The 57,776-nt window shown below is 40.1% G+C and overlaps 1 protein-coding gene across 1 annotated transcript; it reads left to right on the forward strand.

Moving 5' to 3' along the window:
- The first annotated feature begins 2,847 nt into the window (after positions 1 to 2,847).
- Positions 2,848 to 44,184, forward strand: ARL8B (ARF like GTPase 8B). Its single transcript, XM_069473840.1, has 7 exons — positions 2,848 to 3,144; positions 32,223 to 32,303; positions 33,688 to 33,761; positions 34,190 to 34,283; positions 36,924 to 36,991; positions 37,257 to 37,327; positions 41,942 to 44,184. The coding sequence occupies exons 1-7, from the start codon at positions 3,022 to 3,024 to the stop codon at positions 41,989 to 41,991; spliced, it is 561 nt and encodes a 186-aa protein (XP_069329941.1). The 5' UTR covers positions 2,848 to 3,021; the 3' UTR covers positions 41,992 to 44,184.
- Positions 44,185 to 57,776: the final 13,592 nt, after the last annotated feature.

Below are 57,776 nucleotides of genomic sequence, written 5' to 3' on the forward strand. Positions count from 1 at the left end.
ATTATCCAGGCTTGGTAGCACATGCCTGTAGTCCCAGCTACTTGGGAAGCTGAGGCAAGAGGATTGCTTGGGCTCAGGGGGTTGAGGTTACTGTGAGCTAGGCTGACACCATGGCACTCTAGCCCAGGCAACAGAGTGAGACTCTGTCTCAAAAAAAAAAAAAAAAAAAAAAGAATATATGTTAAAATTACTTCAGAGGTACAAGATTAAGGACTCAAAGAGGCAGATTACCTTTTTCTTATCACATCTCTGTATTGTTTGATTTTTAAATTTATTCATTTATTTTTAGAGATGGGGTCTTGCTATGTTGTCCAGGTTGATCTTGAACTCCTGGGCTCAAGAGATCTCTTGTCCCAGCCTCCTGGGTAGCTGAGACTACAGAGATCACAGGCCTGTGCCACCATGCCTAGCTTGTTTGATTTTTTTTTTAATAACCATCATATTGTGCTTTTAGGCTAAAAATAACTTATTTTTTTTTTTTTAAATGGGAAACTAGAACCAGGTGTTGAGGAATGACTTTTCCATTATGTAATGATTTTAGGGGTGGACGAAACTACAATTGTAAAGATTGAGGAATGCTCAACTCCTCATTTTGAAATTAGGTTCTTCTGCTAGCATGGAGGCTGTGCGAAGGCCAACCCCTAAGTGCCCAGGAAGGCGAAGTCCCAGTCACCATCATGGCTCTGTGAAACTAAAGGAATGGCCTCCAAACATGTCCTACTGCTTCTGCGCTTGCCCTTTGTATTAGTTTGCTAAGGCTGCCATAATGGAGTGCAAGTAACGAGGGGGGGGGGGGGCGGCTAAAACTGCAGCAATATATTGTTTTAGAATTCTAGAGACTAGAAGTCTGAAATCAAAGTGTTACGGGGCTGTGCCTTCTCTGAAGCTCCAGGGGAGACTCCTTCCTCACCTCTTCCGGCTGCTGGCAATCCTTGGTGTCTGCTGATTGCAGTTGCAACGCTTCAATCTCTGTCTTGGTCATAGCATGGCATTTTCTCCTGTGTGTATCTTTTCTCCTGTTTTTACAAGGACACCAGTCATAGTAGATCAAGGACCCACCCTATTCTACCACCTTATTCCATTTATCTATAATGACTCTATTTCCAAACAAGGTCACATTCGGAAGTACTGGGAGTTAGGACTTCAATATATCTTTTTTTGGAGGGGGGGAGGATGCAATTCGGCACATAAACCCTCCTATAGCCAATTCTCCACAGATCTGCCGGAATGAATTTTTAAAAGTGTATAATTGGATCACTCTCCCAGCTTCCCATCACACTGAGAATAAAATCCAAAGTAGGACCACCATGCTATCCTTCAGTCTGGTCCCTGACTCTTTCTCCATACACATTTCTCCCCACTTCCTGCTGTACTAATCATTGCCAGCCACACAGACTGTCTTTCTATGCCCAGAACATTCCATGCTCATTTCTCCCTCTAGGGTCTTTGCTGTTCCTTCTGTCTGGAATGTGCTTCCATCAGATGTCTGCCTGGCTCTCTTTTTTCACTTCCTCTAAGTCTTCCCAACCAGGGTCACCTGACCCTAACTAGAACAGAGTCCACTCCTGTTTCTTCTCTTGTTTGGTTTTCTTTATAATGCTCAGTACTACATGCCATCATATCTCATATTGATTTGTTTATTATAGTATATGTCTCGCACACTGGAATGTAAGCGTCATGAAGGAAGCAATTTTTTTAATTCAAAAGCCTTGCAGATATTTTTATTCACTTTTGAATTGAATTACATTTTGAACAGGCAACCCATTTGCATGGTTGAAAAGTCAAAGTGATATAAGGAGGTATCCATAGAAGTCTCATTTCCATTCCTGCCCTTGGCTGGCCAGGTTCCCCTCCCCCATAGGAAACCATTTTTATTAGTCTCCCAGTATTTCTTTCTTTTCTTTTTCTTTTTTCTTTTTTTTCTTTTTTTGAGACAGAGTGTCACTCCCTTGCCCCGAGTAGAGTGCCATGGCATCAGCCTAGCTCACAGCAACCTCAAACTCCTGTTCTCAAACGATCCTCCTGCTTCAGCCTCCTGAGTAGCTGGGACTACAGGCCTGTGCCACCACGCCCGGCTAATATTTTCTATTTTCAGTAGCGATGGGATCTTGCTTTTGCTCAGACTGGTCTCGAATTCCTGAGCTGAAGCAATCCTCCTGCCTCTGCCTCCCAGGGTGCTAGGATTACAGGCGTGAGCCACCGCACTGGGCCTCCCAGTATTTCTTTATGCAAATTCCATATATATGCATATGTGTACATATATATTCTTATTTTCCCATTTTGCACTATGTATCATTAAATACACAGTCTGAATCTTGTTTTTTTGTTTCTTGAAGATATTTCTTGATATCATTCCATATCAGTTTAGAGAGAACTTCTTTCTTCCTTTCTTTTTTTTTTTTTTTTTTACAGCTGCATAGTATTCGCCTTTGGGGACATAGTTTATTTAATCAGTTCCCTACTGATGACTACTTATTGCTTCCCATCTTTTGCTATTTCCAAAAATGTACGGCAGGAACTTTTATTCCATGCGAAATGCCCCAGTGTTGAAGTCTTCCTGCACAAAGCAGATTGCAAATGAACAATTATATTAATAGAAAAAAGAAAGCAAGCATGAATGAACGAGTTAAGATTGGATGAATCAATGAATGACGACTGAAGCCACAGTGAAAGAGCGGAGGAGTGATAGAAAGGAAGCCCAAAAGCAGCCCGCTGATACGCTGTGCTGCGGGTCGGCCCCACCAGGTGGCGCTGCAAGCGGCGGGCGCACCTGGTCAGGCGGGCCACGCCGCTCTTGCCGTGGGCGCCGACGGCGGCGCGGGGACGGACGTGGGGGTAGGGCGAGTCATATGACCCGCTCGGCTTCCTGGCTCCGGCCGCTGCCGCCCGCCCGTGTCAGCCCGTGTTGTGCCCGGGCCCGGAGGAGCCGTTGGGGGGTCAGGGCCGAGGCCCGCTTGTGTGGAAGTCGTCGACGCCGCCGCTCGTCCGCCCTCGCGTCGGTCCTCCCTCCCGGCCGCCATCATGCTGGCGCTTATCTCCCGCTTGCTGGACTGGTTCCGTTCGCTGTTCTGGAAGGAGGAGATGGAGCTGACGCTCGTGGGGCTGCAGTACTCGGGCAAGACCACCTTCGTCAATGTCATCGCGGTGAGCCCCCGCCCACTCACTCGCCTGGGGCTTCGTAGCCAGCGAGTCCGGCCCGGCGCCTCCCCAAAGGCCTGAGTTGCTGCTCCCCTCAGCGCGAGGGGACTAATGAGGAAGGGGGAGGCTGCTAATCTGGGTCTGTCACCTCCCCGAGGGCCAGGATTTGGAATTTCCCGCGTGTTGGCGGCGGAGGTTGTAGCACTGAGATTGGCAGCGAAAGGGTTAATTCTATTTAGCCATCTTCGAAGGGCTGTGTCCTCAATGCGGCGAGGGCCTGGAAAGGGTTAAATTGAGCTTGGCTTGTTTTTAAAGGGTTTGGGGAGCGGGGTTTCCCTGGGGTTCGTTGAGAGGGGGCAGCCGAAGGGTTAAGTCCAGTCTGTCACTTTCCCGAAGGGTGGGGTTTGGCGAACCCGTCAGTCCTGTGAGAAAGCATAAGAATTAAGAGCCTCTCTCAAGTTGGCACTTGGGAGGAAGAGCCCCATTGTGACAGTGGCAGACCAGTGTGGGCGCTTTCCTGAATTCTGTGGGCAGTTTGTGCCATCTAATTCAATTACTTCGTTTTCATCCGTCCCCCGAGGGGCGGAGATCTAGCTGATTGCTGAATTTCAGCTAGTCCATAGTAGACGATGGTATTAAGCCAGGGAGTAAAGAGTTTCTGCTTTACCAGAGCTGATTGTCTTGAGCGTGTAGGTAGAGAGACCTGCAGTCAGCATAAAGTTAACTACCCTGCGAAAAGCGGGTGCTCTTTAGATGTGTTTCTCACTTGAAGAGAAGGAAAGGGGCCGGACAGGAACATAGCTTACCGGGCTCAGGGAAAGGGTATCTGGGATGGAAATTTGGCTCTGATGACTTATAAACAATGTGGTGTTTATTCAGCACTGATTGAGTAGAAGGATGATTATTCGGTTGTGCTTCTTTGGTTGGTAGGGGAAGAAATAGTGAAAGATTTCTCCAAAATCTTTATTTAGAGCCCAAGAGTTGCTGTGACTCAGTCATAGCTGATAGGGGCTTGCACATGCCAGGGCCCTTTAGAACTGTTCTACAGAGAGATGATAGCAGTTCGTCCACCTTTTAGATGATTGTTGGAATCCTCCTTTAACAGAAGACTAGCTGACGGACTGGTTTGGTTGCAGGAATGACTCAAACACGACTCCCTTGGAGAAAATGGGTAACTTGTGACTCTTAGTCCTTGCAATAATAGAGCACCAGGAGTGAGTAAGACTTGGGGACACGATTAGCAGAAACCCAAGGTTCCTTAGAAAAATGTTGCATATAAGGAAAATTTACCTACTTGTTGTTTGGCTCCTTTTGTAATATCATGATTGTTTTGGCTTGGAATGATTATCTTTTCACAGGAATAGGCGAGTGGAATGAGTATCGAATACCACTAAAATTAATAAGGAAAAACAAACTTTGGGCTACATATCCATGTTAGAACTTTTGTGTGATTTGAAAAAGATGATGCCTTAGCCTGAGTGAAGTTGAGCTCAGTTAACTAAACTTTGATACTCTCTTGAGATGAGATTTGGAGCCATCTTGCAAATGCTATCTCTTTGACAAGATTGAATTAATTTATGGTGTAGATAAGTGTATTAATACAATCGTCTGTATTTGTTTCAGAGAAGTAGTTATGCATGGGAAATCTAAAAAAGTTGAGCAAATCTTTGAGAAACTTCTTGATGATTTTCATGCTTGTGTTCTCCTTAGACAAATGTAGCCTAATAGAATGAGCATGGACTTTGAAGTCAAGTTGGATTGCACCTTGGATTTGAAATCTGGCTCTGCCACTTAGCAGCCTTGTATCCTCTTTGAGTCCTTGCTTTCTCATCTATTTAATGGAGATAATAATATGTTTCAGATGTTAGGAGACTAGCACCGTGCCTGCCCATAGAAGGGGGTGGGTAATGGTAACTGTTATTATTTGTAATGGGTGTACCCATTTAATGCAGAAACAATGTTTTGAAACATGTTGAGGTGGGACTCAGCTGAAATCATTTCCTCCTTTGAATCTCTGTGTGTATCCAAATGTGGGCCGCAGTAGTGCATTTATGAATTGTGGAAAGTAATCACATCATGTGCTGTCTCCCTCCGCCCTTTTTTGCATTAGATTACTACAACAGCAAAACTGCAGAGCTGTAGAACTTAAAGTAAATCAGTGGCTGCACTATTATGTTAACATTAGACTGTTCTTTTTGAATTATAATGGTGTTGGTAGGTTGTGTTAAAACACATTAGTCACCTCTTCACCCGAATGTTTATAGCAGCACAATTCACAATAGCAAAGATGTGGAAACAACCCAAGTGCCCATCAATACATGAGTGGATTAATAAAATGTGATATATGTATACCATGGAGTACTACTCAGCTATAAGAAACAATGGTGATACAGCACCTCTTGTATTTTCCTCGATAGAGCTGGAACCCCTTCTACTAAGTGAAGTATCCCAAGAATGGAAAAATAAGCACCATGTGTACTCACCATCAAATTGGTTTCACTGATCATCACCTAAGAGCACATTTAGGAATAAAATTAATCAGGTGACGGGCAGATATGAGGGTGGAGGGGATGGGTATATACATACATAATGAATGCGATGCGCACTGTCTAGGGGATGACTTTTGTACCCCCACAATATGCTGAAATAAAAATTAAAGTTATAAAAAAAACCCAACTCTCAACAAACTAGAAATGTAAAGAAATTACCTCAACATATTAAAGGTAATAGATGATAAACCCACAGCTAATATTCACACTCAATGATGAAAAACTCAAAGCTAGTCTGGTAATATCAGGCACAAGTCCCAAGGCACTTTCACCACTACTATTCAACGTAGTATTAGAAGTTCTAGCCAGAGCACTTAGGGAAGGAAAAAAAAAATTAGTCACCACAAAAAATAAGTGAGATGATCTGTATGTTACTTAGCTTGATCTGATCATCACACATTGTATACATATATCAAAACATCACATTGTACCCCGTAAATGTATACAATTATCATTTGTTAAAAGTAATATTAATAAAAAAAGAAGAATCTAGACTGTAATTGGCTGTGGGCTTTAAGATACTGAAAAGATCCTGTTGATGTGGTGTGAGGGAAGAAAAAAAGAAGATACTGAAAAGATCTCGGTAAATTTCATACCTTTCTTTGTTTTTAAACCTCAGACCATAACCCAATCTGTGTTTCTTACAGAGTGTAATGAAGGAGAGGAAAAGGTTTGTGATTAAAGATGATTTTTGCAGATTTCTAAATAGAAACAGTGTGTTCAGGATAGTAAAGTTAGCCTTATCTTTCAGAAAACCAACTGCACTATTCTTTGTATTGTGTATAAAATGTTTTGATTTATAGAATCAGAAATACAGATGTGTTGAGCACTATGTGTCACCTTAGAAAGTTGGCCATTTAACAAATTCAACAAGTAACTGCCCAGGTATGAAAAGTTTTCAGTGAAGCCAATTTTCTTTTTGTAAAAATCAACTTTTTATTAACATCAAATTAAAATATCACTGTATCTGTCTTAAGTATTAAGAAAGATTTAAGATTTAATACATGTCATTTAACTTAACTTGATCAAAAGGTTCACGAAGCTGAATTACTTATGTAGGGTTTGATCCAGGGAAGCTTAGTTATGGAGATGTTCAGACTTAAAATGCTTATTCTTAGGGTTTTAAAACTGAAATGATACCTCATTTAACCTAATATTTTATGTAGTAAACACTTGATATATGTAGTGGGGTTTTTTTGGATGTTATAAAAAGAAACACTTTTAGTCTTTAATTTTCTGACTAGTGTTAGGGAATGAAGTATTGCCCATTGCCAACTATTCTTGCAGTTATTGCATAATAAGTCATGTGTCCTGTATGTGTAATTTATGTTGAGTAGTGTTTATTTTTAACTTAGGCTCATTGTTAGGTTATAGTATAGTTACTAAGAAATATTTAATAGGATTTATCAAATCCCAATTCAAAATAATATAGGATAAGTTTCATAGACATGTATTTTTAAAATGGAAGTATTATAAAAATTTGTATCCACTTTTGCAAATTGTTGATTCCTGAAAGGTTAATCCAAGAAAAAGTTTATTACTGCTGAGAATTAGGAGAAGAGATATTTGGGAAGACTGTGGAATTATGAACCTATAATCACTTTTATAAGAGTGTGGAGCCTGAGTACAGTGGCTCATACCTGTAATCGTAGCCCTTTGGGAGGCTGAGGCGGGAGGATTGCTTGAGGCCAGGAGTTTGAGACCAGCCTGGGCAACAGAGGTCCCCTTCTCTACAATTTTTTTTTTTTAAAAGTTAGCTGGATGTGGTAGCATGTGCCTGTAATCCTAGCTACTTGGAGACTGAGGCAGCAGGATCCCTTGAGCCCAGGAGTTTGAAACTTCATTGAGCTGTGATTGCACCATTGCACTGCAGCCTGGATTAAAAAAAAAAAAAAAAGAGTTTGTAGAAACCTTAATTAAGTAGTCTAATTTTACCTTCACTGTATAGATGAGGCTAGGAGATACATAGAGGTTAAGTGAAATTTCTAAAGCAGCAAAACTGGTTAATAGCAGAAAGAGAATTAAAATCCAAGGCCATTGTACTTTCTACTTTTCCCACCTCTTTAGATCCAGATGAAGTTGACTAACATTTGAGGACTATTTTATATATGTATTTATGGACACCATTCATATATAGGGGAATTAGGGGAATGACTGATAATCTATGGAAAGTACGAGTAGCAGAATATTACATTTGGATGTTTAAGTAACAAGCTAACAGGCATTTTTGAGTTGCTGAACTATCTTTAATATCTTTAAAAAGCAGAAATAATTTTGTGTTTGATCTTATTGCTTATCATTTAACACTTAGGGGTAAGAATAGCAAAAACAGTTTTTAAAGAAAATAGACTGTAGTTCAACTCTAGATGTTTTACACATCTAAAACTTTACTAGAGAAGCTAGCTGTCCAGTGAGGTGGTCTTCAAATATAGATTCAGAGTTGTGGAACATGAGGAATCATGCCAAGGAGCATTTCTTCAAAGTTCTTTAGTCTCTATCCTCTCTCCCATTACTTTTCTTCCATGCAGACCAAGAATCTTGAAAGCCAAATGTTTTCATTAAGAAGCTGTTAGAGTGCAATAATGCATTTTAAATGACTTTCTTAGAGGATATTTCACAACATAATGGACTTAAGTTTCTTAAAAATATAGTAAGTGAATGATCACTGAACATGGATACAAAATGCATTGAACCTATAGAAAAGTTACTTAAATGTTATGTTTAGATTTTTTTCTGATTAAAACAATACAGGCTCATTAGTGGAAATTTGAAAAGAAGAGAATAGTATAAAGTAGAAGAAACCTTGTATTTCTACCATCCAAGTTTAACTATTGTCAACATTTAAAGTATTTCCTTTTTTTTTTTTCCTGTGGACCTATATAGAGAGGTACCTTTTTAAAATGTGTATATCAAAATGCCCCTTTTTTTGGGAGACAGGGTCTCACTCTGTTGCCCAGGCTAGCATGCAGTGACGTCATTATACTTCACTGCAACCACAAACTTCTAAGCTCAAGCGATCCACCTGCCTCAACCTCCCAGTTAGCTGGGACTACAAGTGTGTGCCACCATGCACACCTAATTTTTCTGTTTTTTGTAGAGACAGTGTCTTACTATATTATTTATGCTGGTCTCAAACTCTTGGCCTCAAGTGATCCTCCCACCTCGGCCTCCCAAAATGATAGGATTACAGGCGTGAGCCCCAAGTGCCCTTTAAAAAGTTTGGAAATGATACTATTTATAATACTTCCTGTTTGGGTTTTTTTTCCTTGTGATTACTATGGTGTATGTATTTTTCTAAAATAATTTTTAATGTCTACATAGTTTATTCCATTGTGGTATATCTTGTGGATATACTATATTTGGTTCAAATGTTCTCATTGGACATTTGAGTGGTTTCCAGGGTTTTGCTGTTGTACATTAATTTGATCTGCATTTCCTGAGGATGAGTTCCAGAGTTGGCATTACTGGGTCAAAGGATATGAACATATTTTATGTCCAGTGGCCAAATTGCTTTCCAGAAAGTGTGCACTCCCACTGAGAAGGTCTTCTGAATATATGTAAAGTTGGACTTCAGTTAAACTCTTTGTCCTTCGGCATTTTTGTCCTTAGGTGCTTCGGCATTTTTAGGGCAAAACATGCATGTTTAGTTTTGTTGATGAGGTAAAGTAAACCAGAAGTATTTTTAAACTGTCCTTTTAGATATTGCTCTGTTTCTGTGTTTAATACATTTAAAGAAGTTCCTATTTATGTTTTAGCAACTACCAAGACTGATACTATGAAGAACATAATTCTTTTTTCCATTTTCTTTTTTTGTTAAACTTTGCAGGCAAGCCATGTAAATATAAATGCAGGTCATCCCCTTTAGCTATTGTGGCACTAATTTGTTTTGAACTTATTTGTAGATTGCATTTTCCATATTTCTGACATGTTTCCATGTAGTCCTTACCTAACCTCAGTCTTATAGTGGGATACTGCTTACATTTTGGCTTAGAAATCATTTTTTCTAAACTGGAGTCCAAGAAAGCTTACCAAATAGACTACTTTTTGAGGCTATAGTATGTGAATTTTTTAAATTCATAATTTGAGTATCAGTTATAATTATAAAAGTTTTTTTTTTTTTTTTTTTTTTAACATAGCATCTGTCACCTGGGCTATAGTGCCATGGCGTCAGCCTAGCTCACAGCAACCTCAAACTCCTGGGCTCCAGCCATCCTCTTGCCTCAGCCTCCTGAGTAGCTGGGACTATAGGCGAGGGCCAGCAAGCCTGGCTAATTTTTTCTATTTTTAGTAGAGACGGGGCCTTGCTCTTGCTCAGTCTGGTCTCAAACTCCTGACCTCAAGCGATCCTCCCACCTCCGTCTCCCAGAGTGCTAGGATTACAGGTATGAGCCACCATGCCTGCCCTATAAAAGTTGATTCGTGTCTTTTAAGCTCATATTTGGAAAAAAGTAAAGAAAAAAGTGTTAACCTGTTTCCTAAATGTTCAAAATTAATTGATAATTTAAGGCATTTTGTTTTTCTAAGATGTAACAAAGCCAAAATTGAAATCTCTAATGGAGTAATTTGAGCTAATTTCTTTCTTCAAAGTCAGAATCACAAGCCTTACATTCTATTGTAGTTTTTTTTAAAGGTTACATTGTTTCTTAAATTAGATATTGGATCATGTATTTGAATCTAATAGCTTGCCAAGTTTTATACACTAGAATGACATTCTTATTTGATATCCTAGAAAGGAACTTTTTAAGTTAAAAAATTACAAAACTTTAGGATTCATTTATAAATCATCTCTAAGAATACTACATTTTCTAAAATACGTAATCCTTTCTAATACTTTAAGGTATCAGGTATCTAAGTAGTGACATTGCTGCTTAGAAATTGAGGCCTTTTCTCTTCAATGGGGTTAGAAAGGTAATCATTTGTTAAAAAAAACACTTAGATAATTATTGACAAAATAATATTAAAAATGTCTTTTGTACTAATTTACTTGGTAATGATTAGTATCTACTAAAGTAGTATTACTATTATAATATATTTTGAGCCTAAATTTGTTGGCATATGAATGTGATATGGTTGAGCTTATTTGAAATATGTTTAAATTAAGTAACTATATTAGTTCAGGCATCATAGAATTTAAGAGGGGAGAGCTAGACTAGTTAGGTTCAAGTCCTGGCTCTTCTACTTATATTATCTTGGATCAATTATTTAACCTCTTAATGTCTGTTTCCTTATTTATAGAATGGGAATAAAGTAGTATCTACCTCATAGAGTTGTTAGGAGTTTTTTATAATACACTTTGAACACTACAGGCGGGGCAAGGTGGCACACACCTGTAATTCTAGCACTCTGGGAGGCTGAGGTGGGAGGATCACTTGAGGTCGGGAGTTTGAGACCAGCCTGAGCAAGAGCAAGACCGCATCTCTGCTAAAAATAGAAAAAATTAGCTGGGCATGGTGGTACACACCTGTAGTCCCAGCTACTCGTGGCTGAGGCAGGAGGATTGTGACGCTTGTCTCAAAAAACCCCCAAAACAAAAAACAAAACAACCCCCCCCCAAAAAAAAACCTCACAGCTACTCTCTGAGGTAGCTTCATGATTATCTCTATTTTACAGAGGAGGGAAAAATAAAGCACAGAGACAATTACACAAGTGATATTTGGCCAAGTCAATATTCAAATCCAAATCCAAATCTGTAACTCTGCAACCCTCATTCTTAATATTATGCTACACTTTGCATACTGAAATATGAATATGGGTTCGTAAAGATGTTACATTTTTGCTTAATTTTATACTTCAAATAATATTTGTCCATTCAATATTTGAGTGCCCAGTATGTTCCAGGCACATGGATTACATCAGTGAACAAAAGAGACAGAAATCACTCCTCTCAAGAAGATCATGTCATATAAGGTGATCAAATATGAAATGTTCGATTTTGAATCAAAAGTTTAGTTTATTGTATCTCAAACAAGAAGCAGTACAATTAAATCAAAGTGTGCACCTAAACTATTGACACAGTTTTGCCATCTTAACGGTAGCTTGTTTATACCAGCAGCAAAAAAGCCTGGAGAGTGAGTGGCGATGAAATCATGAAAGACTTTTTCCACAGCTTGTTGAGAATTGAATATTTTTCCTTGTAAGAAGTGGTCCAAAGCCTGAAAGAAGTGGTAGTCAGTTGGTGCAAGAGCTGGTGAATATGGTGGATGACAGAGAGTTTCCAAGTCCAGCTGCTATACTTTGAGCATTTTTGTTTGTGTGACATGTGGTTGAGCATTGTCTTGCAAGAGGATTAACCTGTCTCTGTTGACCAATCTCAGCTGCTTCATTGCAAACATCCTCATAATTTTGTCCAATTGATTGCAATAGACATCTACTGTTATCGATTAATAAGGTTTCATGAAGCTGTAGTGGATAATACCAGTGCTGGACCACCAAATAGACACCATTAGTGTTTTTTGATGAATATTTGGTTTTGGACTATGTTTTGGCATTTCATCTTTATCCAACCATTGTGCCAAATGCTTGTGATTGTCAAAAAGATTCCATTTTTTATCACATGTAACAATATGGTGTAGAAATGGTTCACGTTTATGTTGTGGTAGGAAAGAAAGACAACTTTTGAGACTATTTCTCTTCTGATGCTTGTTTAATTCGTGTGGTACCCATCTGCCCAGCTTCTTTACCTTGCCGATTTGTTTCCAATGGTCCAATGTTGTTTGAATAGTAACGTCACAACTTGCTGCTAGTTCTCGCTTAGGTTGAGGTGGATTCACTTCCACTACAAATTTCAGGTCATTTTTCTCTACCTTGGTCTGAGGTTGCCCACGTGGCTCATTTTCAGGATTAAAATCACCAGAGTGGAACTTCTCAAACCATCACTGTACTGTGTGTTCATTAGCTAGATCCTTTCCAGACACTTCACTGATAATTTGAGCTGTCTGCACTGCACTGGTTCCGCAACAGAAGTCATATTCGAAAACAACACACATTTTGACTTTTGGTTTCACAAAAATTGCTCTAAAAAGTAATTTGAAAGATAATCACAAGCCAACCTGTGCGTTTGAAGAATGAGGATGTACCTTCACAATAAAAATAAAACAAGAAATGTCAAAGGGAAGTGTCAGAGGTATCAACTGTCAAACTTAGTACTTAAGGAAATCAGACATTTCATGCTTAATAACTTAATAAATAAAAACTAAAAAGAGAGACAATGAGGAGATAGTTGGAGAGGAAAGGAAAGGAAAGGTCTGGATTATTATGGAAGTGGAATGAATACAATTTAGCCCTTAAATCGAATGTACAGGACAAAGGGGAATTTGCAGAGACCCTCTTAAGGATTTGAGTGAATGGTGGGGATTATGGTTGTACCATCAACAAACAGCAGTTATGGGGCGGATACGGGAAAATGGATTCAGAAGAGAAAAGGAGGAGTTAAGCATAAAATATATTAATATTACATAATAAATGATAGAAAGGGAATGACAGGCAATTATTGCTGTATTTAAGTACAGTGGAACTAAAACTGAGAATTAAAATTTCATCCAATGCATAACTTTGTTCTCAGGAGTATAAGAGACATAGAAAGTAATTGAAAATCCAATCCTGGTTTTTCTTTAAAGGAGTGAATTGTAGGGTCTTTTCTAGTGATTGGTGTCAACTATCTATCCTACCCTGCCAATTACTTGTTTTGCCAATGTTTTGTAGGCAAGGACTAAAGCAGATGGTCTGTACTCCTCAGAATTGTAGTTGAGCTATTTTGATTTATTTGTGGTACTTATGTACATTTTTCTGTGACTAGAATGAAGGCTGCTCAGAAGAGGTCCTATTCATAGGCCCTTCAATAGCTGGGATAAAGGCTACATACTCAAAGTGGCTCAGATTCATTTGCAGGCTTGGAAGCCTTTGCTGTCTAATTTGAAGAGGAATATTTCTATCCTTGGGAAATGCCTGGCTTAGGTTTGTATAGTGTCTTCCTACTGAAGAGAAAAATCTCTCTATATAATTCGTGTGCTTTAAAACTTAAAGGACGTTTGATTTCTTGAGACTTAAGTTGGGATTTTTCTTAGGTGCTAGGTAAACATGTAGATAGTGTTTTACTCAGAATATCGTTTTTTTTTTTTTTTTTGAGACAGAGTCTCACTCTGTTGCCCAGGCTAGAGTGAGTGCTGTGGCGTTAGCCTAGCTCACAGCAACCTCAAACTCCTGAGCTCAAGCGATCCTCCTGTCTCAGCCTCCCGAGTAGCTGGGACTACAGGCATGCACCACCATGCCCGGCTAATTTTTTCTATATATATATTTTTAGCTGTCCATATAATTTCTTTCTATTTTTAGTAGAGATGGGGTCTCGCTCTTGCTCAGGCTGGTCTCGAACTCCTGAGCTCAAACGATCCGCCCACCTCGGCCTCCCAGAGTGCTAGGATTACAGGCGTGAGCCACCGCGCCCGGCCCAGAATATCGTTTTTCATCTACTCAGATTACATTGCTGATTATTTTCTGTCTGGTTGAAAAGACAAAGTGTGATCCTCAGTCCTCATATCCCAGTTAGGCTGTTTGATAGCTACTTAGGGAGTTAGAGCAGTCTAATGTGGATTTATAGTGCTTAAGAATGCCAGTGCATTTTGAAACATGTTAACATTACCTTAACCATCCTTTTCTCCTGTGTCCAACACAAAGGGAGCATTCAGTAAAAATCTTTCATTTATTTAATTAATGAAGCACTCTTGGCCTGGCGCGGTGGCTCACGCCTGTAATCCTAGCACTCTGGGAGGCCGAGGCGGGAGGATCGCTGGAGCTCAGGAGTTCGAGACCAGCCTGAGCAAGAGCGAGACCCCATCTCTACTAAAAATAGAAGGAAATTATCTGGCCAACTAAAAATATATATAGAAAAAATTAGCCCGGCATGGTGGCGCATGCCTGTAGTCCCAGCTACTCTGGAGGCTGAGGCAGTAGGATCGCTTAAGCCCAGGAGTTTGAGGTTGCTGTGAGCTAGGCTGACGCCACGGCACTCACTCTAGCCCGGGCAACAGAGCGAGACTCTGTCTCAAAAAAAAAAAAAAAAGAGGCACTCTTGACTGTTTTATACAGTGCTTTCACATGATGCATTGCATAATTCTTTTGGCCCCCTTAAATAGATAATTATTGGCTTATATAAGGTAAAGAAAGGTTAAGTGACACAGTTGTCAGATGGGTCTGGGATTCAATTCCAACTCTCAGCCTGAAGTTTTATCCCATAAAATAGGTGAGCTATGATGAATGTGGGTTCCATGTTTAGGATCTTGTTTTGCCAGTTGATAAGTATAACTCTTCCAAGTTCTGTAACTGAGGCTAGCTTGGAAATTGAATGTGACCTATTGTGGTGTTCCATATGCAATTTTAGCTTTCTTTGGCTCTTTGTTGCCAGATGTTTTAAGTCTTTTGTACTGGCTGTTTAGTACTTCCCTGTATTATCCTTCCTGGGAACACTTGTAAATTTTAGTATTTGTTTTGGCAGGCTTTGGAAGAGGGGCTTAAATTTGCCAGTGAAAATTATCAAGATGAGTGTGAGCAGAAGGGTGGAGGAAGTAAGCCTTTGAAATAAGTATTAGACTGTGTTAATGATGGTGAATGAGTTGCCCAAGATCCCAAGCCATTTTCTTTGCCTACAATACATTCCCCCCACCCCCATCTGTTGGTACTCCTTTTCCCTTAAATGGCATTGTCTTACCCATTGTTCAAGTCCCAGATCTGTGAAACTTTGCCCCCCCCAGTCTTCTCCTAGGCAAAAATAATTGCTCCTTGCATTGTTTTGACAGCACTTGTTCAAAATTATATTTATTTGTGCCAGTTATCTATTCAACTGTCTCTACTTCCAGACTGCAAAGTCCCTTACTGTTATTTATGCTCTTTAAATGTAGCACTGGGCCTGACTTTAGCAGGTACTCTATTATTATGATTTAATGGAGTGAAGCAATGCAGGGTAGTGTATAAGTATGTGGGGTCAGACAGGCCTAAATTTGAATTCTGGATCTGCTAGAGTTCTGTGACCCCCTTAAAGCTTCTGTTTCCTCATCAGTGATATGGGCATGAGAGTAGTTGCCCCATGGGCTCATGGTAAGGTAAGACAGTCGGCACAGTGTCTGGCATGGGATGAGTGCTCCTAAGTTGGTAATTATGTGGTTGATGTGATATTTGGGGGTTAGGGCAGGAGCCTATGGTCCAGTAAAAATGGTAGATGAAGTGGAACCCCTTCATCCCTCAGGTGAGCACTGAGTAGGGATTCAATTTTAGAGGGGAATAAAAGGTTCTTGAGTTTCAGAGGGGAAGTGTACTGGGCAGAAAGGACCAGTTTCTGATTCTTGGTAAAGTTTTTCTGTCATTCTGAGGGAGACAAACTAAAATAACAGATAGTCTTTTGCTATAACCCAGCATAGATATGCCAAGATGTTAGGGACAACTTGCCAAAAAAATTTACTGGTCCATTTGTTTTGTTTTTCTCTTGACTAATTTGGTTGTAGTTGCTAGTTTTGGCTTGGTGAAAGAGACTGTGATTGCTCCAAGTTGATTTTTTTGTTTTATTTCATTTACTATTCAGAATAGAAGAGTCACGGAGTTATCTTCCTCTCAATTTACCATTGAGTTTGTATTTTGTTGTTGTTCGGCAACCTAAGATTGGCTTCAAGCTTCTGTAAAAGTAATGACTCCTGTTTATTTGTCAACAAATAACCCTCAAATGCCTGAGGCATTATACTTAAGTTGGAAGTAACTTTAGGGCTTCTAGGTTTAGCCTTGGATTCAAATCCCAGTTTTGCCACTATTTATCTGTATGTGTGACCTTGACTTCAAGTTTCCTTTTATGTAAAATGAGACCAGTAAAGTGGATAATATTGAGCTGCTATTATTATTATTATTATTTTATTACCAATATAAGCCAATGACATGTATCTTAGCTCATAATAATGATGTGTTCTTGATGCAGTAATCATAGGTAACTGGAAAACATTGTTGTCACTCCAGCTTCTTACTGTACCTGCCAAACTCTCCTCCCTGATGATAGTTAAGTGGGATTTTAGGCAGCTACTGAATAAATAATGATGTTAGTATCTAGAAGGCCCTGCAATTTGGAACCTGAGCAGTGTACAATAGCTCTACTTCATGACTGTCCGTCATTTAAGCACTGAGTTTCACTGTGAAACAATGGTGATAACGCTGGCTAGGCTAATGGAGTGGCTTTACAATGTTTAGTGTTTCTTCAGGGACACCCAGAGTTAAAGTGTAAAAGAGCCATTGAAAGAGAAAGTATTCAGTCCATGGTGTTTTCTGTAGCCACCACCACTGTACTGCCAGAGAAACTGGTAAAGGTGGAAGCACGTATCAGCACGTATCTACTGGTAGATAAGCAAACAGATGACTAAAACATATGATGCACTGTAGTTTAAAATGTTTTTAGGGAATTATAAACTGTTTAATATTTTAAAAAGTAAACAATGTTACTGAATATTTTACAGTGGGGGAAAACACAAAGCAATCCATATGATACTATTAGTGGGGGAGATAAAGTTGTAAATTCATAAGAGAGAAACATGTTAGAAGTAGGCAATAAAGGACTAGTAAGTTAAAACTCAGGTTTTATGGGCCCAGCATGCTTCCGCTACATAAATCTGCTGCCTAAAATCCAGGTTTTAATGTATCCTAATGACAGGTGCCATGAGTTGCTTACTATAGAGTCTGACAGGCAAAACAGTGTTTGTAAACATTTTCTTGTCTCTACTACTGTTGTCAAGAATGCCTAGTCTACAGATATGAAAGGGAGGATTGCTGATTTTGTCTTATGATGTACCTGTGGAGCAGGATTTTAGTGGCTTCATTTATTAATATTTGCCAGGTAGAAAACAGAGCTGATAAGGGGTCATGCAGATGCTGCCATTTGGCATTATACATTATAATCCTTGGTCAGTTTTATTCTTTTTTTTTTGTTTTGTTTTCTTCTTTTCTTTTTTTTTTTTTCCTTCTGACAAAACTAGCAATACATCCTTGGTCAATTTTAAAGGATTTTTCATTCTAAAATAAAGATTCTTAGTATCAGTAGGAGTCACGGGTTAAATTGTAACCTAGGAGACAGTTTCTCAATAACTGCTCAGTAATGTCTCTGATATTTGTTTAATTGAAGATCTAAATAGCCACTAATGGATGCTGCAGTTTCAGTAAGCAGTGAAGTTTATTTCCTTGGAAGTAGAATGAGGCAAGCTCAGAATATTGTATAGAGTGCTTATGACCAGCTGTATTTCTTCATAGCCCAGAAAAACTCCCATATAACTTCCCTTAATGAAATGGAGCTAAATGGGAAGCAAAAGTATTTAATGGATGATACTGGACCTGGGAATTCTGAATGAGTCGGTTCAATTCCTGTAGAGTGTCCTGTCTCAAGGAAATTAGGGAAGTATGTGATGCAAGGCTTACAGGGCTCCCAGTGGTCCTTACAATTATTAATATATTCTTTCAAGGTAGCAGTGATCAGGCTAGTCTCTTCCTATACAAGATATGATTAGCTTGTTCCTCACTTTGGGGACCATGTGTGGCAGTTTTAAAAAAATAATACTTTCCTGTTGGTTCATCAGGAACTACCGTGCCTTGGCTAAATTCCAGCACATTAATGTTATTTTTAATTCTCTTATTAATATTTAGTGAATGTCAGAGGAGGTTTCCAGACTGCTTATAACTGAACTTAGGGATACAGTCAGTAGGGAAAAGATGCCCTGAGGGACTGTATGTGTGGGGCTGTGATTTGTTATATTCTGAAAATTCTAGGTGAGAATAATGGTTCTTGGGGCACAAGGAAAACACCAATGGATTGCCACCAATAACATCCTGGTGGAAGGTTGGTGCACTTCCCAATCCCTATCAACATTTGGTTGGACAAAATTGACAGTCTAGACCTTTCAGCAAATGATAGATGTCTCTTAGTCAAGATCTATTGACCTCACTCACACAAATCCATTGTTTATAGTACTTTGCTGTAGATAAGCATGAAGATTCTAGCTGCCAGGATATATCCCTCTTGTGTTTTCTTACTGTCTTTTATCATTGTACTTGTTTTAGGACAGTGTGTTAATCTTTTTGAATATTGTGGACTAGTTTTTGGTGTCAGGGTAACGTAGGGCTCATAAAATGAGTCAGGAAAACTTTGTGCCTCTTCTATTTTTGGAGAAGAGATTATGTAGAGTTGGTGTTATTTATTCTTTAAATGTTTGGTAGAATTCACCAGGGAAACCATCTAGGCCTGAGGATTTCTTTTTAAGAAGATTTTATTAATAAGTTACTATTAATAATTCCATTTCTTTAATAGAGAGAGGACTATTGAAGTTCTTCTTTCTCATGTGTTTGGGTAGTTTGTGGCTTTCAAGGAATAGGTCCATTTCATCAAAGTTTTTTTTTTTTATTTTTTTTTTATTTTCACAGCCTCAGGTATTCTGTTAAAGTTGTTAAATTTATGGGCATAATGTTTATAGTATTTTCTTATTATCCCTTTAATATCTGTGGGGCCTATAGTGATGTCCATTCTTATTGGGATTGGTAATTTTTGTCTCTTGTTTTCCTTTGTCAGTTTATCCATTTTAATTATCTTTTTAGAGAACCAGCTTTTGGTTTCATTGGTTTGCTTCTATTGTTTTTTTCTGTTTTTAGTACTATTACTGCTTTTACTGTTGCCTTCTACTTGTTTTGGACTTGTGTTGCTCTTTTTCTAATTTCTTCTTTTCTAATAGAAGCATTTAAGTCTATAAATTTCCCTCTGAGCACTGTTTACCTGCATCCTACAGCTTTTGATATGTTTTTCATTTAGTTAATTTTTTTTTTCTTAAGACACTCGCTCTGTCACCCTGGGTAGAATATAGTGGTGTCATTGTAGCTCACTGCAACCTCAAACTCCTGGTCTGAAGCGATCTTCCTGCCTCAGCCTCCTGCGTAGTTGGGACTACAGGCTTGCGCCATGACACTTGGCTTCTTTTTCTATTTTTAGTAGAGATTGGGGGGGTGTGGTCTCACTCTTGCTCAGGCTGATCTCGAACTCCTGACCCCAAGCAATCCTCCCAGAGTGCTAGGATTACAGATGTGAGCCACCACGCCCGGCGTCCTTTTGTATATATTCTGTAACTATTTTTATTGTGGTTACCATGGGGATTACATTTAACATCCTAAAGTTATAACACTGATTTGAATTTATATCAGCTTAATTTTAATAACATAGAAAAATTCTGCTCATTTCTACCCCTGTCCCTACACCTTTTAGTTATTGATGCCACAAAATTACATCTTTGTACATTGTTCAAAAGCATGAACTAATTGTGTTTTTATGCATTCGTCTCTTAAATTATGTAGAAAATAAAATATGAAGTTAAATACCAAAGGTACAATAATGGTAACTTCGAACAATAATTTTTTTAATGTGTTAGTCTCAAATTATGTAGAAAACAAAAAGTGAAGTTACAAACCAGTGTTAAATAACACTGGCTTTTATAATTGCCTGTGTATTTTCCTTTCCTGAGATATTTATTAATATTTTTTTGTAACAACTCCAAGTTACTGTCATTTAATTTCAACTTGCAGGACCTCATTTAGCATTTCTTGCAGGGCAGGTCTGCTGGTAACTCCCTCAGTTTTTGTTTATCTGGGAATGCTCTTAATTTCTCTCTCACTTCTTAGATTATCTCTTTTTCTTTTGATAGCTTGATTATAATGTGTCTTGGTGTAGATTTCTTTGAGTTAATTCTACTTGAAGTTTGATGAGCTTCTTGGATGTTTATGTTTATTCACGTCTTTCACCAAACTTAGGGAAGTTTTTGGCCATTATTTCTTCAAATTATTTCTCTGCCCCTTATTTTCTTTGTTCTTCTGAGACATCCACAGTGTGTTTGATGGTATCTGACAGGTCCCTGGGTTCTGTTCACTTTTCTTCTATCTTTTTTTCTTTCTGTTCCTCAGACTTAATAATTTCAGTTGTCCTATTTTCAAGTTTGTTGATTGTTTTTGCCTTGTCAAATCTGACTTTGAGTTCCTCTAGTGAATTTTTTTTTTTTTGAGACAGAGTCTCACTCTGTTGCCCGGGCTAGAGTGAGTGCCGTGGCGTCAGTCTAGCTCACAGCAACCTCAAACTCCTGGGCTTAAGCGATCCTACTGCCTCAGCCTCCCGAGTAGCTGGGACTACAGGCATGCGCCACCATGCCCGGCTAATTTTTTGTATATATATATTTTAGTTGTCCATATAATTTCTTTCTATTTTTAGTAGAGACGAGGTCTCACTCTTGCTCAGGCTGGTCTCGAACTTCTGACCTCGAGCGATCCACCCGCCTCGGCCTCCCAGAGTGCTAGGATTATAGGCGTGAACCACCGCGCCCGGCCCTAGTGAATTTTTCATTTCAGTAGTTATACTTTTCAACTCTAATTTTTTTGGCTTCTTTTTAGGTTTTCTACCTCTTTATTGATATTTCTGTTTTGTTCTTACATCATTCTTGATTTTTTTCCCTCACATTTTCCTTTAACTCTTTGAGCACCTTTAAGATAGCTGTTTACTGGTCTTTCTCAGGGTCAGTTTCTTTTGATTATTTTTTTCCTCTGTATGGGCCATACTTGCCTGTTTCATTTATAAAGCTTTGTGGCTTTTTTTTTTTTTTTTTTTTGCTGAAAACTGGAAATTTGAATCTAATAATGTGGTAACTCTGGAAATCAGATTTTCCCTTGTTTCCAGAGTTTCCTGCTTTTTGTCTTTTTGATTGTTGTAGGCTGTTGCCATGCTGAGTATCAGCCTGCAGTGTAAATTTAAGGTGTTCTCAGGTCCTTTCTGAGCCTGTGCTTTTCCCAGGACATGTGCAGTGACTTTCTAATTTCTCCCATATATGCAGTTCTTTTGGATATTTTAGTCTTTCATGTCTGGCTTCCAAAAGGCAGAAAAGATAAAAATTAAGTGAGAGAAAAAGGCCCTTTACATCTCCCTGAAAGTACTTCAGCTGGTGGAGGAAGGGCTTGCAACAATGTTGGGGGAGGCCATCCAGCAGTGGCTGCCTGCCTCTCTGTCTGCACCTCTGTGATCAGAAGCAGCAATCAGCAGTCAGAACATAGGTACCTGATAATTGGAGGATGGGTGCTTATTGCTCACCCTGGCTCCCACAAGTGGTAATCACATGTAAGCTGTTACCAGAACACATGTACACAAGCCTGCCTTAGGGTTGGGGAGTTGAGGATGGGTAGCTACCGCCGAAGTAAGAGTAATTGACTGAATTCATCCACAATTTACCATCCAAACCTTTCCCTGGAAGTTGTAAGCCTTCAGTAGACTCCAGAGTTCCAAAGTCGTTATATTAGATTTTGCTAGTGCAAGTGTCTAGATGGGGAGGCACATTTGTGGTGCTTCCTATTTTGCCATCATCTATTTTGCCAGGATGCATTTGTGGTGCATCCTATTTGCCATAGTCCTTTGGCAAATCTGTTCAATTTTTTTCCCAATCTTTTTTTCTCTGTGTTCTTCTTGGATAATTTGTATTGCCCTATCTTCATGTTCGTTGAGTCCTTCCTCTGTCATCTCCATTCTTCTATTGAACCCATCCTCTGAGGATTTTTTTAGTTTTAAAAAAAATTTTCATCATTATGTTTGTCACTTATAAGATTTCATTTGCTTTATTTTATAGTTTATCTGCTAAACTTTCTTTTCTTTTCTTTATGTTACGTTAGAGACAAGAGTCTCGCTTTGTCACCCTGGCTCGAGTGCTATGGCTCACAGCACAGCTCACAGCAACCTCAGACTCCTGGGCTCAAGCGATCCTTCTGCCTAAGCCTCCTGAGTAGCTGGGACTACATGTGCGCACCACCATGCAGGGCTAATTTTTCTATTTTTAGTAGAGACGGGGGTCTTGCTCTTGCTCAGCCTTGCTCAGTCTCAAACTCCTGACCTCAAGCGATCCTCCCGCCTTTGCCTCCCAGAGTGCTAGGATTACAGGCGTGAGCCACCACACCTGGTAGCTAAACTTTCTATTCCATTCATTTCAAGAGTTTTCACCCTTACTCCTTGGAGCATGGTTATGATAGTGTTTGGTAATTTTAATACCTGGATCATCTTAATGTTTGCAACTATTGAATGTCTTTTTTCCTTGCTAGTTGTTGAGATTTTCTTGATTCTTTGTAAGTTCAATTATTTTGGATTCTTCAATTATTCTTGTTCATTCTAGAATTGTTTTGGACACTGTAAATATTATGAGACTCTGAGTTTTCTTTAAGTCCTATGGAAAATATTGATTTGTTGTTTTGTTTTAGCAGGCAGTCAACTCAGGGTTCAAGCCACAAGATCCAGACTACCTTATTCTGTGGGCTTGGGCTCTAATATGAGTTCATTTTTCAAAGCCTTTGTAATGCTGTTTGGATCATTTTTGTCTATATATCACCTAGGGAATGTCAACCAGGAATGTCGGTGGTGGTCTACTTTATAGCTTGGTTCTCAATGCTTTTGATATACTATTGATATTTAGGGTCAGATCCATATATCACAGGTTGGGGATGAGCCCAGGAGTTCATACACAACTTTATGAGGTCCATTTCTCTAGTTCCTTCCTTTTCGAGTGTCCCTGGTAATGTCTGAGTCACACTCCCGCCCCGCCATCTTTCCTGTTCCTCTGGTTAGAAAGGTTGGGACTTCAATCTTCATGCTTTGTTGTGCCTTCCTTCAGTGGGCCAAGTGGTAGGAGAAAGAATAGAGGGACAAAAAATCAACATGAATTCCTTCCATCCCTGCTCCCGCCAAGTATTTTTTAGACCACAGTTTTCTGGTTAGAAAGGATTGTCTTCTCTGTAAGTACGTGCCTGTCCAGGATGCCATAAGTATGTACAGCTTCCAGGCTTGGTTTTATGTGGGGGCAATGGCAAGAGAGAGGAAGGAAAAAGTGGAATTTTTCCTACTCTGTGCTATAACCCACCCACTCCCGCATACACACATTCTCTCTCTCTCTCTCTCATTCACTCTCTCTCTCTCCTCTACCAGAAAGAGAAAACTTCTCCTGGAGATTTTTCTGCTCATGCCTGGTATACGTTTCTCAAAATTGGGCTGCCTTTGAATCCAAATTGGGAGATTAGGTGGAAACAAACAACTAAACTAGGAAACAGCACCAGATTAATTGTGCTTCAAGTTCTATTAGTTCCCTTCTCTAATCTACCTGCTACCGATCATTTGTTTTTCAGAGTCCTTAGATAACTTCTGCAGTATGTGTTCTGTTCAGGGTTTTTAGTTACATTTAGAGGAAAGAACAGGTAACATCATATCTCATGGACCCTGTGTAGTGATGATGGTAGCAAATATTGAATGCTTTCGCTGTACCAATGTTCAGAATGCTGTATGTGTTTTAATTCATTTAATATTTAAACAACTCTATGAGGTAGAGACTGTGGTTATTTCCATTTTACATTTGGGGAAAGTGAGGCTTTACAAAGTTAAGGAATGTGTAAGGACACACAGCTAGGCAAGTGGGTAAGGTCAGAGTTGTAACCTAATGTAACTGTCTCCAGAGTTCCAGTTATAACCACCAGACTACCACTGCCTCTATATCATTATATTATATTTTAACATCTGTTGCTTGAGAAAATGAACAGTGTCTCGTATAGTGATTCCACAGTCACTAGGACTCTTCATACTGAAATGGTTATTTATCAGCAATTTTACTTTTTTAGGATGTGCTTTATACATGACAGTCAAAGTTTTCTTTTAGTATTCATCTGATTCTAGCTTGCTTTAATAGGTCTTGATAAAGACTAGGCTTTTTAGATTTTGTTTTAATTACTGTGAAATTCATTCTACTGTTCATAGGTTAAAAATTTATAGTGTATGCTGAAGCCTTTCCATAAAGGAGTTTTTTGTTTTTCTTAAGACCAAAAGGACTTTTTGTTTGGATAGCTTTAGGAATGCCCCTTTTAAGTTCAAAAATAGAAGCCTAGAAAGGGATTTGGAAGGAATCTTTTTTTTTTATAATCTTATTTTTATTTTTGGACAAGCAGTATATGTACACATGGGGGGCATATAGTAACAAATAAGTCTCTTTCTCATTTTAGTTCCCTGAATACCCAGTTTTCCCCAGAAGGAGGGGAAAAAACTTCTAAATAATGAAAGTCAGTTTCTTAATTTTAAAAAGTGTTTATATTAGAAAAGTAAAAATTAAAATGTAGTTGAAATGTCTAGACACCAACTGGTAGAATAGTAAAAATGTGACTTGTATGCTGGCTCTCCTGACACTCATCCTTCCTGCTTTAGAACCTCTTGCAGCCCACACGTGAAGAGTAGTCATCTTTTTATATAAAGATACAGATGCTTGTTAAAGATTGTTCTGGGCCCTTGATGTTCATGGGAAATATATCTGGACACTTCAGTGACATCACAAGTTAGCAAATACTGTATTTCCTAGAGCTCTCCAGGACTAAGATTTCTTTTAGCATCCATTTTTATATGCTATGCCCCATAAAATTTCTGAATATTTACTTAAGTAAAAATGCTGCACTGGAAATTGGTTGCTAGGGGGTTGACAAGGGATGCTCACTGGCAAACTAATTCACAGACAAGCAAGTTGAGTTTTTCTTTAGCAGCTTTTTGGATGTAGATTTAGTAAAACCATTAATGTGTTACAGTGCTGTTATGAAAGCTATAGTGACTATAGGAAGTAGTCATTAGAGACCTTTTAAAATGACTATTCTTCAGGAATAGAGGTTAGCAGGAATGAGAGTTTTCAGGTTCCTAATTGAAATTGTGATTTGGAGAACATTTTAATCCTCGAGTTGTTTTTATAAAGGAGGTTGATGCAAAGTAGCTCCATTAGTATTAGCAGGCAGTAAGAATTAATTAGTTGTTTCAAATGATTTAGAATTGGAACAACATTCAGGCATTTAATTAGTAGTTGGAGAATTCCTGTGCCATTACGCTTTATAGAAAGTTATCTAGAGAATTTTTTTTATCTGTTATATTTAATTTCATAGCCCAATGCTGAAGAAAATATAAAGAGTTTTTCACTCTGGGTTTTTTTTTTTTTTTTTTTGAGACAGAGTCTCACTCTATTGCTTGAGCTAGAGTGCCATGGTGTCAAGCTAGCTCACTGCAACCTCAAACTCCTGGACTTAAGTGATCCTCCTGCCTCAGCCTCCAGAGTAGCTGGGACTAGAGGTGTCTGCCACCACGCCTGGCTAATTTTTTCTATTTTTAGTAGAGATGGGGTCTTGCCCTTGCTGAGGTTGATCTCGAACTCCTGACCTCAAGTGATCCTCTTGCCTTGGCCTCCCAGAGTGCCAGGATTATAGGTGTGAGCCACTATGCCCAGCCTTCACTCAGTTTTGATGTTCCCATCCAGTATTACATCTTTAAGTACTACTTAAAAATCCACAACTGCTACTGTTTGGGGTGTGGCATATCTTAACAGTATAAATAAAAAATTATCACTAGGTAACTTGCAAAAATAAACTATCAAGCCCCTGTTCCCCAAGGCAAATGTGATTGCTTGCCCAGTTACCATAAACTTAACATCAAAATCCAAAAAGGACAAGACAAAAAAAACCTTGGCAATATTAATACTAAAACTTTTGGAGACTTGCCTTCCTGAAACCTTAGGTTTCAGGAGTGGTCCTCAGTACAGAAATAAGTCAAGAGCTCCTCTGACAGCAGAGGGGCAATGCTTGAGTGGTGTGCGAGGACAGTATAGCAGTTAAGAGTTAAATATTACATCTTAAGGGTTTGAGTGGATCCGTTTGCCTCACAGATGAAAGGAATATACTGTTTACTAAAGGCTAGCTTTTCGGGAGCAAAAATTCCTATCTGTGGTGGCTTTTGAGACTGAGGAAGAAGAAAAGCAGAGGGAAGGGAGCAGTAAATACTTGAGGCAAGGAGAGGAACTGAGCTATTATAGGCACTCAGAAGCAGCCTTAAGGAGAGAGGAGACAGAATACTTTTGCATTATCTTGTAGGGGCTTAAATGTCACTATTTGGAGAGGCCTTGCTGGCTACCCAATCACCTTGTATTACCTCCTTTGTTTTACATAGCATATATTTATTGTGTAATATTTTTATGTTTGTTTTCTAGTTTCTCTTCTTTTCCTTCTCTCTGATGTTGAATTAATGAGTGAATAAGTAATTCCTAGAGTCAGAGACAAAGTAGCTTTATAAGACCACAGAGGAAAAGGTGTTTATAAATCAGTACAGCACAGGTTCAGTATCTTTTTATGTTATCAAGGTATGCAGAGGCAGCTGTATGAATTGGTTGCTGATCTTTGGATGTCTGTGAAGCAACTTTTTTTTTTTATTGAGACAGAGTCCTAATTCTGTTATCTGGGTTAGGGTGCAGTGTTGCCATCATAGCACATGGCAACCTCAAACTCCTGGACTCAAGCAATTCTCCTGCATCAGCCTTTTGAGTAGCTGGAACTTTAGGCGTGCCCCACCATGCCCAGCTAATTTTTAAATTTTTTGTCAAGCTATGTTGTCCAGGGTGGTCTCAAACTCGTGGCTTCTTCAATCAATCCTCCTGCTTTGGGCCTCCCAAAGTGCTGGGATTATAGGCGTGAGCCACTATGCCCAGCCTGAAGCAATCTTTTTGTAGAACACTTAGACCACAGTTCATAAACACATAGTAAGAGAGCTGCCGCCACTTCATCTGTGCAGATACCACGCTCACTGAAGTCACCGCCAGTGGCTGCCAGTTGATTTGGATTCTCAGGCTAGATGAAACATCCTAGCATCCAGACCACAGTCTGCACAGGGGGGCCTCTCAGTGGTAAGGATCTAAGGTTGCCTTTATCAGTCTGACTAGTGTTTTCTGAAGAGTTAGAAGATTTTTTTGAGTCCATATTGTTGTAAATAATGTCAGTTTTGAAAAAATAAAGGATAATCTTGGAATGTTATGACTTTGCAGAAAGTTTCATTTGATTTGCTTGAGAGAAATAATTTTTTAATTTGGTCTGTCTGGAATGATGGCCCATGTGGAGAATTTGGGCCATCAAAGAAAAGAGGCCTTAATTGATTATATCCCTAAGGAATCTGAAATACCAGTTTGAAATTTTTTCATGCTATTTAATTCACTATGGTAAGTACTGAAGCAAATCCCCTCCCCCAAACAAACAAACAAACAAAATGAAACACACTGGAATTTTGAGAGATGTTATTCTTTGGTAATAAGATTTAACTACCCAAGTGAATCTTAATATGTGCTTTTTAATCAACATCCTTTGGGAAAGAATTATGTCTGCAGTTGGAAGTAAATCCAGATTTGCAGATAAAACGGAGAGTAAATCATTGACTTTTGGGAAATTATTTAAGGAATGATCGTTCAGAGTGTTCTGAAATTGGGAGAAAGTGAATGAACTATATGATCCTTGAAATGTTAACTGTAGTGAATAATTATAAACATTTTCTGGCCCCTTAAAACGAGAGTGTTGTAAGGAGGATACCATTTTTGAATATGATGTATACATTTACAATGGTAATTACTGAAAGAAGAGTAAAATATGTTAAAGTGCTCTAGTTTTCCCAGAAGCTAAGAGAGGTGCTTAGACTTGGAAGAATGCACTACATTTAATTCATTTTCTAGCTTATAAATAAATATTAAAACACTGAAGTAGATTGCGAACTTTAAGAGGAAAATAAATTATAATGGTAATTTTACAGCCCAGAGGCATTTTCCTTATACCAAAACTATGAAACATGTTTTTTTTCCTATAAGAAGACATATGTAAGTTAGTGTCCTTTGGAATATTAAAGGACAGAGTATAATTACAGTTGTCCCTTAGCATATTCGGGGGGATTGGTTCCAGGACCCTCATGTATACCAACTATCTGCGCAGATTCAGGTCCTGAGGTTGGCCCTGCAGGTATGAAAAGTCAACCCTCCATATAGGTGGGTTTCACATTCCTCGAATACTTTCTTTTTATTTTTTAAATTTTATTTATTTATTTTTTTTTTGGAGACAGAGTCTCCCGTGGCGTCTGCCTAGCTCACAGCAACCTCAAACTCCTGGGCTGAAGCGATCCTTCTGCCTCAGCCTCCCGAGTCACTGGGACTACCGGCATGCGCCACCATGCCCGGCTAATTTTTTCTATATATTTTTAGTTGTCCAGGTAATTTCTTTGTACTTTTTAGTAGAGATGGGAGTCTTGCTCTTGCTCAGGCTGGTCTCGAGCTCCTGACCTCGAGCGATCCTCCCGCCTTGGCCTCCCAGAGTGCTAGGATTACAGGCATTAGCCACTGTGCCCAGCCTTGAATACTATATTTTTGATCTGTGTTTGGTTGAAGAAATTGCACACGGATTCACACAGTTTAGACTCATGTAATTCAAGGGCCAACTATAGTTATGATTCACCTACTTGATCCTGAACTAATTGTCAGAATTCCTTATGATTGAATGTAATTGTGAGTTTTACTATTATTAGGTAATAGGTAATTGTGGCCTGGCTAATTTGTCTTCTAATTCCAGGTATACTTGATTTTAATAAAGAATAAAGTGGTATTTGATCATTCCTGTTTATGAAATATTTTATTTGGAAATCACTTCAAATTTATAGAAAAGTTGCAGGGCTAAAAGCATTGCAAAGAACACCCATATACCCTTCACTAGGATCAAACTGTTGTTAACATTTTACCTCATTTGCTTTATTATTTGTGTTCTCTTTGTGTCACCTTACATCATTCATTTTTTTGAAACATTTGACAGTAAGGTATATGTACCTTGGTCCTTTATTTGTAATTGTGTATTTTCTAAGATTAGGGATATTCCCTTAAATGACTATAGTTAAGTTACCAACTTTAGCACATTTAAAAATGATACAACACCAGGTGTGGTGGCTCACGCCTGCAATCTCAGCACTTTGGGAGCCTGAGGCAGGAGGATCACTTGAGGCCAGGAGTTCAAGACCAGCCTGAACAACATAGTGAGACCCCATCTCTACAAAAAATAGAAAAATAAGCTGGGTGTGATGGTGCATGCCTATAGTCCCAGCTACTTAGGATGCTGAGGGAGGAAGATCACTTGAGCCTAGGAGTTTGAGGCTGCAATGAGCTATGATTGTACCACTGCACTCCAGCCTGGGTGACAGAACAAGACCCTGTCTCAACAACAACAAAAAGATGTGACACAGATTTTTATCTAGCTAGTGAAAATTATTACCATTTTATAGGACAGAAAATAGATTCCCAAGGTCACATGGTTCAATAATGACTGATTATGTTTTTTGTAAAGATTTTCATCATAATTATATTTATTGTGATAGGCTTTAACCTCTGAGGAGAGGTCTGTGTGAGATAATGCCTCACTTATTTTTTATCATTAGGAAAAGGTGTTTTACATAATGAAGCAGCTAGAAATAGTAAATCTTTGAGTTACCAAACTTTTAAACTAAATTGCACAGGAAGCTTTCTAAAATGCAATACATTCTTGGCTAACTTTTCACACACAATCTCTGGAACATGATTTTTAAAAATATTTATTTTAATGCCAGACACGGTGGCTCATACCTGTAATCCTACCACTCTGGGAGGCCGAGGTGGGAGGATTGTTTGAGCTCAGGAGTTCGAGACCAGCTTGAGCAAGAGCGAGACCCCATCTCTACTAAAAGTAGAAAGAAATTAGCTGGACAACTAAAAATATATAGAAAAAATTAGCCAAGCGTGGTGGTGCATGCCTGTAGTCCCAGCTACTCGGGAGGCTGAGGCAGAAGGATCGCTTGAGCCCAGGAGTTTGAGGTTGCTGTGAGCTAGGCTGACACCACGGCACTCTAGCCCGGGCAACAGAGTGAAACTCTGTCATTCATTCATTCCCAAATAAATAAATAAATTATTTTATTTTATTTTATTGTCAGGGACAGGATCTCACTTTGTCTCCCAGGCTGGAGTGCAGTGGCGTGATCCTAGCTCACTGCAACTTCAAACTCCTGGGTTCAGGCGATCCTCCTGCCTCAGCTTTCTGAGTAGCTGGGACTAAAGGTGTGCACCACCACGCCTGGCTAATTTTTTCTATTTTTGATAGAGACGGAATCTCAAACTCCTGACCTCAACTGATCTTCCCGCCTTGGCCTCCCAGCGTGCTAGGATTATAGGCCTGAGCCACCATGCCTGGCCTGTTGAATATCTTTCCATGTTTATTGACCATTTCTATATCTTTTCTCATGACTAGTTTTGATATGTCTGGTTTTGTTATCATGACTGTATTTTCACATATAAATCATATATGTGAAATTCCAGAGATTTATAATGTCCAATATAAGTGAAAAGTGGTGATTATGATTATGTTAATTTTTTAAAAAAATCAACCAAAAGTCTACTGAACAGGAAAAATAAAGGAAGCAAAACTTTTGGATTTCTGTAGAGGAAATTAATTGGTAAAACTGGGATTCATTGTGCCGAGGACTTTAAGAAAATTTTGGAATGTGTGTGTGGCTAGCATAAGGTCACAGCAAACAATCGGCCAGTGTTAAGGCCTTGAAAATAGTCCTGTTTGTTTAACTAGTCCCTTGTTGAGGTATTTGTTAATCCTGGGCTGTTTACCTAAAAAGTAAAAGTCAAGTCAACTGAGAAATCAACTGAGAAATTTGGTAAAGTGGCTAAAATATAAATAGATAAAGTCAGTATTAACTGTGACTCATTAAGATGTACAGCAGTCAAAGAATATCGCAAGAAATGTTTAAGACAGAATTATGATATTTTACTGAAGGATTTAAAAGATTGGAATGATTGAGTGAATAAACCATGTGCCTGGATGGATAAATGTGATAGTTGTTAAATATTGAGTTTATAAACGGCAGTTCTTCTCAAATTAATATATTTAATATAATTCCAGTTTGAGTAAGTAGAGGTGGTTGGATAAACTATAAAAATTAAGAAAGAAAAATAATAATTTAAAAAATATTCCAGTCAATATTTTAACAAAATTATTAATTTCTATAATTTATTTGGAATATGAGAGATGAATTAAGACAATTTGAAAACATTCCAAATTCTTTACCTGCTATGTAGAATAATACCTAGTGTAAGCTGTAATAAATTTAGTGTTTAGTCAGGAATAAGCAAACTAATGGAAAGAATTGAGGACCCGAGAAAGAGCTGTTTATATGGTGTTTGGCATATTACTTCCAATTAGTTGGGAAAGGGTGGATTATTATAAGCCTTATTTAAATATGAACTTGAAAAAACTATTCAGCAGTGAATTTTAAGTTATTGTCAGAATAATTTAAATGTTGAAAATAGAAAATCGAAGTTTTCCTTCTGATTTTCTTTGTACAGATGGGAGAATTTATGAATTTTCATATGTATTTATAATGTAAAATATTACCTTAGTTTCAAAAAATATCTTTTTTTAATGGGAGAATATGTTTTTTATGAACAAAATAATGCACCTCTTTAAGAATTAGGGTTATAAAGAATTTTTCTTAAAGTAGATTTTTACCACCACTAAAAATTATTCACTAAAATGGATACAAATGGTGTTGATGCTAGAAGGTTATGCAGTGTTACATATCTTTATAAATATTAAGTAGTCTAACTTATAATGTTTTATTTTGTTCAGTCAGGTCAATTCAGTGAAGATATGATACCTACAGTGGGCTTCAACATGAGGAAAGTAACTAAAGGTAACGTCACAATAAAGGTACGTCAGCTTCTTGCCATACTTGATTTAAATTGTTAATATATACAGCTAGGAATTTTTCTGTTTCTTTGTTTTTACTTGAGTATATGTAGTTCTTGAGTAATGAACACACGTTTCTAAAGAGCACAAATCAGTTGTTTTTTGTTTCTCTAATAGATCAAAATGTATAGGAGTTATGCTCATAAAAAGCTTAGTATATTTACACTGAAAAGGATTTTATAAAAATAATAAAACTTAGTACATGGTTTGGCAGAATATTTGGGATTTAGGTATTTGTAGGAAATAAAGATTCCATCTTTATAGAGTATTTGGAATGTGGTATTGCATTATTTCATGAATATTTTATATTGAAAAGTAATAATTTACTATTTAAAATTTTGGTAGTTCAGTATTATATTTGTGGCAGCAAATTCTGTAACCTCGTTGTTCTTTTCTTTACTACTAAGTCCTAAAATTGAAAGTATAAGATAGGAAAAAGTTAACTAGTTGTTTAACACAATTTTATTTTTAGAATGAGTTTGACAGATTTAAATCATAGATTGTTATACTGTTTATTAGGGACAATATTTTAGCATTTTTGTTTTGTTTTTTTCTTTTGGTTACCTATTTCATGTAAATTTAATTTTATGGCCTGAAACCTAATGGCCATTTTGCCCAGTTATTGTGGTTCACAGAAGCTGTTCGCTAAACTCTTTCTGTGTGGCTCATCTACTAAAGCCCGTAATTTAGTCGTCGTATGTCTACGCATGTTATCGGTGTCTGCAGTTAAATTAGAAGCCTCATGCAGATCAATACCATGACTTGAGACACTTATGTAGCCCAGTGCTCAGTGTGTGCCTAGCACGAATAGGCATAATTAATAAAATTATTCTGGACAGTGGCTTTCAAACGAGTAAAATAGTTTTATACAAGAAAAACACAGTAGGAATGTTGACTATTTATTTACAGGATAATTTTAAAGATTAGATATTAATGTATACCAAATCAGACAAGTAAAATTTAATAGATTCTGAACTGTTGTTTTCTGTCTTGGCATTTAAATCTGGATGATGCATGGTTCTGTAGATTTTAAAAGTGTTATCTTAAAGACATATATTTTCAACATTAACTAATAGGTTAACAAAGTATTGCACATAAACCAAATCTTTGCTTAAGCAGAATTTTAGATCTAGTGTAAACATATTAAATATAAACTTCAAGTTTAGGAGTGGGAGCAAGAATTCTCAGATTAAAAGATTGAGCTCAAGTGTTTCAGGAGCACTCTGGCTCTGCCATTGTGGAAATGAATATATTTCCTGATCTTTCATCCCTTCTTCTGCTACTTCTTCTTTCAATGAATTATTTGAAATATCTTTATTAAGAATTGTTTTGTCTTCATTTAAAGATCTGGGACATAGGAGGACAACCCCGATTTCGAAGCATGTGGGAACGGTATTGCAGAGGAGTCAATGCTATTGTGTAAGTTTCTTTTTTTTTTTTTAAGTCAATTTAGGCTTCAAAGAAGAGAGTTGTTTTTAGTACTTCCAAAGGCTCAGATTTTATCTCAGCAATAAAAATCTTTCTTAGCTAATATCTTGGTGTAATTCCATTAACATGGGGTTAAAAAAATTAATCATAGAATGAGAGCTTTATTTATATTTTTTGTTTATGCAGCTAAGAGCTAAGGGATGTAAATGTTTTACTATCATGTATTAGCCTCTAGGAATAGTCTAGTTAAAAGTGTTTGTTTATGAGTGCTGAACCTTTCTTTATCCAGGACTTAGTTTATTTTCATTAACAATTTCAATAATGTATATCCTAAGAAAATAAAAAATCTGTAATCCTAATTGTCATCATCAAGGCATATGGAGAAGGCATGTTGAGATCACTTCATTTTTTTTTTTAAGTTACATGATAGATGCCGCAGATCGTGAAAAGATAGAAGCCTCCCGAAATGAACTGCATAATCTTCTAGATAAACCACAGTTACAAGGAATTCCAGTAAGTATAGAGTGCTTGTTATTTTACATTTGTAATTACACAATTATAGCAATTATGTTTGAAATCAATAAGGAAGTCTTATGTTTACCGAGTATCTTTGTGCTATTTATGGATTTCTTAATCAGATATTTACTAAACTACCATGCAGCAGGAGCAGTGCTCAGCCCTGGGGATATGGCGGTGAACAGAAATCAGTAGAAACATACTCCTTGCTGTCAGGCATCTCTGATAAATGCTAGGAAGAAAGGTGCAAGAGGCTGTGAGGATAAAGTTAGAAGGGAGGTGTTTTTTTTTTTTTTTTTTTTTTAATTTTCTTTTTTGTTCTTTTTCTTTTAATTTTTTTTTGAGACAGAGTCTCACTCTGTTGCCCGGGCTAGAGTGTCATGGCATCAGCCTAGTTCACAGCAACCTCAAACTCCTGGGCTCAAGCAATCCTTCTGGCTTAGCCTCCCGAGTAGCTGGGACTACAGGCATGTACCACCATGCCCAACTAATTTTTTTTTTTAATGTATTTTTGGTTGTCTAGCTAATTTCTTTCTATTTTTTTTAGTAGAGACGGGGTCTCACTCTTGCTCAGGATGTTCTTTAACTCCTGAGCTCAAACGATCCACCTGCCTCGGCCTCCTAGAGTGCTGGGATTACAGGAGTGAGCCACCACACCCAGCCTAGAAGGGAGATTTAATACAGTTTGGGAAGAAGGAAGGATTCTCTGAGGAAGTGATGCTTGAGCTGAGATCTGAGGGGTGTGATGTTTGGAGGAGAAGAGAGTTCCAGACAAAGGCCTTTGGGTAGGAGGAGGCGAGGCACTGAGAGAAGTTCAGTCTTTTAGAGCACACAGCAGAGCAGGGAGGGCGGGATAGAGTGTGGTATGCCACACAGCAGGTGGGACGCTAGAGGAGGCCATGCTGGGCAGAACTGTGTGGGAAGCCAATGAAGTGTTTTAAATGATCAGATTATGATTTGAATAGATGATTCTGATTACAGTTTAAGAAGGGATTGAAGTGATCAAGAGAGATTATGAGGAGGATGGTTTGGGTTCCTAGTTGCAAGCAATAGAAAGCTGATTTAAGGAGAAAGGAATTCATTGAAAGGATATTGGGTGGCTCACTGAGTCTGGGAAGGCTGCACATAACCAGGCTCAGAAAATAGGCTGGAACAAGGGAAGCCAAGCAGCTGCCAGGATCACGTGTAACTTACACCATAGAGTAAGTCTGGTGACCACATGCAGTTTCTGAACATGAGTAGGCACAGTTGCTCTGACTGGAGGTGTTTTCGCTGATGCTCCTCTACTGTCACATGGGTTCTCTCTCCTTGCTTTCTTGCATCATTGGTTCTTTAAAGTAGCATTTTAGTATCAGCATTAAAGTAGCAGTTGATCCTAAATTGTGTGTCTATAAAAAAGAGCTGTGAAAGAAATTATCTTATGCTTTAGAAGCAAGTAACTTTATTGAGAGGAAGGTGCATACAGTTGGAGATGGATGCCAGGCAATGACAAAACTGACAGCTGATCACAGATGACTAAGGTTTTGTTTTTTTTTTTTTTTTTTTTTTTTAAGACAGAGTCTCACTGTTGTATTGAGTTGAGTGCCATGGCATCAGCCTAGCTCACAGCAACCTCAAACTCCTGGGCTCAAGTGATCCTTTTGCCTCAGCCTCCTGAATAGCTGGGACTAGAGGTGTGCGTCATAACGACTGGCTACTTTTTCTGTTTTTAGTAGAGACAGGGTCTTACTGTTGCTCAGGCTGGTCTCAAACTCCTGAGTTCAAGCCATCCTCCCGCCTCGGACTCCCAGAGTGCTAGGATTACAGGCATGAGCCATCGTGCTCGGCCTGACCAAGTTGTATGATTAGAAACTTAGCCATGTACAGATTAAGAATCTGGAGTGACGGAAATAAATGTGGAGAGGGGTGAGAGTCGGGGAAGGGAAGGCAAGCTGACCAAAGGTACTAAGATTCGGCTCTTGGCTCTCTGACTCTTAATATTGTAGTGTTACTAACATTCCCCTGAGAGCTCCCAGCATCGTTGGTTGTCTGTGTCTCTGCCATCGCCCCTTTGTCATTTGTGCAAAATTGAAGTAAGAGTCTAGGCCTATGAGTGGTATCGGTTAAAATGTCCAGAGTCAGGGCGGGAAGGAGGCATTAAGTGAAAGAAATAGGTGTGACAAAGATGTAGTGTGTACTTTGCACACACTAGGGTGGATCAAAGATGTAAATTTTGACTTAGAGTATGGATGTTATCAAATAAGCTATACACACTCATATACCTGGCTTTCCATAGAGCAGAAAGGATATTGTATGTAGGAAATATAGAGTGGTAATTGAGAAGGCTATCTCAGCTTTGATTTCTTTTCAAAGCACATCTAACTATCAGATGATAACATTTATTTCCAGAGTTTATGGCTGCTGTAGTCATCCTGATGCCTACACTCAGCCATTGTCTTAGGATATTTGTAAGTGATATTCTATAGGATGGATCCTGAATTTTTAAAACTAATTTACATGTTCACATGACTAATGGCTGACAGATAAAAATGGTTACCCCACCCTTGGTTGTTAAGATCATATTTGCATTTTGTTAATGATATACAGGTTGAGTATCCCTGATCTGAAAATCTGAAATGAATATTTTTTCTTTTGAAGGTGTTAGTACTTGGAAACAAGAGAGATCTTCCTAATGCCTTGGATGAGAAACAGCTAATTGAAAAAATGTATGTCTTAAGAATGAACAATGTTATTTTTAAAATTTGGTTCTAAATTACACTATTTTGTCCATTTGTTACATTATTCAGTAATGATCGTTAGCCATGTTTTTGGTACATAAAAATGGCCTACCAGAGAAGTTAATCCCTAAAATTTCAGTAGTAGTATAATAATTTCTTCAGTATAGTAATAACAAGTAAAATTGAGCAATGAATGATAAGTATGACAACTGTTCTAAGCACAAACTTACTCTCTTAATTCTGCTTCTTATAGGAATCTGTCTGCTATTCAGGACAGAGAAATTTGCTGCTATTCAATTTCTTGCAAAGAAAAGGATAATATAGGTAAGAAATGACTGGGAATTTTGAAAGAAATGGGTGTCATTGGAAGGAATGGCTAATGCTTCTTCTTGTTTATTATCCCCATTTCTGATTAAATGACTTCCATCATAGGGTACTGTTGCTTTTGCCTGAGGAAAAAGAATAGATAAGACATTATACCTTTTGACAACAAATACAGTAAGTCCTCACTTAACGCAACTTTAAGTGAAATGACATACAGCAAGTTCTTGAATAACATTGTTTTGTTCAATGTTGTTTCATTATAATGTTTGGGGAAAAAAATTCGTTTCGTTATACATCATTTCACTTAAGTCTCAGTTTCTAAGAACCTATCAATGATATTAAGTGAGGACTTACTGTATAACATACTGAATCTGCTTTATGCTGTTTAAAGAAGTAAATGCAATAAAGCCATGAGGTTAAGCATTAGGTGATAAAAATTTATTGTATAATTTTTTGCAGAGCTAGTATCCAACTGTGCTTTATAACCAAATGATATTTTTGAAATAAGACTTTACAAAAATTGGTCTACAGGCACTGTAACAATTTTTCATTTATTGAACCAGTGTATAACTGTAATATGTTAGCACTTTATTGGAAGTATAAGCCAAAAATACCCTTTATCTACTTAATGTCTGTATTAATGTCTTAGAACTGCCTCAACAAAGTACCACAAACTAGGTGGCTTAAAACAGCAGAAACTTAATCTCTCAAGTTCAGGAGGCTAGAAGTCCAAAATCAAGGTGTCAGCAGGGTCATGCTTTCTCTGAAGGCTCTAGGAGAGAATCTGTCTTTGCTCCTTTCTAGCCTGTGGTAGTTGCCAAGTGGCTTTCCTTGGTTTGTATTAATACATGCAGCACTCTAATCTCTGCCTCACATTCACACCTCACATGGCATTCTCCCGCTGTGTGTCTCTGTATGAATATATTATCTTTTTATAAAGACACAAGTCATTAGAGTAGGGCCTACCCAATCCAGTATGACCTCATCTTAACTAACAACTTTTGCAGAGATCCTATTTCCAAATAAAGTCACATTCTGAGGTTTTGGATAGACATGAATTTTTAGGGGGATGCTGCACAATCCAGTATGGTGTCCTTAAAAAATACATATGTGTGACTCAACTTTAGTCTCTTAATTAATTTGATGAGGGATTATTTAATAAATGAAAGTGTATTGGAATAAAATGTTATAAATAGTACCAAAATGGTATATTTACAAAGTTTTTCTGATATTTTTTCTTTTATCTTTATTCAGTATGTATTGGTTCTCATCGTACTTAACTTTTTTTTTTTTTTTTTTTTTTTTTTTTTTTGAGACAGAGTCTCACTCTGTTGCCCGGGCAAGAGTGCCGTGGCATCAGCCTAGCTCACAGCAACCTCAAACTCCTGGGCTCAAGTGATCCTTCTGCCTCAGCCTCCCGAATAGCTGGGACTACAGGCATGCACCACCATGCCCGGCTCATTTTTTCTATATATTTTTAGTTGTCCAGCTGATGTCCTTCTATTTTTAATAGAGACGGGGTCTCACTCTTGCTCAGGCTGGTCTCGAACTCCTGAGCTCAAACAATCCCCCCCCCCCCCCCCCCCCCCCCCCCCCCCCCGCCTTGGCCTCCTAGAGTGCTAGGATTGCAGCCGTGAGCCACTGCGCCCGGCCCGTACTTAACTTTTTTTTTTTTTTTTTTTTTTTGAGACAGAGTCTCACCCTGTTGCCCAGGCTAGAGTGAGTGCCGTGGCGTCAGCCTAGCTCACAGCAACCTCAAACTCCTGAGCTCAAGCGATCCTCCTGTCTCAGCCTCCCGAGTAGCTGGGACTACAGGCATGCGCCACCATGCCCGGCTAATTTTTTCTATATATATTTTTAGCTGTCCATATAATTTCTTTCTATTTTTAGTAGAGGTGGGGTCTCGCTCTTGCTCAGGCTGGTCTCGAACTCCTGAGCTCAAACGATCCGCCCACCTCGGCCTCCCAGAGTGCTAGGATTGCAGCCGTGAGCCACTGCGCCCGGCCCGTACTTAACTTTTTTAAAGTTAATTCTAATCTATCCTCCTCCACTTCACTTTACCCCCAAATGTGCTCTCATGAGCTCAAAGTGTTGACAGTCGTTTTGGCTGATTCTGGCTTCCTTTAAAGATCATCCAATGCAGTCCAAGCCCTAGTAACTGTTGGTGGACACACATTTTCCTCTATTAAACAGAATAAGTGACTTGTTACATTGAGAGCATTTATTTAGCTTGAAAACAATCTCTTCAAGCACTTACAGTTACCTAGACTTTATTTAAAATTTTTTTCTTACATGGGAGTAGGAGGATGCTTGTTAGATGCCCCCATCAGAGCATTTACTTCTACCCCAGTGGTTCTCAATGGGAAATTTCCCCCCAAGGAGACATTTGGCTATTTCTGAAGACCTTTTTGGTTGTCATAACTAGGAGGGTAATGCTAGGATCTAATGGGTAGAGATCAGAGATGTTGCTAAACATCCTACAGCCTCCACAGCAAAGACTTACCTAGGATAAAAAGTCAGTAATAGTGAGTGTTTTATAGTAACTATAATTTTTAGTACATTGTGCTATTTTATAAATCTATATTTTCTCTAGTAGTTACCAAAAGAGAAAAAAAAAGCTTTAGAAGGGAGGAAAAAATCTTTTATTTTACGACTGTTAAAAACTAGCTTGGTACTTTCCTGAAAAAAATCTCTCGAGCTCATTTATGTAAGAAATGCGGTAGAGTTGGTGAGAACTTCTTTTGCTATTGAATTCTGATCTTCATAGTTTGCTATACAGCTATAGTCACCAGGTTGGTTAATTGTAGAATTCATGGTTCACTTAAAGTGTTATCAAGCCCAAGGAAACTGATCTACTCTAACAAGATTAAAACAAAAACTTTGTAAATCAGAATGCCTATTTATTTGGAGCAAGAAATAGAAATACAACTAACAGCCGAGTAAACTTCCTGGGTAATGAAGTTAGAATACCCTTCTTGATTTCAGCTTTTACAACATGTTTTTTGTGCCATATTTATGAGTTTACTAAATTGCTCCAAAAAGTATTTCAGAGCACATGGTGGTATATTACACTTCCAGTTTCCTAATGTGGTACATGAAGTGCCTTAATTTCATTAGTAATGTGTCCTCGAGCTACACATAAAACAGATTACTTCTAGTAAGATGATCTTTTTAAAGATTGCTCATATCTGTGACCTTTTTGTCATGGAGGGTGACTTTTTCTTCATCTGAGTATCTTATTTCTATTCTACCTTTAAAAAAAAAAAAAAATTTAGAGACAGGATCTTGCTCTGTTGCCAAGGCTGGAGTGCATTGGCAGGAGAATAGCTCCCTGCAGCCTCGAACTTCTAGGCTTAAGTGATCCTCCTGCCTCAGCCTCCAGAGTAGCTGGGACTACAGGCATGTGCCATCATGCCTGGCTAATTTTTTTGTTTTTATTTTTTTAGATACGGAGTCTTACTATGTTGCCCAGTCTGGTCTTGAATTCCTGGCCTCAAGCGATCCTCCAGCTTTGGCCTCCCAGGCGTGAGCCACCACACACCCTTTCCATTCTTGTTGTGATAGTCAGTCTCCACACCCTTTCCATTCTTGTTGTGGTAGTCAGTCTCCGTATTGGCAACCCTCCAAGTTTCCTCTGTTGCCATTGCTAGCATATTAAAATAAACTAACACGACCTGCTTAAAATTCTCTAGTAACTTCCTATTGTCTTGAAAATAAAATCCAAATGTCTAAACATTTAAGAATGGCAGGCTGGGCATGGTGCCTCAGGCTTGTAATCCTGGCACTCTGGGAGGCCAAGGCAGGAGGATCGCTTGAGCTCAGGAGTTGAGACCAGCCTGGGCAAGAGTGAGACCCCGTCTCTACTAAAAATAGAAAGAAATTAGCCAGACAACTAAAAATAGAAAAAATTAGCCAGGGAATATTTGGCAATGTCAGGAGACATTTTTGGTTGTCACTGTTGGGGGTGGAGCCTGCCGGGGTGGGGAACCTATGGCCTTCTGATTTCAAGATAGTTTTTAAGCACCAAAGGGGGGAAGAAAAGCTTCATCTTTCTCTGCTGCACCCCTTTTAATAAAAAGATTTGTTCTGTAAAATTTGGATTCAGTCAAAAGGCTGTATTTGAGGAGGCCGTACTTTACAGAGCATGGGAAAGGCCTTCACCCCAGTGCAGGAAAGAAGCTTCATGCCTTTTTTGATTCTTTTGGTGTTTCTTTTGCTGGGAATTCTGTGCTGCAGCCTCTAAACCCAAATGGTTACTGTGTCTTTTCTATCATACTTTAATACTCCTTGAGGGTAGAGGAGGGTTGTCCCATATTTTTGCATTCCTGGCAATTTGCATGCAGTGCCTGATCTTACAGGCCATGCATAAAAGGTGGCACCAGCTGTCCTTTACTTATGTTTTTAAATCAAAGACTCTTCAGTCTCTGATAAGTCCTCATATTATCCTCTTTAAGTTTAGGTAATACAGTATAGTAGTACAGAAAAGCAGCAGGGGGCAGGCGAAGCATGCGCCTTGTGAATTAGTTGCATTTAAATATTATCTCTGATGTTTATTTTCTTAACTATGGTATCTAAACACTTTTTCTTTCTTCTCCGCCACTCCCCCATCTTTAGATATCACACTTCAGTGGCTTATTCAACATTCAAAATCTAGAAGAAGCTGAAGCATCTCCTGAAGTCTTCCAGTCCTTCTTGGCTATAATCCTAGAATTATTGTCCGTTCCTCTGAAGTACTTCCCAGAATACGGTCCTTCCTAAACCCAAGAAATTGCCTTTTTCAGAGTTTATTTCTCATGTGCACTGCTGAAGATGTGTATCCCTAATCCTTCATAAAGAATCAGCTAGAGTTGTCATGATAAAGTCAGCACACACAAAAAGGCTTCTTATACATACTTGTCTTAAACAGTGTGTAGAGCTTTTTTAAAAAAATAAAAAACAAAACACACTCGACCATCTTAAATCAAGAAAATTGCATATTTCTGTTCTGGTCTTTCTGGGCCAGATTTTTATATTGGTTTTCAGTAAATGTCTATCTGTAATATTTCATTATAGAGTTCAGTAGCTTAATACTGATACTGACTTGATACAGCATGAAGTTTCTAGTGCCACACACAGTATTTAGAAAACCTTTAAGCCTGACTCATGTGGGATATAAACAATATGTTTATCTTATCTCACAAATGCATGTGAAATGTATAATTACACCTTAGGAATTCAAAAATGGTCTGCAAAGAATGAGCAGAGGCACCAGATCAATGTCGTGGGTTCTTTACACTGGTGAGATTCTACCTGATGAATTTTTAAAACATTCTGCTTTCTGAGAATTCTTTATCACCAGATAGCTTTTGGGGATATGGGAGGAACTAAAGCATGCTGTTTTGTATCTGTCCAGATCATTACTTCTATCTTTTATTTTTTTTCTCCTGGTTCAACATAACTTTTTTAAGGGGTTGGGAATTGAAGATTTTCTCAAAAGCTTTCATGAATTTAGAGCATTCCAGCCAATATAATAAAACCTGTTAAGAATGTCAGACTTTGTTCAAACACCTGTTTGTTCTTTCTGTCTCCAGTCATTAACAGTGCTGCTGCATGACACTCTAACTCTTGACTTTTTATATCCAGTCATAAAATTGACTTTCAGCACAAAAGATACTTATAAACAAATAAAAGTTCTTATTTTTCTCTCGTTGATGTAAGGTTTGGCACTCTTTTGACTGGTGCCATTAGACATCTTGATTATTGTGACAACTCTAGACCTGCCTGCTTTATCTAATGTAATCATGCGCAATGTCTACAGGTTGTTTAATAATCAATCACACAGAGAACTGAGGAACTGATGCTGTTGTTTTGCTTCTATGATACAGAGATGTCTAAAAACTTAAAGTGAACATGTTTTGTAGTTTAGTGATCTCCATATACATAAAGGGACATATTAATACTGGTTCACTTGTAAATTATTATTCATATAGACCACTGTAGTAGAATTCTCTGGTATACCCGCTTATGTGTTGCCTCACACTGTGTGTGATTTTGTTTTTTGTTAAGCAGCACTTATGTAGACAGTGCATTTCCAAATGTGTTGAGCACTCGGAGTGTAGTCAACAGTAAGTTCTTTTAATGAATACCAGTTTTAATTTATAGACAGCCATGGCCTTAAAATATTCAAAAACTGCACTGTGTTGCACAGACACTACTTGTTTTTCTTCATTCATATTTTTATGAGTAGAATCTGGGCTTTTAGAGTTCTCTTCTTATTCTTTGAAGCATGTTGCATACTTCCCAGATGGGATGGATGGTTCTGTAAATGAAGGGATATTTGAACTTGCTACTGTGGTTCAACATCATTAATGGTCACTGTGAACCATTACGAAGAATGTGGCAACTTGCTTGTGCCTGAAAGAAGTTGGAACTAGAATGTGTGACTATGTGGGGACTGCATAGGTTTGTTAATTGACCTATAGCTAAACCTTAATGTGTTTGTGTCTGTTCATTGCTTTCAGCATTTCAAGACATCCAAACGCTACTACCAACATTTTCCTGTGCATTAACCTCTGCATGTGAAAACTTAACAGTTACTGAACTTTGTAAATACGTGAATTTTTTATTTAGGTGGATGCATTTTTCGTCTGTTTACTGCTCTTCTCAGCTTTATTCAATAAACTTGCATTTTGAGGGTTGTATTGACAATTTTAACTTAAAATGTGCATCATGATGGAATGTGCAGACTTCTTTGGAAGGGCTTAGACAGTTACCATGAGGAAGGTCCATAGACCGTGTGCTAGAGAGAAATCAGCTCAGCCCTCAAAAAATTGGGTCTGTGGGCTAGTTAAAATAGAAATAAACTTTTAAAATACCCACAGGATTGATATTGTGATTTTTTTGGGGGGGAGTGGGGAGGGAGGTGCTACTATTTGTAAACTGTCATGATTCACCAAATTAGGACTTTAAGTGGCAGGAGCTAGTAGAGCATTTTATAGTCAAGCTTAAAAAATCAAACCAAGATCCCACTAATAAACTGAAATTGCAAGACATCCCTACTTACTTCAGTTCAGAATGAAAATATTTTAACCACTAAACAGGCTGGTTTTCCCACAAAGGCACACTTTTAGGAGAAAACATTTGGCCCATTTTGCTAGTATAGCATCTTCTGCACTGTAAAATAATTCAGTATTTATCTAGTCAAAGCTACTGGAGAAATGATTTTATAAATTTTTATTTAGAAAATAAAATTTTTATTTAGAAAAGTTCAATTGGCTTTTTCTCTGTATCCATACTGTTCTCTACAGCCAACTTTTACTGGCTAATTGGATGTATGATTTAGTATTTCTGTCCCTAGGATATCACGTTTAAACTTTTTTACCGAATTACTGGAGCCATTTAGTCAAGCCATCATTTTGGTCCCCTTCTTAGCACTCTACCAGAGGAGGAGTGTGTTTGTGGGGAGAGAAAGGGACATTGAGGACATATGTTTAGCATTCTAAGTTTGTGCACTCAAAAATTGAGACTTCTAAAATTAGTCCCTTTTATTCTGTCAAGTAAATTGAGTGTATTGGACCATGTCTGCTTTAGTGTACATTGTCTTTTGGCTGAGGAATTAATTGCCTTGTCTGTTCTCTCCATATAGGATTGAGTTACACTGAAATCCAAAGGGTCTGGCAGGTTGAGAACTGGAGTGGAAGCTTAAATGTAACGCAGCAGGCACCATACTGTAACAACCGATTGGCCAGATGCTTTAAAAGTGTGCCATCATAGGGAAACCACTGTGTCTGATGTGTCACGTATTTTCATTTTGTTACAGACTTTTAAGGCCATGTGTCCTTAACAATGACAGCAAAGCCTTACAGACTTCCCTTAAATTTGCTGCTCTGTAAGTGAGCGGCTCACTGCAGGTGTTTCCTGTTGGTTGGTAAATATCTCCACATAAATTTCTGTTTCAAATTCAGCTTTTAATAAAAATGAGTACTCTTGGCATTGCTGCCTGTTGAGTGTTCCGGAAACCGAGGCAGGTCGTTGACATGCTAGATGAACTGCAATGGGAAGTTTCTTAATTGAAGCAACAGCAGTAGTCATTCATTATTTCATTTCATCAGCAAGCCTTCTCTTCTTCAGTAAGAGAATTCTATTTTAAAATCCCAAGGCAGTTGGCACTTAGGTAATGCAGATTTCCCAGCAGGAATCAGGAGGGGGAAAAGATACCTTAACCTCATTTCACTGAGGGTTGCAGGTCTTGCAGTCATGAAAGGAAGGGTTGTAGGAAAAGAACTGTCAGCTTAAAATGCTAATGCAACTTAAGTTTCACGAAGTGAAGAGTGCTGACATTTGGGAGAAGGTGCCCTTACCTGATTGTGTGACTGGTGAGTTGCTGAACCCCCTATGGCTCCTTAGTTTTCCCACGTGTAAAATGAGGAGGAGAGGATTTCTAAAATAATTTCTCCCACTAACAGGCTGATTCTAGCAGCCTAGAGATTTGATTGGTGGTGAAACAATCAAATATATAAACGCCCACTTGTCCTAATGAATGTGTTAATGTTGCATGTTCCTGTCACTTGAAAGAAAGTAATCCCAAAGTACAGAAATATTTACTTTTTTTTTTAGAGACGGTCTAGCTCTGTCACCTGGTCTAGAGTATAGTAGCGGCATCATAGAGCTCACCACAACCTCAAACTCCTGGGCTCAAGGGGTCCTCCTGCCTCAGCCTCCTGAGTAGTTGAGACTACAGGCGAGGACCACCACACCCGGCTATTTTTTTTTTTTTTCTTTCTATTTTTGGTAGAGTTCGGGTCTCCCTTTTGCTAGGCTGGTCTCAAACTCCTGAGCTCAAGTGATCCTTCCACCTCCCAGAGTGCTAGGATTACAGGCGTGAGCCACTTCTGCCTGACCAATATTTACATTTTATAACTTTAAATTTTAACATACTTAAGGAGTGGAGCTTGCAGACATTTTACAAAATGATACAGGAACTTACATTTTGTTTGAAGGAAATGCTGTTAAACATAGCAGCTTGTATTTTGAAAGACATTCACACATTGTAAAGCATTTTCCCCAGACTGCACAAAAGTATTTACTCTGGTGTATACACTGTGGAAAAATATATACCTACTACCAGTTTGGAGGTAAATGGTTTAGAGCTAGTTCAATACTCCATAACTGCTGTGTAGCTTGGTTCTGGTAGAATTTATGTAGAGCTTTCAGAACCTGGAGTGGTTAGAAAATAGTTCTGTTCAAAGTAAAGGGTTGGGGCCGGGGGTAGGGGAACCAACAAAATTTTGTGTTCCCTTTTGAATATGGGAAATAAACCATTAATCAGTTGCTAATTAGAGTATCTCCCCCAACCAGTTCTTACGTCATGTGCAACTTTGGCCTGCCCTTGGTATGTACAATTTGTATCACACGATATGCCCTCTTGTTTCTATGGGTTAAGAGCATCTGTCTTTTCTAGCTATTGTTACCCAATACATGAATTTGATAACTTTTTTTCTATTTGTTTTATTCTGTAAGGAAAAGTTCAAATTGCTATTATTTGTCATATCACTAGCTAATTTATGAAAGTGCTTGCCCTCCCTATTCGAAGAAGGGTTAAGAATTTATATAATTCCACTTTTTCTGGAAGCATCAATAACCTGAAGTCTAAAGCACAGTATGCATGTGGCCTGGTGAATATTCTCCATGGGTAGTTGCTACTTGTTTCAGTGGTTTAGTTACAGCAGGTGGAAGAGAATCTCACTACCATTTCTTCCTAAGTTCCATTTATTTTTTGAATAAAGTAAGTCACATGATTTAATTTTTAATAGGTAGGTCACATGATTCAATAATTAAAAATACATAAAGACATTGTCTTGATCTCACCCATGTCTGACTACATGTATCACTTTATTTTTCTAGTATTTTATAGAAAATACAGAAAGCAAACCTGCTTTTTTTTTTTTAAATCACTTTCTTACATAAAAGACAGCATGCTGATTTGACCATGGCTTTTCCCCACTTACTATGTTCTCATGTCTTTCTGTATCAGTACACAGAGACTTCTTGGTGCGCAGCACTGTGGTTCCCATGTCATCATGTGGTTTTCATTGTGCCAGTATTCCACAGTTTATTTAACTGGTCCCTCTTTTTTTTTTTTTTTTGAGACAGAGTCTCACTTTGTTGCCCAGGCTAGAGTGAGTGCCGTGGCGTCAGCCTAGCTCACAGCAACCTCAAACTCCTGGGCTCAAGCGATCCTCCTGCCTCAGCCTCCCGAGTAGCTGGGACTACAGGCATGCGCCACCATGCCCGGCTAATTTTTCTAAATATATATTTTTAGTTGTCCATATAATTTTTTTCTATTTTTAGTAGAGACGGGGTCTCACTCTTGCTCAGGCTGGTCTCGAACTCCTGACCTTGAGCGATCCACCCGCCTCGGCCTCCCAGAGTGCTAGGATTACAGGCGTGAGCCACCGCGCCCGGCCTATAACTGGTCCCTCTTGATAGACATCTGGCTTGTTTACAACCTTTTGCTTTTATAAATAGTACTGCAGTGAATCATTTTGTACATGTGTAGCAATTCCCAGAAGCATGTCTGGGTCAAAGGGTAAATGCATTTGTACTTACACTAGTGCTAAACAAAAATTATGGGGGGCCATTGTTTTCGACTGATCTCCTGCACTAGGCGCCAACACACCAAACCAAAATGGAGTCAATCGTGCTAAATGCCACGAAGTCAAACTGAAACTTTACAGACCAGTTTTTCCTGAAAACAAGATTCCAGTCTACGTGAGTTAGTGTAATAAAGAAATCGCCTCTGCTTTAACCCTTACAAAACATGTAACCTGAAGAAACCTGATGTTAACCAATCAATTATTTTTGTGTTGTTCTGTGTCCTTGTTCCCACCTTAGAAAACCCACTCTTCTGCTATTGCCCACTGGGAGCTTTCATGCTGTTTTGTAGCATGGAGGCTGCCCCTGATTGATGAATCATGAATAAAAGCAGTTAGATCTATAACTAAATTTGTTGTAATTTTGTCATACCCTAGGAATTATTTTTACCAATCTCTGTCCCCTGTGCCTTTTTTATTTTTATTTTTTAAGAGACAAGATCTTGCTATGTTGCCCAGGCTGGGATGCAGCAGCCTCCAACTCCTGGACTCAAGCAATCCGCTTCCCTAGTAGCTGGTACTACAGGCACACACCCAGCTCCCTGTGTCTTGTTAACAGCATGTTGACAAACTTTTGGATATCTGCCCATCAAATAGATGGGAATATAATTATATACTATCAGTTTTAAACCAAATGTGAAATTTAGCTCTTCTTACAGAGCTGGGGAAATAATATTAACTTCATTCTGGAGTTGGATCTTCACCAAATCCATTATAGGTAACTTCCTTCTCCTTTTTTTTTTTGCCTAAGTTTATTCCCCCTTTATATAGCAAGTATATATTGCTTCAGAAAGAAGCAATAGCCAGAGGTTTTGTTTCTTTTTTTGGTTTTTTTAACTTTGCTGTATTCTGTGATCAGCAGTTAGTTCTCATCCACATTGTAGATTTTTAAAAGTGGTAACCGGTACATAGGTAACTGAAGTATAGAGCTTATTGGGTCAATCTTCATCCTCATTACGTTTTCTGGACAACCACATGTGGATATAGTATGGCTCGGTCCTTATTCCTTTTGCCCAGACAGCTTTGTTGAGCCTGATGTCCATGCACACATCTGGAGTCTCCATCTCCTTCATGGCAAATTTCCCAATCTCCTTGAGTGGAGGAGGATCATGCTTCTTGAAGCCCACTCCATGGATGTGTTTGTGAATGTTGACAGTATAGGTTTGGGTCCCTAGCTTGTTAATGGTGGAACAGCCCTTCTTGCCACTCTTCTTTGCAGGAGCTATTCTGCCAGGCCCGAGTTGGGAAGAAAGAACATGAGGGATTGTGCAATAATCAGTTTCAAAAGTCATCATTACACACTTGATTTTTTTTCACATTATTGCTTTAGATAACAAATCATGTATAACTTCTTAGAGTAGGAAAATCCCTTCTTTTGATAAATTATTTTAACCCTGGTATTTAAAATAGGAAGCTCTGGAACTATGCTTGAGGTATTGGTAGAGCCCTTTTCTGACTTCGAAGTCTTAGAAAACTAGTGCATTGATTCATGGCACTCACACTCACAAAACCGATTCCAAAAAATGAAATGTCAGCCTATTTATTATATAATGGAGGATATCTTTTAAGGCACTGAATTAACATGTTGGCCAGGTTACCTCCTTCCAACTACAAAAGTAAGGAAATTGAATTTGGATCACCTTCTGGGATATAACCCCAAATCACTGATTTAGGACCATTATGTGTATAAGCTGCTATATGTTAAGATAAATAGAACTCAAATTAGACTTCAGGATTAAAAGCTTTTTCAGCTGTTCTTGGAATGTGGTAAGTTTTAGCCCTTGTCCTACTTTATACTTGGTTTTCTTAGACACGTTTTTTTTTTTTCCCCAAGCCAGTGCTTTGAATGAATGTAAGGAGGGACTTAGTTTTTTAATTCATCCAACAGATCTCAGGAGTGTATGTACCACGTGTTTTTACTATTCATAGATTTTAGTTTTAAAATGTTCAGGGTTGAAGAATATTAATAATAGAGCTCACTATGTATGCAGCACTGTTGTAAGTACATTTTATATATGCGTATATATTCACATGTATGTTAAATAATTCTCACAACTGTGGTATGTGTAAGGTTTTAAGACCGGAGTCCAGGGGAGGGGCGGCGCAGCTGAAAGTTAAAGTACCCTCCCAGGTTTCGGCACCAAATGTAAGGTTTCTTTGAAGTAGCCGGTGCCAGGGAAAGAAAGATGAGCAGAGTTGAAAGGGATAAGTAAAGAGGCTTTATTGGAGCGCTCCTGGGTGGGGGTAACGAGTCCCCAAGAGAGGGACCCGGGCGAGCCTCACAGTCCCACGAGTGGAACTAGAGAAGCCGCCCCGCCCAGAAGTCTGAGTGGGTTTATATACATTTTTAGGGATGGGGGATGGGAGCTTCTTTGGCCAGGAGATGTTGTCGTGAGGAGTGAGGAATTTCTTTGTTTCAGCTTTAGGGTGGGTATTCAGGAATAGGAGGGGCTTCTTTTACATTAGGGAAGGGAGGGGTGCCTGCCACCAGCCTTACATTCCGGCCTTTTAGTGATAATAGGGCACTGCGGTCTTTCTGGCTACTTCCTGCTTTTGAGGGGCGTAGTGGGGGCTATGGGCCGGAGTCGGCTGGTGGAGGGGTGACTAGAAGGGGAGAGTAGGGGTGAAGAAGCATCTGGTTTACTGCTACTCTGGATAATTCCTGCAGGCGGCGTTGGAGAAACTGAGCCAGAGAAGTCAGTTGTCTCTGCAGGGAAGTTAGTGACGTGGACATGGTTTCCAGGGATAGCTGTAGGCGATCTGCAAAGTCTTGGGCAGAAATGACACCATGGCCCAGGGCGCCTCCTGCAAGTCCTGAGGCGTATAGAGTTAATTGAGGGACGACCATGACAGGGAAACAAGGACCTGGGGTGGATGTATTGATGCAGCGGGTAAGTGTTCCATTGTACCAGAAGAACTGTCCTGGAGCAGAAGAGGTGGTTGTGGTCACAGTATGGTTAGTAAGACAGCATCTATGAAGATGTAGGTTGGGGTCATTGAGGGTGGTGAGAAAGCATATGTGATCCGTATAAGGTTGGCCTGTGGGCTCAGGTTTCCATAGGGGAACTCGAGTGAGTGGAGTGGAGCATGAGGGACCCAATGAGGGAGTCTTTTAGGGGTTAGAAAAGTTTAGGGGAACAGCGGCCAGTAGGGGGTCGCTGAAGGGAGGCACAGAGGAAACAGTGGGAGACATTAGAGATTATTTTAGAGGAGTTTAGGAAAGCGAGGGTATATTGAATAATATTTAGCCAGGAGGTAAGAGGGGGATGTTTAGGGCAGGAGGAAAGTTGTCCTGCTAGAGTTTGTTCTGCTTCCAGAATATTGATAGATATTTGAACCTGTGTCTGGTGGGCCAGGACGTATTCACGGCTGATGTGAATAGTCGCTGAAGGGTAATAGTCGTGTATTTTTCAGTATACTTTTCCTGTGACTTTAATTTTCCAACGCTGGTCTCAGGGTTGAGGATATCTGTGTGAGAGATATCTGAGTCAGTCTCTGGAGGCTGAGGTAGATATCTGTCTGCGTGGGGCCGGAGAAGTTGCCTGGCGAGGGAGAGATATGGGAGATAAGAGGCCAAAGGTGGGGGCTGGGCTGGAAGATGGTGGCTAATGAGAAAAGGCAGGCCGTACATGAGTTCGAAAGGCTAAGGTAGGTAGGATGTCGAGGGGCTGCCCTGATCCAGGTGAGAGCTAAGGGTAAAAGGTCAAGCCATGGTTGGTGGGTCTCAATAATGAGTTTGGTGAGGTGGTCTTTGATTAATCTGTTAGCCCTTTCAACCTTTTCTGAGGACTGAGGCCTGCAGGGAACATGAAGTTTTCACTCGACATTGAGGGCCTCACAGACCTGATGAACGACCTTAGAAACAAAAGCAGGGCCATTGTCAGACTGAATGGAGGATGGAAGGCCGAAGCGTGGGACAATTTTAGTAATGAGAGTGGAGGCAACAACAGCAGCAGTTTCATTGGCAGTGGGAAAGGCTTTAACCCATCCCGTAAAGGTATTTAGCAGTGTTAAAAGACATTTGAAACGCCTATGAGGTGGCATATGGGTGAAATCGACCTGCCAGTCTTGTCCGGGGAGGTGACCACGCATCTGGTGGGTGGATACAGGGGGTTTGAAGCCCTCTTGAGGGTTAACAGAGGCACAGATGTCACAGTTCAAGCAAACAGTTTTGATGAGAGAATATAGGGCAGGGTGTGAAAATAGAGTCTGTAAGAGGTGGAAGAGGCCCTTAGTGCCAATATGAAGTTAAGAGTGGACCTGGCCAACGAGTTCCAGGGCCTGTGCCTTAGGGAGAGCCAGCCTGTCATCTTTTAGAAGGACCCACCCTTTGGTGGTGGTTGATCCCCCTTGGGTGAGAAGGCTGTCACGCTCCTCTGGAGTGTAGCAAGGCTGGAGGGAAGGAATGGAAAGGAAAAGAAGAGGAGCCGGACTAGGATGTTTTGGGGATGTTAGACTACGGGCATCAGTATTAGCATAGTTGTTTCCCTTAGTGACAAGGAACCCATCCATCTGGTGTCCCTTGCAGTGTATGATAGCTAATTGGGTGGGTAACTGAAGGGCCTCCAGGAGACTGGAGATAAGGGTGGCGTTAATAACAGGGGAGCCCTTGGTGGAGAGAAAGCCCGGTTCTCTCCATATGGCAGCATGGCGGTGAGCTATTATAAACATATATTTGGAGTCCGTGTAAATATTTATATTCCTGCCTTTGGCTAGGTGTAAGGCTTGGGTGAGAGCAATGAGTTCTGCCTTTTGGGAGGTGGTGCCCTCCGGAAGTCAGGAGGCTTCTATTACCTGAGAGGCAGAGACAATGGCATAGGCTGCCCGGTGTTTGCCGTCCTCACCTGTGACAGAACTGTCATCAACAAAGAAAGTTAAGTCCGCTGTAGGAAGTGGCTTGTCTGACAGATCGAGTTTAGGGGTAGTGGAGGCTTTAACCATTTCTGAGCAGGAGTGTGAGGACAGGGATAGGCAGGGAATGGGAAGCAGAGTGGCAGGGTTTAGAGTCGGGGACTGTGATAAAGTAATGGTGGGATTTTCAATAAACAAGAGATGGAATTCCCGTAGTCTAGATGGAGTGAGGAGGGCTACAGAGCAGTGAGTTAGAAGGTCCTGTAAGTGGTGGGTGGAGAAGACATGTAAGTTCTGTCCCAGGGAGAGTTTCAGGGCCTCCCTGGTGAGAGTAGCGGCCGCAGCTAAAGTGCGGAGACAGGGGGGCCAGCCACGGAAAGTGGTGTTCAGCTGTTTGGATAAATAGGCCACTGGGGTGGAAATGGAGTAGGTCCCAGAGGTTGGGTGAGGACGCCGAGGGCCAGGCCCTGGCGCTCATTTGTGTAGGGGTTAAAGGGTTTTTCAGGATGAGAGAGTCTTAGAAGGGGTGCTTGTAGGAGAGAGTCTCGAAGTTTTAGGAATGTGCTCAGACAGCCTGAGGGTTTAACAGAGGGCCAGCAGAGGCATCATGTGCTGCCTCATAGAGGGGTTTGGCAAGGAGAGAAAAGTTGGGGATCCAGTGTCGGAAGAAACCAACAAACCCAAGGAAGGATAGAATTTGTTCTGCAGTGGTGGGAGGCTGGAGGTCGCGGAGGACCTGCCGGCTATCAACAGTGACATGACGGGAAGTGGGGGTGAGACTAAGTCCAAGGTAAGTGACAGTAGGCTTAGACAGCTGAGCTTCAGAGGGGGACATCCAGTAGCCCTTAGAGGCAAGGAAGTTGAGTAGAGAGGCAGTTTGTGTGTGGCTATCGGAGTATGAGGGGCTGCAGAGTAATAAATCGTCCACATATTGGAGGACAGTGCTTGGTTGTAAGGGGAATTGAAGAAGATCTCGGGCAAGAGCCTGATCAAAGAGGTGGGGGCTGTCCCTGAACCCCTGGGACAGGACAGTCTAAGTGAGTTGTCGAGACATGTTCGTGTCGGGATCTTCCCACGTAAAGGCAAAGAGATTGTGGCCGGCTGGGTCTAAAGGAATGGTAAAGAAAGCATCCTTGAGGTCCAGGACAGAAAAGTGGGTGGTGGAGGGTGGAATATGAGAGAGTAAAGTGTAGGGATTAGGCTCCACACGGTGTATGGGGACAACTGCCTCATTAATGAGTCTGAAGTCCTGGACTAGCCTGTAGGAGCCATTTGGCTTTCTTACCGGGAGAATGGGTGTGTTATAGGGAGAGTTGGTTGGAATTAAAAGTTCTTTTGTGCAGAAGATGTTCTATGATGGGTTTTAGACCTCTGCGGTGGGTTGGTGAAATAGGGAACTGTGGCTGGGAAAGGAAGAATGAGGGGTCTTTGAGTCAAATGAGGACAGGGGTGTAGTGTGTGGCCACCACTGGGGTGGAGGTGTCCCAAACCTGGGGGTCTATGAGTGCTGGTGGGAGGGGGTATGTAGGACTTGGTAAAGCAGGAGAGGCTGTGGGTGGGGCTGAGGAATCTGGAGAGAGAGAGAGAAAGAGAGAGAGAAAGAAGGAGGGTGGAAATTCCGGAGGAAAAGTGGATGGTGGTGCCCAGCTTGGTTAACAAGTCTCTTCCCAATAGTGGAGCGGGACAGGAGGGCATGATAAGGAAGGAATGGGTGATGGGACAGTCATCTATTAGACAAGTTAGGGGACCAGTGATGGGAGGTCGAGAGGGATTGCTGTCAATACCCACGACTGACACCTGGGAAGGATAAGTAGGGACTGAAAAGGAAGGCAGGACAGAGTAGGTAGTCCCCGTGTCAACCAGAAAGGACACTGCCTTACCCGCTACCTTGATTGTTACCCTGGGCTCGGCGAGGGTGATGGGGTCGTTGAGTCGGGGCCTCTTCAGTTTTTAGCAGCCAGACCCAAAGCTGCCATCGGCAGGTCTAGGGATGGAAGGACTGACCCTCCGGACTTCTGTCCCAAGGGACAGTCACTTTTCCAGTGTCCCTCTTGACCACATGCCGGGCAAGGCTTGGTGGGTCGACGTGGCTGCGGGCACCACTTGGCCCAGTGGCCTTCCTTACCGCACTTGAAGCAGGTGCCTGGTGGAGCGCAGCTGGTCGCCTTAGACGAAGTTGATGGTTTCGCCAGTCCCGCCGGCCTCAGGGCTGCAAACAAGGCCTGGGCAGGTGTGTCTTTTAGCGGACAAGGGCCTCCTTTTGGGCCTCGGCCTGTTCATCTCGGGAGTTGAAGACTTTAAATGCCATATTTACCAGGTCTTGGATAGGGGTCTGAGGGCCCTCCTCTGCCTTTTTGAGTTTCTTTCTGATGTCAGGGGAGGACTGAGTAATAAAGTGAGTTGCAAGGACAGTAGTCCCTGCGGGGGAGGTAGGATCTAGGCGGGTGTATTGGATAAGGGCGTCTGTAAGGCAGCTGAGAAAGGCCGCGGGGTTTTTGTCTGTCCTTTGAGTGATTTTCCTGAGTTTATTATAATTTACAGCATGGTGGGCAGCAACCTGGAGGCTGGCAAGGACACACTGCAACAGGTGGTCCCTCTGCTGCCCAGATGCACTCTTTTTCATCAGTAGTAAGGGCAGAGGACAGTATGATAAAAATATCATGCCAGGTAAGGTCATATGCCTGTGTCAAGTAACGGAATTTTTTGGTGTAGGCTGTAGGGTCATTAGACAATGAACCTAGGCGTTTTTTAATCTGAGAAAGGTCAGAAAGGGAGAAGGGAGCATGTACCCATACAAGCCCTTCCGTGTCTGCCACCTCCTGTAAAGGACAGAGGAGGGGCTGGTCTGAGGGGTTTGCATGGGAGCGAGTGTGCTGGCTGACAGGAGACGACGGCGGCGGCAAGTGGCTGGGCGGTGTGGGAGGATGGGCGGGCGCCTGTAGGTGTGGTGGAGGTCGAGTGGGGGAGGGGAGAACTGAGAAAGTCGAGTGGATAGGAGAAAGCATTAGGGGCGTCTGAAGAGCCGTCCGGTGGAGAGTTAGAAGAGGCGGAGGGTGGTGGGGGATCCAGCACAAGGAGGACTTGTGCGGGGTGGCCGGTCAGACAGAGAGGACAGGAAGACAAACAGAAAAAGGCTTGGACATATGAGAGCTCTGACCATTTGCCATTCCTGTGACAAAAGTTATCAAGGTCTTGTAGAATATTGAAATTGAAAGTCCCATTTTCAGGCCATTGGGAGCCATTGTCCAATTTATACATTGGCCAGGCAGTGTTGCAGTAAAGAATGAGGCACTTGAGCCGGATGCCTAAATCCAGGGCCTTCAGATTGGCCAGCAGACACCCCAGGGGCATCTCGTGGGGAATTTTGGTCACCCATGTCACCTCAACCCGGATGGGGAAACAGCCAGGAACAGTATCCTGGCTACGGAGGCAGCAAAAGTCTGGGGGGTCGTCTCTGCCCCAAGACTAGTGTGCCGGCACAGAAAGGGGTGAGAGGAATTCAGGTGTCCCCGAATAGCCTCAGCCCCTGGAACAGGGGAGCCTCCGACGTGGGCCCACGGTTTAATGGAGAGGGAACAGCTTCTCGGAGGGAGTGGAGGCTCCTGGGGGATCCGGGTTGGGATAACACGGGGTGACTCACCCAGGCCGAGGTCATCATTCAGGGACTCGAAGGCAGTCAGCGGAGGTCCCGGTCCGGAATGTGAGAGTTCGCGGAGAGGGTGGTGCAGCCAAAGCCCCAGAGTGGGCCGGCGCAGCCAAACGCCCCTCCCGGGTTTCGGCACCAAATGTAAGGTTTTAAGACCGGAGTCCAGGGGAGGGGAGGGGCAGCTGAAAGTTAAAGTACCCTCCCGGGTTTCGGCACCAAATGTAAGGTTTCTTTGAAGTAGCCGGTGCCAGGGAAAGAAAGACAAGCAGAGTTGAAAGGGATAAGTAAAGAGGCTTTATTGGGGCACTCCTGGGTGGGGGTAACGAGTCCCCAAGAGAGGGACCCGGGAGAGCCTCACAGTCCCATGAGTGGAACTAGAGAAGCCGCCCCGCCCAGAAGTCTGAGTGGGTTTATATACATTTTTAGGGATGGGGGATGGGAGCTTCTTTGGCCAGGAGATGTTGTCGTGAGGAGTGAGGAATTTCTTTGTTTCAGCTTGAAGGTGGGTATTCAGGAATAGGAGGGGCTTCTTTTTCATTAGGGAAGGGAGGGGTGCCTGCCATCAGCCTTACAGTAAATACTGTTCTCATCACTCCCCCATTTTATGGATGAGGAAACAAGTCCAGAAAAGTAACTTCCCGAGGTCACTCATATGGCAGAGCTATGATTTGAACACTTGACAATTGGACTCCTGAGTCTGAGTTCTTAATTGTTATTTCTTTGGCACTCCCCAGAGTAAAGCCATTTTTACAATGAAAGTGCCTCCTTTCCTTTCATCAGTCCCTGATGCTCTTGTCAGATTACAGAAAAAAACTATCACAAATCAAACTGTTTCTTAAAGAGTTGATTTTTAAGCTTGGGGTTTTCTGATTAGATATGGGTGTTGGCCCAATTTTTTTTAAAACATATACTTATTTCCTTCAAAGTTTGTGGTTTTTTTTTTTTTTTCTGAGACACGGCCTTACTCTGTCCCCCTGGGTAGAGTGCAGTGGCATGATTATAGCTCACTGCAACCTCAAACTTCTAGGCTCCAGCCATCCTCCTGCCTCAGCCTCCTGAGTGTCTGGGACCACAGACGTGCCCCACCACACCTGGCTAATTTTTCTATTTTTTGTAGAGATGGGGTCTAGCTATTGCCCAGGCTGGTTTTGAAATCCTGGCCTCAAATGATCCTCCCCACTAGGCCTCTCAAAGTGCTGAGATTACAGGCATGAACCTGGCCTGTTGTTTCAATGTTATCAGCCATATTTACCTTGAGGGGAGCCCTAGTCTAATCTAAAGGGCTAGTCGCAAAAAAATCCATTTTCTTTCAGTTCAACTT

This window comes from Eulemur rufifrons, chromosome 7, assembly GCF_041146395.1.
Source record: "Eulemur rufifrons isolate Redbay chromosome 7, OSU_ERuf_1, whole genome shotgun sequence".
Taxonomy (NCBI): domain Eukaryota; kingdom Metazoa; phylum Chordata; class Mammalia; order Primates; family Lemuridae; genus Eulemur; species Eulemur rufifrons.

What these genes read in the sequence shown, in the direction of transcription:
- ARL8B (XM_069473840.1), top strand. Translation starts at nt 3,022, where the DNA reads ATGCTGGCGCTTATCTCCCGCTTGCTGGACTGGTTCCGTTCGCTGTTC. An exon ending in CCTTCGTCAATGTCATCGCG is followed by an intron (nt 3,145 to 32,222) that starts GTGAGCCCCCGC and finishes TATTTTGTTCAG; the next exon opens with TCAGGTCAATTCAGTGAAGA. An exon ending in AAGGTAACGTCACAATAAAG is followed by an intron (nt 32,304 to 33,687) that starts GTACGTCAGCTT and finishes CTTCATTTAAAG; the next exon opens with ATCTGGGACATAGGAGGACA.